The 56,884-nt window shown below is 40.0% G+C and overlaps 2 protein-coding genes across 13 annotated transcripts in view; both read right to left on the reverse strand.

Annotated features, from left to right (window-relative positions):
* HNRNPR (heterogeneous nuclear ribonucleoprotein R) lies at nucleotides 4,837-41,593 on the reverse strand. Of its 7 annotated transcripts, none has more exons than XM_021095510.1 (11): nucleotides 41,033-41,186; nucleotides 37,686-37,854; nucleotides 35,340-35,458; nucleotides 34,686-34,793; nucleotides 31,857-31,970; nucleotides 20,797-20,973; nucleotides 18,890-19,025; nucleotides 15,971-16,185; nucleotides 9,949-10,098; nucleotides 6,268-6,389; nucleotides 4,837-6,131 (listed from the first exon to the last, which is right to left on the reverse strand). In XM_021095510.1, exons 2-11 carry the CDS (start codon nucleotides 37,840-37,842, stop codon nucleotides 5,519-5,521), a joined length of 1,911 nt encoding a protein of 636 aa, XP_020951169.1. In that variant the 5' UTR covers nucleotides 37,843-37,854; nucleotides 41,033-41,186; the 3' UTR covers nucleotides 4,837-5,518. The 7 variants fall into 7 exon arrangements, with proteins under 7 accessions (XP_020951169.1, XP_020951170.1, XP_020951171.1 ...); XM_021095511.1 differs by having other exon boundaries at nucleotides 4,842-6,131; nucleotides 37,686-37,851; nucleotides 41,033-41,181; XM_021095512.1 differs by having other exon boundaries at nucleotides 4,842-6,131; nucleotides 15,971-16,176; nucleotides 37,686-37,851; nucleotides 41,033-41,177.
* ZNF436 (zinc finger protein 436) overlaps nucleotides 51,973-56,884 on the reverse strand; it is a 12,144-nt gene continuing 7,232 nt past the window's right edge. For all 6 annotated transcript variants that reach the window (XM_021095517.1, XM_021095521.1, XM_021095519.1 and 3 more), the window contains one exon: nucleotides 51,973-56,142. In XM_021095517.1, the coding sequence (XP_020951176.1) occupies nucleotides 54,890-56,142 (1,253 nt within the window). In that variant the 3' untranslated portion in view covers nucleotides 51,973-54,889. The remainder of the gene's footprint in view (nucleotides 56,143-56,884) is intronic.

Consider the following 56,884-nt stretch of genomic DNA (forward strand, 5'->3'; position numbering starts at 1 on the left):
GAACTTCTCAGCACCATTTTAGTGTTCCTACTGCTTTCTATAAATAGACTTTCCAAAGAGGACACTAGTAAGTGCAATCTTACTTAGTTCTATACTCCATTCTTTTCTATCACTGATAACATGCATAAAGTGTGTCAGAAGAGAAACAAGTACTTTAACACAACGATGAAACCACTACAATTCTTAAAATATACTTTCATTGTAGTGATGTATAGCTAGTCTACAACGAGTTTATGATAAGGGTTTATCTTCATGACACTGACTAGCACATGTTTAAAACCTAGGAGCTTCTTCTTAGACTGATACACCCAACCAACAAAGAGGACGTTAAAATACTAGGGAGGTTCTAGGCATGAAAACTCATAATTACTTCTAATTAATGCTTATGTTATATTACAATTATTTTTATGTGATACAGTCAGAAATGCCTAGTTATTAAATTTAATTTCCTCAGTTTATATGCTACCATTATGGAATTCCCTAAGTATGAGATTTTGATCTTTAAAATGATCTAAATATTGACTCTAATTCTACCAAAATCTACTGCCTCATCAGCTATCCTGGGTTTTAGAAGAAACACAAGTTTTTGACAGAACTGTGTTTCTGCTATGTTCAAGGTTCTACTGTTTCAGCTACGTAATTTCCTCTTGACTCAAAGTCATCATATCAAATGTATCTTTAAATTGAGCCCACTACTGTTTGTCAAACTGATAAAACTTTTAAGTTTCATTTTACAATGTTAGTATCTCTTTTAGAGGATTGTGGTTTTTTTTGCTTTTTAGTGCTACACTGGGGCATATGGAGGTTCCCAGGCTAGGGGTCGAATCAGAGCTGCAGCTGTCGGCCCACGCCACAGCCACAGCAACGTGGGATCCGAGCTGAGTCTGTGACCTATACCACAGCTCACGGCAATGCCAGATCCTTAACCCACTGAGCAAGGCCAGGGATCAAACCCGCATCCTCATGGATCCTAGTCGGGCTCATTAACTATTGAGCCACAAAGGAAACTCCTCAGAGGATTTTAAAAAATAATTTATCTTAGTGTATAAACCTTCCATTCTATTAACACCACCCTATTTCTTCTTAATATTAATGTGCAATAAATATCTAAGACGCATTATATGCTAATCTATCCAATAAAATGTAAATATAAAGATATTGATTAGGGGGACTAAAATAACATAAAATAAAGCAAATTTACTGTTTCTTCAAGATGTCTATCTTGGCCACGTAAAATATACCCTGAGTATTTCATTACCTCATTCTGGCAGGCCTTTTCTGATAATCTACAAAGTTGAGAATAAGGAGTATGAAGTACGTATTATATGTTCCTATTAGAACAGAATTACCTAATACTAAAGTCTTATTTTTCTACAATGCTGACATAAATGCCCACTTATGAATATGGGCATTCTCCCATACTTAATGCCCCACTACTGATTAAAAAAAAATAGGAAAAAAAAAAGTTCTTACCAACAATTCCACTGGTTATCGTCCCCAGCGAACCCCACCTAGCAAGTCGACATCATGACATGTCAGGTCAGGGCAGCCTCAACCTCGCTTCCCTGATAGTCAGGTGATAAAAGGAAGGAGTTAAAACAGGAAAAGTACACTTGCAGATTTCTGGATAACATCTGAAAATGATTAAAAACAGAAACTAAACAAAACAAAAAACCCAGAGCTTCTGGTAACCTCTAAATAAAAAAATACATATGTATATATATTTAAAAAGAAAAAAACCTTTCCTAGAAAGATTAACAGTGACTACTTCCAATTAAATATATTTATATTAAATAACTGACCAATACATTAAATATGCAATAGTTTTAAAGCGTAGTGTTTGCATTTCAAAAGTAAAAACCAATCAACAAACTTCTAATGCAAAAGTAAACATGCCTAGTCAATGGATTTGTCATTCTGGATTCTCTAGTCAGTCTCCCAATCCACTGTCTTACTTAAAATAACTAAGTTAACAGAAGCTCCCATTCTTAGAGAAACATAAACACACTTATAAATCCAGTGCACTCTTTCTATAAGGCTTTTTTTCTTAGCTACTGACTTAAGAGGCTCCACATAATAAAGGACAACACTAACATTAATAATTCTTCTACATACTTTGGTTGGTTTTGAGAGTACTGAATAGCACAATAGAATTCCTTTTGGAAAAATAAAAATGGTAAATTTTAAGATATTTAGAAGTCTTTTTAGCTGACAAGTAATAGCCTTATAGCAAGTATTTACTGGAAGGGTTTGGTTTTACAAATAATACACAATTAAAACATAGGTATGATTATCCAAATGGGCAGGAGGCAATGATGCAATGAGTTTCAAGAATATTATATGGCTTTATGCTAGGAATGGAATTTTATGTCTTTTCTCTCTTGGAATTTAATATATATATGTATATAATTTATTTTGATGCATGCTGACCTTTTTAAAAAGAGGATTCGAAATCTAAGTCAGATTTCAAAGTCGAATGAGAGAAAAATTATTTACTAACAGAAAGCATTGGGCTTTCTTATGCAGAATAACCCCAGTAACTAGAAAAACTGAAAAACAATTATGCTGAATTCTTTTTTAAAAAAACTAGCTACAGAACCATAGTAACTCAATTTCCACATCAATTGATCAAATAAACTTGGAATTATTAGAAATCTGGCAACTTATTAAACTTTTTTGCTTTTAAAAAATTAAAACACCATCATATAAATACATACATTTAAGCAACTGCTATAAATGAGTGATCAAATAAAAATTAGCATTCCATTATAGGGAAGGGGCATATTTATGTCAATCTCAGAAGGATACCTACAAACATGGGTCATCCTCAATATAAAGTAAAAATCTTTCCCAACAAGCATTATAGCAGGCTCATATATAAAAACAAATGAATTAGGTTGGGGAACAAAAAAGATTGCAAGAGAGCAGGAAATCAAATTTCCCATAATTTGTGCCTATTTGAGAAAAAAATCTAACACAAATCTGGAATAAAAACCTCAGTGGACATTTTTCAGGTTTCTATATTAGATCGTTGGATCTACGTCTATGAAAAGCTCTGAATCTCTTTTCTCTGAGTGCTTCTACAGCAATAGCTTATAAGACATTAACAAGGAAAAAGCTCTAGAGTGAGATTTAATGTTTATAAAGTTATGTTTTTCAAACAGTCACAAAAAACCTATAAAGCAATACTAGAGGGATATCTCTAGAGATGTGTTTGTAATTGGTGAGAGTAATATATAATTTGCAATTAAAGAAAAGGATTTTGACATGGAACTTAGGTTTGATTCTTGTGTTTTTGCTAGAATTTACATTTTAGGATGGGTGGGGAAGTACATAAATTACTTTTTCAGAATCATTTCTATTCCCATTCCTAATTTTGTTCCTAAGTTTGTAGCTATTAACATCTAATTTGTAGCAAATAGGAAATACGAAAATTCAAATTTTACTTTTAGATGCTCTTTTCTTTCCAAGAAAAATCAGTTTTATTTAAATCTATTTAGATTTATGGTTATAGCTTCAAATAGCATTTTCAAAGCTTAAAATTCTTTCTTTCCAAGCATTTAAAGAATGTCTGGTGTCTTTACTTGCATACATGGGCCTAAGAAAAATGACTGCATCTAAGCTTTACCAAACAGATACCCATGTTAACTTGAAACTGCTATACAAGAAGAATTACATATAATTCCTTTATCAGTTTCCAAAAACATAAAATATTAACAAGGCTTATTAACTTAACTGGACTATGTAATGAGTTTATTTTTAAAGAGAAATGAGATATACTGATTTTCATCAGTAAATATTAATTTTCCTCTTTGAAATCAAGATAAGCATGAAACCCAAAATATGATCTGAGCTTATAAGAAATTAAGTGGCTTATAATTTTGAAATCCAATACTGCTGTCATAAGACACCAAACAGGAAGAAAACACAAAATAAAGGTGTGTCCATTTTAATTATTCTCAAATGGCTTATTTTTATAATTTAAAAACATTCTGGCTTCACCTAAGAATAAAATGGAAGGGAAAATTTTATTGTTAATTTGAAAGTGATCCAGACTTTTCTGCACTGTATAGTTTGGGTTCTTTTGTTCCTCTTATTCTCAAGGAAAAAAAAAAAAAAAGTCATTATAATAAATCAGAATTCTAAAGGAAATGGAAAGAAATGCTACGACTTGGCCAACAAAACTTTAGCCATTTGGGTAGTAAAAAAATAAAAATAAGAGGTATTAACAGAAAGTCAGAAGGAGGACTACCGGATATTTTTAAGCCTCTATTTTTAAGGCATGAGTGTTTCTCAGAGCAAATTTACATAGCAATAGGAAATTATATTCCTAAACCAATATCTAAAGTGGTAGTCACAATCATGTATACTAAAAGTTTACATGGTTTAGTCCGCAGTGCAATTGACGCCACAGTACTAACATTTTTTTTCTTGTTAAGTACATTCATTTCAGCAAATAAGGTCTTCAGACAACAAATTATCCTTTATAGAAAGAATGTGGGTCAAAATAAATTGGGGTCTGCTTCACCAACCCCATTTTATTTAACGCAAATTATCCAATGCCTGCAAGAACGTTCAAAAGCCTTTGAACCTGTTTTTATAAAAATAAAGGATAAAATTTCAAAATTAGAGAAAAGACTATGAAAGAACATCAATCAATGAAGTGCTATTTGGAATGAATACTAGAATTTAGACTAATCCTCAGTCTGATATCCACAATACATACTGGAATAGACAAGAAATTTTGCATGAATTTGATCACTCACATAGGCAGTTATAGTTTGAAAACAATATTCCTTGCAAGGATTACGAATAAAATAATGTTTTAGGACACAATTGAATTTGAAATAGGTAATGTTTTGAATAGATTTTTGAGTTTTATTGAAATCTTACATGAACAAGAAATTGGAAATACAATCACATCAAAGAACAAATTGTCACGGCTTTGACGTTTAAGCCAAACAAATTTTGTAGGGCAGATTTCAAAAAGGTGTGAAGTTATAACAATTTAAAAACACAGTTAACCTACTTCTAGGAATGCAAAACATACAATCATAGGTTATTTTCAATACAAGAAAACTTAAATTTGTTTGCTTTAATTTCTTAAAACTACTAAGACAAAGCACTAGCTTGTATTTTTATTTACAGCATATTCATACTCCTATGTAATCTATCCCAAATCCAAAAAATGAAACTGTCCAAAACCAAAGGTTCTGCAAAATCATGATTTAACAGTGTGCTCAGCTTGTTTTGAAGCTAAAATGAAGCCTGAAACGATAAAAGCACTGTAACTCCCAGAATAAGGGAACTCTGCAAGCCCAATAATGTCCAAGAGCATTTATGAAAAGAGGAAAAAATAAAAAGACTTGAGTATATACACAATAGTGATTTCTTCGGCCCAATACAAATGGCAGCAAATTGCTACTTAAAGATGAAACAAATAAGCCAATTTTTTGAAGGATGTAGATCTAGAGCCAATCGTATATCTTGCCAATATCATTTTCAAGCCCTCACTTGTCTATTTCCACTGTTGCCCATAAGTATCCTGATAAAATTCCTGGTTGTCATTATTGTAACCATAGTTACCAGAATAGTCACCACCTTGCTGAAGCGGCTGTTGAGCGATGGGCTGGGAACCCCAGTTCTGTTGGTTGTTGGTCTGACGGCGCTTGGAATCAGGTTGGTTGTACCCATCTGCCTTTCTCTTGCCTCCTACATTGCCCCCACGGCTGCCCCGAGATCCACGAGAACCACGGCCTCTCTGCTGTTGTGCAGGACCCCCTCTGCCACCCCTAGAGCCTCTTGGTGGTCCCAAAGGTGCCCCCCTCTGTGAATAGCCAGCTCTACCTCTTGGAGGTGGTGCTCCCCGCCCCCTTGGTGGTGGTGGAGCACCTCGCCCTCCCCTTCCTCCTCCTCTTCCTCTTACTGCATAGCCATCATCATAGCCGTAGTAGGGATCTTCATAGCCTCCACGATAGTCGTGATAATCATAACCATAGTAATCATCATAGTAATCTTCATAGCCATAGTAATCTGGAGGGTAGCCATATCCACCTCTCCCCCCACCGCGACCCCGACCTCTAATTGGAGGTGGCATGCGAGGAGGAGGGTGATAGTAATAATCTTCATACCTAGCAATGGAGGGAAGGGAGAAAAGGAAAAATAAATTAGTTTGCTTCAAGACACCTCCTGACTTTTAAAAATTAACCTGATCTGTTATCAAGTCGTTCTCTGCTCAAAGAGGTATTCACTAAAATGTACACTCACGCAGTGCTTCTGGAGGCCTGTCTAGCAGCTTGGCGCTCTTTCCTTTTCTTGTCTGGTGGCTTGGCTAAGACTATTTCAATTTCTTCCCCTTCTATTTCTTTGCCATTCATTTCGTCCATGGCCTAAACAAAAGTAGAAAATATAGTGATTTTACAAATGACAGTAAACATAACCCTATCATTTAATATGCCTGATAAAAACTTAAAACTATTTTAATTTGCAAGAGAATATAGCCACCAAGTAGTACAAAGAAAGTACTTGTTTCCCCCAACCTTACTTTCTTATGTGTAAATTATATTGAAAACAAAACTAATGTCCTAATATTATATTTAAATTAAAAGATATCCTGAATTTCAAATAACTAATCCCTCCAAGCTCAGCCATGTCAAGCAGCAAATTCACAACTGGACAAAGTGCCAGTACTAACAAACTTTTCAGGATTCAAATTTTTCAACAAACACATGGCATTCAACACATAGATCTTAAACGGTTCTTCCATAAAAATTAAGGATTTTGGAGTTCCCGTCGTGGCGCAGTGGTTAACGAATCCGACTAGGAACCATGAGGTTGCGGGTTCGGTCCCTGCCCTTGCTCAGTGGGTTAACGATCTGGCGTTGCCGTGAACTGTGGTGTAGGTTGCAGACGCGGCTCGGATCCTGCGTTGCTGTGCCTCTGGCGTAGGCCGGTGGCTACAGCTCCGATTCAACCCCTGGCCTGGGAATCTCCATATGCCGCGGGAGCGGCCCAAGAAATAGCAGCAACAACAACAACAAAAGACAAAAAAAAAAAAAAAAAATTAAGGGTTTTAATTTAGGACTTGCATATGTACACCGTGGTATATGGACTGGTTGGCCAACAGGGACCCGCTGTATAGCACAGGGAACTCTACCCAATATTCTGTGATAATCTATGTGGGAAAAAAAATCTGAAAAAAAATGGATATGTGTATATGTACAACTGAATCACACTTTGTTGTATAGCAGAAATTATTGCAACACTGTAAATAAACTATACTTCAATAAAACTTTAAAAAATCATGGATGTGAAGCACAAATGGGATTATCGGTGAAATTCTATAAGATATTGACCCGAAAAAAGCCTAGTTCCCCCCACAACATTTAACCTGGAACATACATAGCCTGACAGTTAAAAGCAGAGCCCAGAAAAAGTCTGCACTAATGACATCTCAAGTACTCCCCTGGAAAGCAGTAATCAAAAGCAGTCTAGGCTCTAGTTTTTTTAAGTTAAGTAGGTCCAACTAACAGCCTCTGCTAAACTTCAAAGTTCTGGTAACTTGGTAACAAAGTATCACCTCCTCCCCACAGCTTTTCTCCTTCCCTATACATTTTCCTCTTAGATATACATAATAAAACGCTCAATCCATAAAGAACATTTAGTATTATTTACAAGTATCTACCTAGACAAAGATTAAATTAGTATCCTCCTCTAACTAGTTTTTTTCCCTTTACCACCTTAGCTTTTGGCTGCTTCAATTAAAACAACTAAATGAGTCCACAAAAGCTTCCTGGTATAAACAGAAGAATGGAGTATCTGTCTACTTTATCCTCTGATTTCCAGCTGCTGAGCTAGAAATTTTATAATTTCATAGACTTCTCTAGCAAGCTATCCTTGAAAATTATATTCAATTACAACCAGTTAATTAATATCAAGTGAATCCTGGACTTCTGTGAAAACTAAACTTAAAATACCCAATATGATTAATAAGGGAATTTTTGTTTATGCTTATTTAAGAGAACACAATTCTGCTAAAGTATATCAAATAATACAATGTTATGATAGTTTCTGCTGTACAACAAAGTGATTCAGTTATACATATACACATATCCATTCTTTTTCAGATTCTTTCCCCACATAGATTGTCACAGAATACTGGGCAGAGTTTCCTGTGCTATACAGCGGGTCCCTGTTAGCCAACCAGTGCATGTACCACAGTGTACATATGCCAGTCCCAAATTAAAATCTGCCCACAAACTGAATCAAATGTATAAATTTATTAGTATCTTATCTTTCATATCACTGGCAATTCAGAAGCCAAACTCTAAATTATGTACTGAGCTGTGAATTTTATAAAAAATACTGCCTCACTACTAATTAACTTCCATCAAAAAGTAAACCAGGGAGTTCCCGTCGTGGCGCAGTGGTTAACGAATCCGACTAGGAACCATGAGGTTGCGGGTTCGGTCCCTGCCCTTGCTCAGTGGGTTAACGATCTGGCGTTGCCGTGAACTGTGGTGTAGGTTGCAGACGCGGCTCGGATCCTGAGTTGCTGTGGCTCTGGCGTAGGCCGGTGGCTACAGCTCCGATTCAACCCCTAGCCTGGGAACCTCCATATGCCGCGGGAGCGGCCCAAGAAATAGCAACAACAACAACAACAAAAAAGACAAAAGACAAAAAAAAAAAAAAAGACAGAGAAACTGAAAATCTCACCCCTCAAAGGTGATACTGATCCATTATTAAAAGAAAGCAGCAGATGATTCACATTATAAGTTCTAGACACCATATGAAAATATCTTTTTCACACTTGTCAATACTATCAAGGAGTAAATTATTACAGGCAAGAAATATTTCTAAAAACTATAGAAACTGGCAAAACACAGTCAATATAGGACTCTAAAATGATCAAAGAAAAGCAAAACTAAGAAGAACTAATCATTCTCTCAGAACACATCTACTGAATTAAATATGCTGTGCTAGATATGAAGTCACAAACACTGCTCAGTTCCTTTCATAGGTCCACAAACTAAGGTAAAAAAAGGAGTTACAGGAGTTCCCGTCGTGGCGCAGTGGTTAACGAATCCGACTAGGAACCATGAGGTTGCGGGTTCAGTCCCTGTCCTTGCTCAGTGGGTTAACGATCCGGCGTTGCCGTGAGCTGTGGTGTAGGTTGCAGATGTGGCTCGGATGCTGCATTGCTGTGGTTCTGGCGTAGGCCAGTGGCTACAGCTCCGATTCGACCCCTAGCCTGGGAACCTCCATATGCCGAGGGAGCAGCCCAAAGAAATAGCAAAAAGACAAAAAAAAAAAAAAAAAAAAAAAAAAAAAAAGGAGTTACAATACACTTATTACCATTTTAGTAGTTACAGCAGCTAATTACTACTCCTTGTAACATTTTCAGGGTATCACGCTATCAAACCTTAGGCTTAAAAAACAATACAGAGGTTAAAAATAACTTGCCAGGGAGTTCCCATCATGGCTCAGTGGTTAACAGATCCGATTAGGAACCATGAGGTTGCAGGTTCGATCCCTGGCCTCACTCAGGGGGTTAAGGATCCAGCGTTGCCATGAGCTGTGGTGTAGGTCACAGACACGGCTCAGATCCCGGGTTGCTGTGGCTCTGGCGTGGGCTGGCAGCTACAGCTCCAATCAGACCCCTAGCCTGGGAACCTCCATATACCACAGGTGTGGCCCTAGAAAAAAGACCAAAAAAACCAAAAAACAAACAAACAAAAAACACAAAAAACTTGCCTGATATCACAAACGCAGTTAATAATAATCAGGATTTGAAATGTATATTGTCACCACTTCAGAGATTATAAAAAGAAAGTTACAGAGTTTGGTAGAAGCTGAAAACCAATTTTATTTGTTTATAATGTCACTTTATATGTTTAGCAAGTTTCAACAAAATTCAAACATCAAGAAATAAAATTTCAAATTTTCTACCTTGACAGCTGCTCCTCTGTCTTCAAAATGAACAAATGCATAATCTTTCAATTTCTTCACTCTTTCAAGTTTTCCAAATTCAGAAAATGACTTTTCCAATATTTCTTCTGTTACTGTAGTAGCCAAGTTTCTCACAAATAAAACTTTCACCTAATACAACAAATATACAAAACTGGAATTGGCTATTTAATTTTATATTTCTTTCAACCTTCATGACATAGGCTTTTTTTTTTCTAAAACATTAAGTGCAACTGCTATCATAGAAAGTATGAAACTATCAAGAAAATGATTCTGTTAGTTACCAATCATATAAATTATCAGTTCCTTCTCCTGCTACATCATTAAAGTACCTAATACTGTGAACAGGACCTTCAAGGAGCCAACATATAATTATTACTGAATTAATTTACCTATTTATCATGGTCCCTAACTCCCCCTTAAAACAAGTTTTTCTGTATTTCCTCCCCTAAAACTGGATGAGCTGATTCTAAAGTTCACATGAAAAAACAAACAAGAATAGCCAGTGAAAAAACAAAATTTAGCAGGCAGCTCTACTAGATATAAAAAGCTATCAATTCAATGCTTTTACCATTTAATCAGTGTAATGTTAATCTGCATAAAGGTGAAAGTTCCATCCTTACCTGACACTATATACCAAGATAAACTCCAAGCTGATTAAAACTTTAAGGGGGAGGGGAGATGTTGAAAGTATTAGAAGAGGGAGTTCCCGTCGTGGCTCAGTGGTTAATGAATCCAACTAGGAATCATGAGGTTGCAGGTTCGATCCCTGGCCTTGCTCAGTGGGTTAAAGATCTGGCATTGCCATGAGCTGTGGTGTGGGTCGCAGATGTGGCTCGGATCCTGCGTTGCTATAGCTCTGGCGTAGGTCAACAGCTACAGCTCCGATTAGACCCCTAGGCTGGGAACCTCCATATGCCAAGAGAGCAGCCCTAGAAAAGGAAAAAAGACAAAAAAAAGAGAAAGAATTAGAAGAAAATAAGGGCAATTCCTTTATATAACACTGCGCTGGAGAAGGCTTTATGACTTAAAATCTATCCCTCATGAAGGACTGAAAAATTTAACTACTAAAAAGAAATAACTCCACACAGCAAAAAAACACCCTAAGTCAAAAAAACAACTTGTATCACAAAGAGTTAACTTCCTTCATATCAGAGTTCCAGAAAATAAGAAAAATATCAACAGAAAAACAAATGAATAGAAAGATAGATAAAATTCATGAATAACATGGTTCATATAAAGAACCATAAATGGTCTGTATAAAAAAAACTTCAGCTCTTAACATAGTAAAGAGAAGCAAAACATCAAAGCTTTGAGGTACCATTTGTTATGAAATTTGGCAAAATCCGGAAGTTTGATCCTACACTGTTTTGACAAGGATAAGGAACATCAGCTTCTTGTATTTTACTGTGGGGAGGGTAAAACAGTACACCTCCTACAGAGGGGAATACGGCCATATCTTAATTACATGCATTTACCCTTTGGCCCACAGTTCTATCCCTGATGATCTATCCTACAGATATATCTACACTTCTATTAATTGAAATGATATACGCTTACTCGCTGCAGTATTATAAATAAAATAATAGAAATACCAAGTTCCCATCGTGGCTCAGCAGTTAACGAACCCAACTAGTACCTATGTGAACGATGGTTCGATCCCTGGCCTTGTTCAGTGGGTTAAGGACCCCGAAATGCAGACTCAGCTCAGATCCCACCTTGTGGCTTTGATGTAGACCAGCAGCTACAGCTCTGACTCAACCCCTAGCCTGGGAACTTCCATATGCCATGGGTGAAATCCTCAACAAAAGACAAAAAGACAAAAAAAAAAAAAGACAAAAAAAAAAAAAGAATAGAAACATCCATGGTCCAGCTGAATATACTACAGTACATCTAGAGAATGGAAAATTACATAGTCGTAAAAAATGGGAAAAGACCTCAAGAGCTGATGTGGAAAAAAAAGGCAAGGATGCATTGTTGCTAAGACATTTCTCCCTGTTTTTGTATCTCTATAACAGGGGTCCAATTTAGTCAATGAGATAGACAGGCACTTTTCATAGTTTACTTAGCAGCATTTTATAATTTCTTAGTAGTACATAAAATAATATATCCTTCCTTAGAGATGATGAAATATGATGGTGAATAAAGCAAACAGAGATCACTGAATACAGCTAATAACCATTTGTCTAAGAAGTAGGAAAAGAAAAAAATACATCCTCCTATTTGCCTCTATCTGCCAAAGGAAGCACTAAAAGAATAAACCAGAGATCACTAACACTGGATGTCTATAGGGGACAAGGAGGATACGGTAGATGGAGCTAGAGGGACATCTCTGTCTATACCTCTCCATGCAACTGTGATTTGTGAACTAAGGAAATACATTACCTATCCAAACAAAAAAATTAACACACCCACTGAATGAATTGATGCCTCAGATAAAGAGCTGAGTAAAAAAGATTTTGGGAAGATATTAACTCAAGGGGGTTAAAAAATGTAAGGTTTTCCACCTCTACCATTACTCCCTGCATTTTTCTTTTTTGGCCGCCCTGCAGCAAAAAGGCCGGGATCAGATCTGAGCCATAACACCAGATCCTTAACCCACTGTGCTGGGCAGGGATTGAACCCAAGTCCCAAAGCTCCCAAGACATCGCCAATCCCATTGTACCACAGATGGTACTCGTTTCCTTCCTATTTCTTAATAGTGCCATAATGAGGTCTAATTCTAAATCAGATAGGCCTCCACTGGCTTATTTATATTTTTAAAAACTCAACAGAAATCTTTTATTTTTCCTGAGATTAAACCAAAGCATCAAAGCATACTATATAAAAATTACTAGTTGAAAACTGTGTTTAAAACATTCAACAGAAAAAAAAGACCTTTTAAGAAAGATACATTTAGGGAGTTCCCATTGTGGCTCACCAGGAACAAATCAGACTAGTACCTATAAGGATGCAGGTTTGATCCCTGGCCTTGCTCAGTGGGTTAAGGATTCGGCAATGCCATGAGCTGTGGTGTAGGTTGCAGATGCAGCTTGGATCCCGCACTGCTGTGGCTATGGCTAAGGCCAGCAGCTATAGTTCTGATTCAACCCCTAGCCTGGGAACTTCCATATGCTGGTGGGTGCAGCCCGAAAAAACAAAAACAAAAACAAAAACAAAAAAGAGAGAGAGATACACTTAGGCTCTTCTTTCTGGTTGACTATAAAAATGACCCAGGAGTTTCCACTCTGATGCAACTGGTTCATTCCTCAGCCAGGCACAGTGGCTTAAAGATATGGCCTTGCCACAGTTATGGCATAGGTAGCAGCTGCAGCTTGGATTAGATCCCTGGCCTGGGAACTTCTATATGCTGCTAGTGCAGCAAAAAAAAAACAACAACAAAATAAAATAAAATAAAATAAACAACTTGGCAAAAAAAATCTTCAATGAATAGCAACACTGATAGAATGAAGCACCAGCAGAAGCTTTATTCTATTGGATATACTAACCCCTTTCTCCACCACCGAAGAGAAAATAATAAAGGAGTATTATTCAATTAAGTTTATTCACTCAGTATTGGTCAAATTTTATAGAGGCTTCCTTTTCATTCTGAAACTTGTTTTTGATCCAGGAAGAATAGTTACTAGAGAAAATCTTGAGGTTTTCTAAGATTCAGGATGAATCTCAACCTGAAAGGTTACCAGAGGTATGAGGAAAGTAGTTGATAAGTAAATTATTATGTTTTAGATTTTCTGGGACATTATTCCCTCCCCCTCCTTTTGAACACACCATGGCATGCAGAAGATCCCCAGGCAAGGAATTGAACTTGTGCCACAGCAGTGAAAATGCCAGATCTGTAACCTGCGGAGCCATCAGGGAACTCCCCCCCCCCCCACCTTTAACCTACAATGCTATTTAAAGGATTTTTTTATAGAATATGCAATACAGATTATAGTCAGTTTTTACAAGGTAGATTCAAAGTTGTAAGAGACCTTATGAAGACATTTATCCAACCCAAATAAAATAGGTAACATCCAAATTTAGTAAGTTTGCTCAAAGTCACAATTGTATCAGGAGAGAAAAAACAAGTGGAATTAAAATCAAGCTAATAAAGGAGTTCCTGCTGTGGTACAGTGGCTTAAGGATCCAGTGGTGATGTAGGTCACAGCTGGCTTGGATTTAATCCCTGGCCAGTAACTTCCTTATGCCATGGGTCCGGCCAAAAAAATAAAATAAAAATAAATCTATTTAGTTTAAAAAAAAATTTTTTTTAAATCAGGGATGCTTAGACATAGAGAACAGACTTGCTGCCAAAGGGAAGGGTGAAGGGAGTGGAATAGACTTAAAGTTTGGGATTAGTAGATACAAACTATTACATTTAGAATGGATAAGCAATTAGGTCCTACTGTATAGCACAGGGAACTATATCCACTCTCTTGGGACAGACCATTGTGGAAGATAATGTAAGAAAAGGAATGTGTATGTGTATATATATATTTGTGTGTGTGTATATGTAGGTGTATATATATATATGAATGAATGTGTATATGTATGCGTGTATATATATACACACACACACATGAACTGGGTCACTTTCCTGTAAAGCAGAAATTGGCACAACATTGTAAATCAACTATACTTAATTTTTAAAGAAATTCAGGGCTGTTTAGATTCCTTGTCCTTTTCCTTCACACCCATCTACTCAAGAACTATGAGAAAAAGGTAGTAAGCAGTACATCTGAGTCTCTCTGGTTCATTCTCAATGGCTCTCCTTTGCTCAATGCAAAGATGCTCTTGCTTACAAAAACTTTATTATGCTAGTATAAACCAGGGCTCTCCTCCAAACTAATCAAGAGTGAGGACTGCCTCCTCAGAACCTGGAATAAAAAGCTCGAGGAAAAAACTTTTCAGTTCAGAATAATCCAACCAGTAATTTATGGCCATCCAGAGCTGCTGCCTTCCTGAGAAAGAAAGAGACATACACTAAAACACTCAAAAACTTACAAAAAGTAGCAGAGATAACTATGATGTGTTGATTCCATCCTAGGAGTCACCCAGAAGAAAGCCTAAGAACCAGGATTCATGGAACCATTCTTTACCAGGCCAAGATCCTGGCAATGCAAGTATAAGACTTAGGAGAAAGGTGAGGGCCCTCTACACGACTTGTGTGCATATTTTGCTACTACTGTGTATAAAAGCAAACATGATAACCTTTTGCCTTTCTTCATGAAGAAAATACTCTAAGGGATCTTGATCATTAGAAAAGAAAAGCTTTTTAAAAAAAGAAAAAGGTGGAGTTCCCGTGGTAGCACAACACAAATGAACCAGACTAGGATGGAGGTTCAATCCCTGGCCTTGCTCAGTGGGTTTAAGGAGCCCACATTGCCATTAGCTATGGTGTAGGTCGCAGATGAGGCTTGGATCCCACGTTGCTGTGGCTGTGGCATATGCTGGCAGCTGTAGCTCTGATTCAACTCCTAGCCTGGGAACTTCCATATGCCCTGGGTGCGGTCCTAAAAAGGAAAAAAAAAAAAAGAAAAGAAAAAGGAAAGTTAACTGTAAATCTAAAATAAAATATAATTCTCAACCATGTAATAAGTTACAGTATGGTCAATGAAAAATTATAATTCATAATCTTCAAAGCTTTACTTCTCTTTACTCAGTAAGACCTTGTCTTTTTTCTTGTCTTTTTTATCTTTTAACTTTTTAAACTTTTTTATCTTTGTATCCCTTATAGCGCCTAACGCTAAACAAATTCTCAGTATGTACAGAAATACTTAATCAAAAGGATTTCATTTCAGTTCCTTTTTACACATTTCATCTTCAGGAAAAGGAATGGTTAACAGAAATTCCTGGATAACCAAGACAGGCTGTTAAATTTGGTGCCAAAGTGGGGCCCTGTCTAAATAGTTAAGATCAAGAGCTACAATTTGTATTTACTGTAAAACTTGAGAAATTCAAGCTTTCTTCTGAGTACAAAATTTAAATGAGAACTGCACCCTTCAACCCAAGAAATTGCATTTACCTTAGCCATGACTTCTGGATCTGGTTCTTCTACAGGGTCAGCCCATTCAACTGTAACTACATTTCCCCATACTTTAACTTTTCCACTCATCAGCCGGCGTCTGGCTTGTGCTGCTGACTTGTGATCTTCATATTCAAGGAAGCAGAACCCCCGATTCTTCTTTTTGTCATCGGGTTGATGATAGAGAATAACGTCCACCAAACCCTCTGTTAAACCAACAGCCAGATATATAAGCCAAAAGCATCCACCACACATCTAGCGATTAGGCAGACCTAAATCCACTTGCCAAAGAGCAAAAGATAACTGAAGATGCCTCAAAATTATTCACTAATTACCTAGTAGACAATTAAATCAGCACTATTAGAAAAAGAGTTTATGAGAGTATTTTATACTCCCTTTTAATTTTAGAGGTCCTGAAGGTACATCTATAAACACTAAGTCCAACTACTGTATTCTGACATACAACATTCTACAATGTTTTAGAATGTTTAACATGACCTTAAAATTTATGAAAATACTACCAAGGGACTTAAAAAACAAATTATTAATACAAATCTGAGAACTAACACTCAACAAGTAATCATGACCAAAAATCATCCTTGAATCTAATTTTTCAAAAGTTACTATTTTTACCAAGAATAACTGCTTAAAATTGATGTACCTCTGGTCTTATTCCTGTACCCTCATCTTCCATGTATATTCTGTCTAGGCACTCCCTACTTTTAAGTACTATCCATATCATTAACAGTGCTTAGATTTTACTTCTAGCAGCAAGATCCAGAATATGATCTGGATGTGGGAGAGCTGAATAAAGGACTAGATAGAGATGAGGTGGTCACGAAACAAGGAGGCTAGGGTATTGGATGGTCCATCCATATAAATGTTAAAAGTACTAACAATAAGTCAATTTAGGACATAAGAGAAAGACTGTGAGCCAGAAGCAATCTTCAATTAATGAAATGCTGAAACCAGAAGAGAAAGAGATTACAGCCTGAAGGAAGAAGAAAGGACTGTATACCTGTACAACATCTAGATGACAAAAATATAAAATAGTGTGTATGGGCTAAAAAATTTTTCATGTTTTCTTTTTTTCTTCTTTCCAGGGCCTCACCTACAACACATGGAAGTTCCCTGGTCTAGGGGTTTAATCAGAGCTGCAGCTACCAGCCTACGCCACAGCCATGTCATACCTGAGTCATGTCTGCAACCTACATCACAGCTCACAGCAATGACAGATTTTTTTTTTTTTGTCTTTTTCTATGGCCGCACCCGCAGCATATGGAGATTCCCAGGCTAGGGGTCTGATCGGAGCTGTAGCTGCCAGTCTACACCAGAGCCACAGCAACATAGGATCTGAGCCGCGTCTGCGACCTACACCACAGCTCACAGCAACACTAGATCCTTAACCCACTGAGCAAGGCCAGAGCTCGAACCTGCAACCTCATGGTTCCTAGTCGGATTCGTTAACCACTGAGCCACAACAGGAACTCCAGTGCCAGATCCTTTAACCCACTAAGTGAGGCCAGGGATCGAACCAGCAAACTCATGGACACTATGTCAGGTTCCTTTTTTTTTGGTCTTTTTGCCTTTTCTAGGGCCGCTCCTGCGGCATATGGAGGTTCCCAGGCTAGAGGTCCAATCAGAGCTGTAGCCACCAGCCTACGCCAGAGCTACAGCAATGCGGGATCTGAACCGCGTCTGCAACCTACACCACAGTTCATGGCAATGCCGGATCCTTAACCCACTAAGTGAGGGCAGGGATAGAACCTGCAACCTCATGCAGGTGGATTCGTTAACCACTGCGCCACGACGGGAACGCTATGTCAGGTTCTTAACCCCCTAAGCCACAAGGGGAACTCCTAAAACATGTTTTTTAAATGAAGTTAGTGGAATTCCCATTGTGACTCAGAGGATTAAGGACCCAACACTGTCTCCATGCGGATGTGGGTTCAATCCCGGCCCTGGCTCACTGGGTTAAGGCTCCAGCGTTGCCACAAGCTGCAGCGTAGGTTGCAGAAGCAGCCTGGATCCAAGGTTGCTGTTGCTGTGGCATAAGCCTCAGCTGTGGCTCTGATGGACCACCCCTGGCCCAGAAACTTCCATATGCTGCAGGTGCAGCTATAAAAAGGAGATAAAAATGCAGCTAGCATTAGTGGATCTCCATCAGCATTTTAACAAAATGAAGTGGAACAGGAAATATCAAACTAAATCATATAAAGTGAAATACGATTTTGTCAAATTTTGTTGTACATACCTCTGCGATATAAAATATTCTTCTCAATCAACCCCATGAATTTAGAATTGGAAACTCAGAGAAATCTGATCTAGACAAGGTAAGAGGACGGATGAGGATAAGAACTCTCATCATCTTGGCCCTAAAGCACACTGAATGTCAGGGGGGAAAGCTGAAGGCTATGACAGAGGCCCTGGCAAAAGCCAAGATTCGGTTAAGGCAAAGGAGTGAAGGGGACACTCCAAGAAATTCAGAATATAAAGAAAGCTGCTTCACCCAAACCACTAAAAAGCACAAAGGAAGCAATTTAGACACTGAATAGATATGTGAATACTTAGCTTAAGATAACGTTTTTGGAGTTCCCGTCGTAGCACAGCAGAAATGGGTCCGACCATGAGGTTGCAGGTTTGATCCCTGGCCTCGCTCAGTGGGTTAAGGATCTGGCATTGCCGTGAGCTGTGGTATAGGTCACAGGCATGGCTTGGACCTGGCGTTGCTGTGGCTGTGGCCTAGGCCGGTGGCTAGAGCTCCAACTGGACCTCTAGCCTGGGAACCTCCATATGCCGCAAGTACGGCCCTAAAAAGACCAAAAGACAAAACAAACAAAAAGATACCCATTTTTTTCGCACTTATAAATAGTACCACAGATTTTCCAAAACTAATTTCTAAATACATTTTTGTTTTACCTGTGACTTTACTGAATTCTTCCAGAATGTTTTCTTTAGTCTTATTCTTCGGAATTGATCCAACAAAAAGCCTGTTGTTTGCCACAGAAATGCACACTCCAAGGTGTTTACCAGGGCGAATTTCATAGCTGTCACACTGAAAGGAAGAAAAGAACCAGACACCCCACAACCACCCCAAACTCAGAACAACTGATCTCAATCTAAAAAACTGAACAATTTAAGGTCAAACATGCCTTGTTTCATGAACTCACAGAGTTCCCTCACGTCTGCCGTAACATAAAATGTTTATTTTTAAACTTGTCGCAGCCTCTCATTTTAGTTTGGTTTTATTAACATTCACTCTTCCACTACAGAAAAATGACTCAAACTTACTTTATCTTAAAAAAAAAAAAAAAAAAATCTGACTTCATATTTCAGTATTATCTATCTGAAGATTTTTTTCCCAGAGGAAAAAAACACCTGAGACTGATCATTCAGGTTCCTTGGAGATGAAATCAGACATTGATAAGCCACAGGCAACATAACAATATATAAAGAGTAACCACTATGTTTAATCAATGCAAAAGAAATTTAGAATTTCACACTATACACTTAAAATAGAATTCTAAAATTTTCAAGTACGTATCAAACAAAATACTTCCAAAAAAAACCAGATGAAATGATAGGAATAAAAAATGTTTTATTTAAATGGCTATGGCGATGATTTCCTTGATATACTTTAGCTGCTTATATGCTTTAACATTACTTACCTACTTGTTTACTAAAATATATAATTTTAAAAAATCATCCATATGTTGCCAGATAAAAGGAAATAAAACTTTGAAAATTTCTCAGTATTAAATAAACAAACTGAAAGAAAAGGAAAACTGGAAGGAAACGTCCATAATAAAAACTGAAATCTGGAGTTCCTGTTGTGGCACAGAAGAAACAAATCCGACTAGGAACCATGAGGTTGCAGGTTCGATCCCTAAGCCTTGTTCAGTGGGTTAAGGACCTGGCATTGTGCCGTGAGCTGTAGTGTTAGGTAACAGGCTCAGATCCTGTGTTGCTGTGGCTGCGGTGTAGGCTGGCAGCTGCAGCTCCGATTGAACCCCTAGCCTGGGAATCTCCATATGCCTTGGGTATGGCCCTAAAAAGCAAAAACAAACAAAAATAAAAACCCAAAAAACTAAAATCTGGGTCAAGCTAGACGTAGAACTAATTTAGAGGCACTAATGAAACCAAAAGCCTTGGTGAAAGAGGTTACCATTCCAGAAGAACTAGACTAAGTAAGCCTTTAGCTCTCTGGCAAAAAAGTTTGCCAAAAAATGATGACTGCTATTTTGAGTTTCTGAGATGGTTGCATCTTAATACAGTGGAAGTGAAGATACAATTTGCGTAACTGTTAATACTACTACTCTCCACTGAATTAAGTACAAAGGGTAAAATAAAGGAAATTACCCAAAGATTAGTTATAAAACAGTATGAAAGATAAACAGAAAACTAGAGGGTCAGGGAACAAAAAGACAGAAAAGAACAATATACTTAGAAAACTGTACAATGATAAAATCAAAATGGATTTACAACCATTTCCTGAATTGTGTCCTGTGGCCCAGTTACATTCCCCAGAACACACCCCAGACTTCATCACACATAGGAAACTTCAGATACTATTCATTCCAATAAATAACTTCTTGGAATTACGGGAGACTTTCTCTAACACCTTATTTCTTGGGTATTTTCATTTCTTTTTTTACTTTTACTTTTATAATCAGAAAAAAGAGCAAAGGTCACATATCAACCCAGTCAATACAAAAACATCAAAGCAAAGACTAAAAAAAATGAAATAATGTTAACTGCAAACATTTTTAATTGAGGTTATTTCTCTCAAATAATGATTTGCTGGAAAGTGGACATTTATCACATACCAGTTTAACAGCTTCCTGGGCAGCTTCCTTTCCACAGAAGGTGATAAATGCATACCCTCTGTTCTGACCAGACAGTGGATCCATCATAAGACGAAGGTCCCAAATGGGACCAGCCTTTTCAAAAAGGGGCACCAATTCATCCTCATATAAATCTCTTGGTATTTTACCTACAAAGACCTGAAATTAAAGCCTCTGTGTTAGAATCCCAATGTAAGCATTTGATTTCAGAGCCATAAAGCTCAGCTCCCTTTTTTAGGGAGTGGGGATACAAAGATCTCATTAAGGAGAAATGGGGACAATTTGAATCCTCCAAAGTAAATCCTAGCCTTTATCATGACCCTTGTGGCATCAACACAAACCAATATTCTATGCTGAAAAATGGAAACTGATTAATAAAAGTGTGCAAAATTTGTACCAACTCTAAATTCTGAATTACGCCTCTTTTTCCTAAAAAAAAAAAAAAAAAAAAAGGAATGAAAGACATGTATAAATCTTCATGGAAATATGCCCTTTTTTTTGGGCTTTTTGGGGCTGCACCTCTTGTCACATGAAGTTTCCAGACTAGGGGTCAAATTTGAGTTGTAGGTGCCAGCCTACACCACAGCAATGCAGGATCCAAGCCACATCTGTGACCTACACCACAACTTACAGCAACGCCAGATATTTAACCCACTGAACAAGGCCAGGGATTGAACCCTCATCTTCACGGACACTAGTTGGGCTCATTACTGCTGAGTCACAACGGCAACTCCAAAAGGGTTCAATTTCTATGTGAGCAGAGAGCTTACCTCTTTTTCCCCATTTTATTTCAAGCAGTGAAATACCAGGAACACAACAGCTGCTCATCTTTGAATTAATACATGGATGAACATCTACCTCTTAACTGTAACTGATGCACTAGATCCCATCCCTTCTTTCATGCTCAAGGACACTTAGTCCAGCAACAATTTTATCAAATTTCCCCCTTTATACATGGATCATTCCCATCAGCACATTAAGTGTAATTACTCCCTTAAAATTTTAATTAAAACAAAAACAGGAGTTCCCGTCGTGGCGCAGTGGTTAACGAATCCGACTAGGAACCATGAGGTTGCGGGTTCGGTCCCTGCCCTTGCTCAGTGGGTTAACGATCCGGCGTTGCCGTGAGCTGTGGTGTAGGTCGCAGACGCGGCTCGGATCCCGCGTTGCTGTGGCTCTGGCGTAGGCCAGTGGCTACAGCTCCGATTCGACCCCTAGCCTGGGAACCTCCATATGCCGCGGGAGCGGCCCAAGAACCAAGAAATAGCAACAACAACAACAACAAAAAGACAAACAAAAAAAAAATAAAAAAAAAAAAAAAAAAAAAAAAAAAACATATCTTGACTACAACACAACCCTTCCCAGCTATTGTCCCATTTTTCTGCTACCATTTGTAGCAAAATTACTCAAATGAGCTACATATACTTGCTGCCTCAAATTCCTCATCTCCAGTCTTTTGAATCTTCTCCAAATCTGGCTTTTAGAACCATTCCAATCAGTCACTAATGACATCCATGTTGCCATAATCAAATGTCTATTCTTAGTCCTCATCATACTTGGGAAGTCTGATATAACTGATCATCCTTCCTTCTCTAAAAACTTTCTTGACTTCTGAGACCAAACTCCTGATTTTTCCTACCTCACTGGCTCTTCTCAATCCCCTGTACTAGTTTCTCTGTCTCCCCAAATTCTAAATGTTGAAGGGCTGCAGGAATCAGATGGTGACTACACCTAAACTCATAGTTTTTAAATACCATCTAGATGCTTATGCCTCCCACATTTATAATCTCCAGTGAGAACTCTCCTATCAACTCCAGACTCATATAACCACTTGCTCACTCAACAGTTCCATATGGATGTCTAAGAGACATCTATCTTTCAATCCTACTAATCTGCTCTTTTCTACCACCTCCTTCACTTCCACAAATAGCAACTCCATCCTGCCAGCTGTTCAGGTCACAGGTCTTGAAGTCATCCTTGGCTTCTTTCTTTCAAATCTCTGTATCCAACTCATCAATAAATCCTATTAGATATGCCTTCAAACAATCCAGAATTTGACCACTCCTCACTCACTTAAGCTGTATCACCCTGTAACATTATCAAACCTATAAACCAGCATTCATTAACAGGGCACGGAACTTAAAAAAAAAAAAAAAAAAAGTTACTGGAGTTCCCATTGTGGTAATGGAAATGAATTTGACTAGTACCCATGACGATGCGGGTATGATCCATGGCCTGTTCAGTGGGTCAGGGATCCAGCATTGCTGTGAGCTGTGGGGTAGGTCACAGATGCGGCTTGGATCCTGAGTTGGTATGGTTGTGGTGTAGGCCGGCAACTGCAGCAATGATTCGACCCCTAGCCTGGGAACTTCCATATGCCACAAGTGCAGCCCTAAAAAGCAACAACAAAAAAAGTTATTGAGGAAGTTCCCATTATGGCAGCAGTAACAAACCCAACTAGCATCCAGGAGGACACAGGTTCAATCCCTGGCCTTGCTCAGTGGGTTAGGTATCGAGCGTTGCTGTGAACCGCATTGTGGGTTGTAGACGTGGCTTGGATCTGGTGTTGCTGTGGCTGTGTCTCAGGCTGGCAGCTACAGCTCTGATTTTGACCCCTAGCCTGGGAACTTCCATATGCCTCAGGTGCAGCCCTAAAAAGACCAAAAAAAAAAAAAAAAAAAAGTTACTGATCAAATGTATCCTGAGAGTTACTACTGTGGCTCAGTGGGTGAGAACCTGACGAGTATTCATGAGGATGCTGGTTCCATTCCTGGCCTCAGTGGGTTAACAATCCAGTGTTACCGCAGATGCACCTGGGATCTGGTGTTGCTGTGTCTGTGGTGTAGGCCTCAGCAACAGCTCTGATTAGTCCACTGGCCTAGGAACTTCCACATGCCACAGGTGCGGCCCTAAAAAGAAAAAGTGGTATTCTGAGATAAAAAATACACAAGAGCAACTGCAATTAATTTTGAAATACAGTTTTTAGTGTGGCCAGGCTCTCTGGCCACACCCAGGCCTAGCCTGGTTAGAATATTTTTTTGCACTTGACAGTATTTGTATCTGAATATTTTAAAACTGTTCTGGGAAGTAAATTCTGCTTTATATTATTTCTATCAACATAATACAGTGGTGCTTCAAAATTACATCGTTTACATCCACATTTTCTCCTACCTATTATGAATATATGTAAAAGCAAAGAAAGCACGTGTAGTGGCACTATAAAAATACAGTTGAACACAGCCAAGTGAGGAAGCTAAGTGTCAGATCTTTTTTTTTTTTTGGTCTTTTTAGGGCCGCACTCGTGGCATATGGAGGTTCCCAGGCTAGGGGTCAAATCAGAACTGTAGCTGCTGGCCTACGCCACAGCAACATGAGAGCCAAGCCATGTCTGAGACCTACACCACAGCTCACGGCAACGCCGGATCCTTAACCCACTGATCGAAGCCAGGGATTGAACCCGCAACCTAATGGATACTAATCAGATTCATTTCTGCTGAGCCACAACGGGAACTCTTAAGTGTCAGATCTTTACACTACTTATAGAACATGTGTCTGTATTTTTAGAACCACCAGTTTTGCCTCATTAAGCATACCCAAAGTGAAAAAAATCTGTATGTCCAGGAAAAGCAATTTAATGATTACGTCACAGAAAAAAATCATAAGAGTATGCTCCCTGTACTCAAGATTATCATTTGAATGTTAGAAGTCCAAGTCACAGCTTTTCCATAAGAATACTGTTTTACTTTAGAAGAAACATCAAAAAACCTACAGTCAACAAAGTACTCAATATTATAGTCACTGGAGTCCATGAAGAAATGGGCCAAAAATACTGATTTGTTTAAGAAATAGAAGATGGCCTCATTTTAAGATCAGTTCAACTTAGAAATTAAAAAAACTTGAAAAGACTGTAAATTGTATTCCAAAACTAATCAGCATCACTCCTTTTAAAGTTTTTTAAGCTCCATTTTAATTAACTAAAATGTAACACAAATTTTTCCTTTTATTAATTTGTTGGTCGCTGAGCTATTCTGGCTCCATATGAGCTATTCAGAGTAAACCCTCAGTCATGTGCAGGTTAATTCTCCCCCTCCACAACCAATAGAATCTAGTGAATACCATTACGGCTCTCCCTTTACTCACTAGGCATTGAGGCTTTGAAAAAATTTTACCTGTCCACTATCTATCCATTGATTACTTCAACAGGAATAAAGGAAGCCCTCTGAGACTCCAGAAGGAATCAAGAGAAGCAACCAGGCAGCTAAACAGTCTTTTGATTATCTTCCATTATCCAACTTCACTATTTTGCAAACACAATAGCTTTTCTTTACATATAATTCAATCCAGGTGCTACAAAGTCATATACTTAAGGCCTATCAAATACACTGCTTCTTTAACACTTTCATTTGCTAAAACACCAGAGTTAGATCCCAATCTACCATTTCCTTTGAATTCATCCACAGAATATCAACACTATATTCTTTAAACAAAAGCTTATTATATAGGAGTTCTCTTGACAGCTGTGGCTTGGGTCACAGCTGCAGCTGGGATCTGATCCCTAGCCCTGGAACTCCATAATGCCGCAGGGCAGCCAAAAAAGAAGAAAAACAAATATATATAATTTTTCTTCTTCCATATGCCACACTTGCAGCATATGGAAGTTACAAGGCTAGGGGTCGAATCAAACTACAGCCACAGCCACAGCCAAAGCCATGTGGGATCTGAACCACATCTGCAACCTATACCACAGCTCACAACACCAGACTCTTAACCCACTGAGGGAGGCCAGGGATTGAGCCCACATCCTCATGGATCCTAGTCGGGTTCATTAACCACTAAGCCATGACAGGAACTCCCTAAATATATACAATTAAACTACTGTATGTTATGTAAGAAAGTTGCTAAGAGAGTAAATCCTAAGAATACTCATCAAAAGGAAAAAATATTATTTTTTCTATTTATTTAATTTTGGATCTATATGAGATGGTGGATGCCCACTAAACTTAGTGTGGTCATCATTATGTGATGTATGTAAGTCAAACCATTATGCTATACACCTTCAACTTATATAATGCTATATGCCATCTATTTCTCAATAAAAACAGAAGGAAAAGGAACAGAAAAAATAAAGAATACAAAGATACTATAAGCAGACTAGGCCTGATAGTCAAGGCACACTAAAGAAAAATACCTCTCAAAAATGATACTTATCATTCTTATGTATTTCTCAATTTAAGACCAATGCTTAGCAACAATGCCTGTTAATGAGTTAATTTACAGTAGATACAAAGATAAAACCTCCTAGTCTTGTCATAACTTTATTTTAGCTGCACCTACAGCATGCAAAAGTTCCCAGGTCAGAGATCAAACGTGCACCACAGCAGTGACCAGAACCACTGAGTGACAATGCCAGATCTTTAACCTGCTGCACCACAGGAGAGCTCCAACTTAATTTAGGCAGTGACACTAATTTCAACTTCCTCAATCAAGAGCTAATAATAATTTTTAATAACAGTAATGAATCACAGAAGAAAACCCCAGGAGTTCCCTTCATAGTTCAGCGGTTAACAAACCCAACTAGGATCCATGAGGATGTGGGTCCGATCCCTGGCCTTGCTCAGTGGGTTAAGGATCCAGCATTGCCATGAGCTGTGACACAGGTAGCAGACATGGCTTGGATCTGGCTTTGCTGTGGCTGTGGCATAGGTTGGCAGCTGTAACTCAGATTTGGACCCCTAGCCTGGGAACCTCCCCATGCCACAGGTTCGGCCTTAAAAAGCAACACCCTCCCCACCAAAAAAACCCCAAAATAAAACCCAAATTTCAGAGCATCAAAAATGACACCAAGTAAAATCAATTATTTAATAAATCTACCAACCCAATATACTAAAAACCTATTTTTCAAAACTTTCTAGGAGTTCCCATCATGGCTCAGTGGTTAACAAATCCAACTAGGAACCATGAGGTTGTGGGTTCGATCCCTGACCCTGCTCAGTGGGTTAAGGATCCGGCATTGCCGTGAGCTGTGGTGTAGGTAGAAGACGAGGCTCGGATCCCGAGTTGCTGTGGCTCTGGTGTAGGCTGGCGGCTACAGTTCAGATTAGACCCCTAGCCTGGGAACATCCATATGCCTCGGGTGTGGCCCTAGGAAAAAAAAAAAACAAAAAACTTTTTCAACACATATAGGCCAAATCTAATGAAATGTAAACTTACAAGGAGGAATCCAAAATTCTACACTACAATTATGTTGTAACAAATTGCTTGACAGGAATGGCTCAGGCTAGTGATCTTTTTTTTTTTTTTCCCTTTTCTTTTCTGGCCACCCCCGCAGCATGTGGAAGTTCCCAGGCCAGGGATCAAATCCAAGCCAGAGCTATGACCAAGGTACACCACAGCTTCAACCTACACCATAGCTGCAGCAATGCTGGATCCTTAACCTGCTGCACAGGGCCAGGGACAGAATCAGCACCTTCACAGAGACAAGCCAGATCATTAACCCACTATGCCACAGTGGGAACTCCTAGGCTGGTGATCTTACACAGGAATTTTGCTGCCACCATATCTGTTGTACGTAATGATATCTAACATAGAGAAAAATGTATCTTTCTCCTAAAAAGGCAATGCAATTTAAGAGAATGTATACATAATTCACAATTAGCATACAACTCACTTCTAATTAAATACTCAAAATAGTTTATTAAAATGTTCAAATACTTCCAGTGAAATCTTAAAGTACTAGGCAAACTCTTTACTTATATAAACCAAAGGTATAACAAGTTTCCATTAAAGAGCTCATTTATGAAACCAATCCAATGGGCTAAAAAAGTTTATTTCTGTAATTATGGAATAGATACTACCAACTAATTTTACTCCAGGCTATATAGGGAATTGTGAAGAACATAACCATATTATACAGACAACTTCTATTCCTAAAAATTTTATAACTAGTTAAAGAAACAAGACTAAGAATATATCACATTAATTGATAAATACAAACAAGAATATCACATGCTGAATGGTGTATTATAGACAAGTTTTTCTTCTTTCTTTTTTCTTTTTTTTCTCTTTTTAGGGCCGTGCCCGTGGCATATGGAGGTTCCCAGGCTAGGGGCCAATCTGAGCTGTAGCTGCCAGCCTAAGCCATAGCCACAGCAACACCAGATCCAAGCCACATCTGTGACCTACACCACAGCTCACAGCCACACCAGATCCTTAACCCACTAAGTGAGGCCTGGAATCAAACTCACAACCTCACAGATTCATTTCTGCTGCACCACGACAGGAACTCCAGACAACTTTTTCAAAACATATTCTCCTAGGAGTTCGCACTGTGGTGCATTGGGTTAAGAATCCAACCGCAGTGGCTTGGGGTTGCTGCAGAAGTGCATGTTCCACCCCCAGCCTGGTGCAGTGGGTTAAAGGATCCAGCTAGTGTTGCCACAGCTGTGACCTGGGTTCAATCTCTGGCCCAGGAACTTCCATAGGCCATGGGTGCAGTCATTAATAAAATAAAATAAAATAAAATAAAATAAAATCTTGGAGGTGTTTCAAGCCGCCTCAAAGAACAAGAAAAACACAAAGGAACAATTACATTTTTTTCCCCATTTTTGGCCATACCCACGCCATATAGAAGTTCCTGTGCTGGGGATCAAACCTATGCCACAGCAGTGACAATGCCAGATCCTTAACCCACTGAGACACAAGAGAACTTCCAGGAGCAATTCCATTTTTATCCATTTTATATGAGGGCATTAAGGTAAGGGGGGGGAAATCCTGATACCAAGAATAAAATCTGGTATCATTAGAAAAAAACACATACGGTATATGAGTTTAAATAGGAAAGCTGAACTATATTTTCGTATTGTTAAAGATGAAATATGTAGAGTTCCCACCGTGGTTCAGTGGGTTAAGGACCCAACACTGTCTCTGTGAGGATGAAGGTACAATCCCTGGCTTGCTCAGTGGGTTAAGGATCCAGTGCTGCCGCAAGCTGCACAGGCCTCAACTGCAGCTCTGATATGACCCCTAGCCCAGGAACTTCCATATGATACAGGTGCAGCCATTAAAAAGAATAATAAAATATAAATGTAGATTTGAAAGAGTTCACAACATAAGTAGAACATTTATGATAAAGGATGGTGGAAGGGGATAATAAGAGGACAAAAGTGAATAAAAGACTGAAATATTATTCACCTGTATATTATGTTTCAATGACATTTGCTCCTATAAGAGCAATTCTAAATATTGTGAGTTATAACAATAACCAACTTAGAGTAGTTTTTTGAGACTCAAAACAAACATATGTAGCTGATTAAGGTATCATAAAAAATAAAAATGTATGGAGTTCTCATCGTGGAAGAGCAGAAACGAATCCTACCAAGAACCATGAGGTTTCATTCCTGGCTTCACTCAGTGGGTTAAGGATCCAGTGTTGCCATGAACTGTGGTGTAGGTGGCAGATGTGGCTAGGATCTGGCATTGCTGTGGCTCTGGCGTAGGCCAGCGGCTACAGCTCCCATTAGACCCCTAGCCTGGGAACCTCCATATGCCGCAGATGCAGCCCTTAAAAAAAAGACAAAAGACCAAAATGAAAAAAATGTAGAGATCCCACTGTGGCACAATGGGATTGGTGGCATCTTGAGAGTGCTGGGATGCAAGTTCAATTCCCAACCCAGCACAGTGGGTTAAGGATCTGCCATTGCCGCAGCTTCGGCTTAGTTCATAACTGAAGCCCAGATCTGATCCCTGGCCTGGGAACTCCATATGCTGCGGGGTGGCCAAAAAAGAAAAAAATAATAAAAAATAAAAATGATTTGAAGCTCTCACTGTGGTGCAGTGGCTTAAGAATCCGACTCAGTGGCTCAGATCGCAGTGGAGGTGCAGGTTTGATCCCTAAGATGGCATAGTGGGTTAAAGGATCCAGCCTTGCTACAGCTGTGGCTCGGATTCAATCCCTGGCCCAGGAACTTCCATATGGTACATGTGGGGCCAATTAAAAAAAAAAAAAAAAAAAAAAAAAAGCTGATATCCCTTTAATAATGTTAAATATTAAGAAATAGAACATTGGGAGTTCCCGTCGTGGCGCAGTGGTTAACGAATCCGACTAGAAACCATGAGGTTGCGGGTTCGGTCCCTGCGCTTGCTCAGTGGGTTAACGATCCGGCGTTGCCGTGAGCTGTGGTGTAGGTTGCAGACGCGGCTCGGATCCCGCGTTGCTGTGGCTCTGGCGTAGGCCGGTGGCTACAGCTCCGATTCAACCCCTAGCCTGGGAACCTCCATATGCCGCGGGAGCGGCCCAAGAAATAGAAACAACAACAACAACAACAACAACAAAAAAAAAAAAAAAAAAAAAAAAAGAAATAGAACATTAACTATGATAATATCTAAAAGAAGTTCAGGGAACCAAAAAAAGTAAGTGTAAACATACATACAGAAAACATAACCAGAATCAACTCTGATATAAAGCTAAAAAAATTACGTTAAATGGTGATGTCTTTGTTTACCTATTCACAAACTAGAAATAATAATCTTTGCTTCTGGCTACATGAAGAGTAAGTTTCAGCTTTTAGGAGGGTGTCACTGCTAATGTTTGAGTAAAGTTTTAAGATTTCTTAGATTTCTAATAAAAGTAAGAGATACATAATAAACCATCTAAATACTTAACTGGCATCATAACCTAAGTTTGTTTCAAAGAAAATCCATCACTTTGTTTTAAAGAAAATCCTTTCATATTATCACTTAATATAATTTAAAGTTACAAAGCCCTCATATAGAAAAGAAAGAAAACCCTTTTATATTATCATTTAATATAAAAATTATCATTTAATATTATTTATTTATTTATTTATTTATTTTGGTCTTTTTGCCATTTCTTGGGCCGTTCCCGCGGCCGTTCCCAGGATAGGGGTCTAATCGGAGCTATAGCTGCCAGCCCACGCCACGGCCTCAGCAACGAGGGATTCAAGCCGAGTCTGCGACCTACACCACAGCTCACGGCAATACCGGATCGTTAACCCACTGAGCAAGGGCAGGGATTGAACCCGCAACCTCATGGTTCCTAGTTGGATTCATTAACCACTGCGCCACGATGGGAACTCCAGGTTCTTTTTTTTTTTTTTGGTCTTTTCAGGGCTGCACCCATGGCATATGGAGGTTCCCAGACTGTAGCTGCCAGCCTACGCCACAGCAACGCCAGATCTGAGCCTCGTCTGCGACCTACACCACACAGCTCATGGCAACGGCGGATCCTCGACCCAACTGAGCGAGGCCAGGGATCGAACCCGCAACCTCACGGTTCCTAGTCGGATTTGTTTCCATTACCCAGCAATGGGAACTCTCATTTAATATAATTTAAAGTTACAAAGCCCTCATATAGGAAAAAAACCATAGACAATCATTTGTCAAATACTGTGTTCCTACTATAGTTCTAGCATTATGCTAGGCACTAAATAGACACAGTGGAGAAACCAAATCAGAAAAGGTCCCTGCAAAAATAGCGCTTACCATTTGACACATAGTTTTTTCCCATTAAAGGATTAGAACAGGCTAGTGTAAGGGCATATGAAGAAATCTTCATGAAGGCACAGATGGAGGAGAAATTCCTTTTTTGTTCAAATATAGACAAATATATTCAATCTTTTATCTGATTCAACACCCTTCCCTTGTGCAAACTACTTCCTTCAAAACCTCTCTGTAAATATTGCATATGGTCTATGTGAGAGAGAGGAGGGTCAAGGAGGGAACACAAGCATCATTCAAAATTATGAAACATAAAACAGAAACAAAAACAGAATAAAGCAACTGATTCTTCTTAATAACCTCATAGTTTTAGCAACCAGTTCCAAGAACTCTACATTCCTTCACAAAGTGTTTGGCTATCTATCAGTCACATGATTATCCCTACTTATGATGGCAGGAAAATACAAATGGATATCCAAAAAAAAAACAATAATCGTTACCCTGAAAAAAAAATAAGCATTTTTTTCCCATCATGCAATAATACATAGACTAATTTACAAACTGAAACGATTTCAGCAAACACTTACTTCTGTTCCAATTCCAGGTTGCACACCAGAGTACACACTGTCTGGTGGAGGACCACCATATTTTCTCTGTCCTGTGGTAACATCCAGAGTATAACCAGTCCTCTCAAGCAAGGCCTAAAGATAAATATATATAATTGTTTATACTTCAATATTAAATGACACATAAATCAAAATATTAATCTTTTCCAAAACATATCTCAACATCCTAAGTAATGTACTTTAGTCAGGCAAAAAACAAAACTAAACAAACAAAAAACCCACAAAATTCACACTGTTTCCTCTCATAGGTGTTGACTTTTCTCCTTTCCATACATTTAATGGAAAGAGTGGTAGGCAAATTAAATCTCTAAGCACACATCTATTTTTTGTTACAAAAACAGAAAAGGGGGGAATTATAATTTCAACACAAGCTGTTCCCAGGCTACCTATTCATACTTATACCACAGTATTCCTCACTTTGTACCCCCTCTACATAAATTAGATTTTTTTCCTTATTTGTTCCCTTTACATACCATACTTATATCCACTAGTGATTCTTCTCAAATAAAATGCTCTCTGTCCTTAAAAAAAAGTCAGAAGTCCTACCTCTTGGAATTCCCTTCCGGGCTCAGCAGTCAACAAACCAAGTAGAATCTATGAGAACATGGGTTCAATCCCTGGCCTCGCTCAGTGGGTTAAGGATCTGGCGTTGTTGTGAGCTGTGGTGTAGGTCGCAGATGTGGCTTGGATCCCAGGTTGCTGTGGCTGTGGCGTAGGCCAGCAGCTCTAGCTATGATTCAACCCCCAGTGAGGGAATTTCCATAAGGTGCAGGTGCAGCCATAAAAAGAAAAAAAAAAAAAAAGTTCTACCTCTTTTGTGAAACTTCTCTCATTTACTATTTCTCGTATCTTCTTACTCTGACTTGCAATTTTACTCAAGTAATTTACCTTTATTTTGTTTGATTCTTTTGCTTTGTATCCCTACTATACCATAAGCTCCATAAGAAACAGGCCACTTCCCACAGAGCAGACTCAAAATATTTGGCAATTACCAAATGAACATACTCTCAGGGTTCAAAAATAAATAAAACCATGTTTCCTCATTTCCAACCTCCCTCACATTATATTAGGTATTAAGAGGAATCAGAAAAGAAGAGAAGATAATGTTCTTGGCCTTAGCACTTCTGTTTACATGAAAGCCCTACAGAACAAAGACACAGTGGTAAAAAAGAAATGCAATTTACCTAAAAAAGGGAGAATTTTATACTTCAGGTTTTTAAAATCGCAGAATGTTAGAGCAATACAAGATTTTAGACATCAAGTTCAGTAGTTTTCAAAAATATCTTAAAAAAAAAAAACAAAAAAACCCCCAGGAGTTCCTGTCGTGGTGCAGTGCAATCGAATCTGACTAGGAACCAAGAGGTTGCAGGTTCCATCCCTGGCCTCACTCAGCAAGTTAAGGATCCGTCACTGCCTTGAGCTGTGGTATAGGTCGAGGACTCAACTCGGATCTGGCACTGTCATGGCTCTGGCGTAGGCCAGCAGCTATAGCTCCGATTAGACCCCTAGCCTGGGAACCTCCATATGCTAGGGTGCAGTCCTAGAAAAGACAAAAAAAGACAAAAAGACAAAAAAAAAAACCCTGAAACTCTGAAATTTCAGTTACATTAGACCCTCCATTCCTCTACCTTTGACTGTTTTAACCATAGAAATATGTGTACAATAAAATGTATATGCACTATGTATGTTACATATTTATACGTTACTTGTATAAATATGTAATACACATACAACACATACCTTGTCAATAGCAAATAGCTAGCACCAGGGAAATAATACAGACCTACTCAATAAACAGTAATAAGTTTTTTTAAAAAAAAAACCATTATAGGAATTCCCTGGTGGCTTAGTGGGTTAAAGATCTGGCATTGTCACTGCTATGGCTCTGGTTACTGGTGGTACACTTTGATCCCTGGCCTGGGAATTTCTGTATGCCTCAGGCACAACCAAAAAAAAAGCCAACAAAACAAAAAACAACCATTACAGGAAGTTCCTCTTGTGGTGCAGTGGCTTAAGGATCTGGCATTGCTGCAGCTGTGGTGCAAGTTCTCAATCCCTGGTCTGAGAACTTTCACATGCTGCAGGCTCAGCCGAAAAAAAACTCCCCCAAACCCAAAACAAAACAAAAACCATCAACCATTACAGCAAGTAGAGTTTTCACCTATTATTTAAAAGATATATGGTATTAGGTTCACTGGTCTTTTACTAAAAGCACTATATTCATCTTTTAGAGCAGCTTATCTAAATAACAACAATAATAGTAATAATAATAATGGCTTCATAGTTATACTGCTCTCATTGCATTCCAGGTATTACTCTAAGTACTTTATGTATCTTAATTCCTTTAATTCTCACAACAAATCAAAGAGATAGGTACTATTACTATTCCCAGTTTACAAAGAAACTGAGGTAAATATAAATTCAAAAGGCGGAAAGCAGTTAGAAAAACACCTCTTCGGTCAAAGAAAACACAAAATGCCTGGAAAGAAGCTGAACCAAGAGACATGACTGAGTCAGTCCAAAAAACTATTACTGGAAGTGTCAATAAAGAGCTATCATTCATAACCAGAAGAACAAGGAATAAGGGAGAGTGTTTAAGAATTTTCACCAAACATACACTTAAATGTCTGCCCCCAAAATTCTTCTCTTGCAATTTTCCTTAAATTATCTCATTTCTAAACACTAGGTTTTTTTTAAAAAAAAAAAAAATGTTTCTAAGAAACATGAAAAGAAGCATTTGATTTCATCTTTAAATTTAATTTCATTACAACTATCCAAGTCAAGTTTTACCTTAATCTTTGCTTCATCGGGTCCCTTTGTGGATTCTTGCACCTTGCTCCCCTGTTTCTCCCTTTGCCTGTAGGTCTTCATAACTCCACATAAAAATGCACTTTTGTTCTAGAACAGTCAAGTAATTCAATGAAAAAGAATCACCAGGAATTGTTGAAGGGTCAAACACATAATTTAAATTTCAGAAGACCAGAATTTTAACAAATTTACTCATTTATTTACTCAACGAATATTTGCTGAGTGGTTATTATATGCCAGAGACTGGGCAGAAAGCAGTTAACACAGACAAGACCTCAAGAAGCTTACCTTCTACACTGGCAAAAAAGCCTTCAATTTGTTGATATTTAAATGCATCTGGGCTATTTTTGCCAGATATCCTGAAATGATTCCTCCCATCTACATTACTTCCCTCCAAGATAATAAAACAGGATCAGATAATCCAAAATGTTAAAAAGGAGTAGGAGACTTTTACTTTGTACTTGTGTTTCTGAAAACTCTGTCATGTAGATCTTTTTTTCTTTAAGCTACTTTTAAAAAGAAGCAGAGGTAGTCACAAACAAAAATACCACTTCTCCATAGGAAAAAAAAAAAAAAAATAGTAAAATAATTTCCTATCATTAGGTGTTCAAAGACATTTCTGAGTAGTGACCTTACCTGAACATGTGATAAGTCACTTTCCTTGAACTGTTGTAGTACAGACAAAGCTCCTTCTTCATTAAATTCCCTGAGAGCATCAATTGCTCTTTCATCAAGATCGATATAAGCTACCAATCCTAAAAATTAAATTGAAAAGGGGTAACATTACTGCAACAAAGGGGAAAATCTAAACTATGCTATCAATGTTTAATCAAGAACTGTTATATTCAATACTATCACTAACTACATTTTCATTTAACTATATGCATATAGGCAGCCATACAAATTCTCTACGGAGAGGTCAAGAGTACAAATATGAAAACAAAAGATAAAATGTTAACACCTATAAACTCGAATTTCAATCCCCACATCCCATAAAAAACCTTAAAAATTCTAACCCCATTTCCCACTACCCAAAAGGCTTAAGTCTTGGAAATTAAATCGGATGTACAAACTTCAGATTAAGCATTAATATAACAAGTTCTGGTTATGTCAGAGTGGTAAGAATATACTGTATTCCCCAAGGATCATCCTTCAAATTATATGGACCACTGGAGTTGCTGCTAACCACACAAGACGTAGGGGGAAAAAAATGAGAAGCGTTATACTAAACAATTCTTTCCACTCCTCCAAAAGTGTCAAAGGCTTTCCCTCCTTGCCACCAAAGATAAAATGAAATTCATTTTTTTATCTGAGCACTTTGCTGCAGTCAGAATGTGGAAAGGCATAATTTTAAACTTTTCTATAAATATAAGTGCAGCTTGATTAATCAATTCTGAAAGTCGTATTTTAAGGCATTTTTTTTGTTCTCCGGAAGTGTCATGCTGAGATTTTAAAAGATGCTGTGGCATTCACAACACTGTCAACAATGACAATTTTTTTCAAATGGCATTAAAAGGACTTTACTATGGACTTATAAGCAAAACTATACAAAAAATATATGGACTGCATTCTATGTATATAGTATATTTAACTGCACACAGAACATCTACTAAGTTTAAATATAATTTCTTGTCTGTTAAATTTTATACTTCTCAATATATTTCAGAATTGATCCAAAGTAAAATGGAAATATCTGGCGGATTAAAACCCCCATATGAACTAACATCAAAAGTGACTCCATTTTAGTAAAAACAAAAAGAACTTTATTCCACACAGTAAATACATTTTAAATAAATGTAATGTCACTTGCAAAGTTACTTTTTTCAAATGTTGCCAAGATTTGTTTTAAAAGCTCAAAGCGAGCATGCCTAAGTAACTGGAGTTTCCTTACTGAGTAATCCATATCACCACCCAAAGCCACAACCAACCCATCAATCCATTCTGTCAATCCAAACCTACACCCAAACCATCAGCCTCTTATCAATAACAAAACACTCTATAAGAGAGCATCTCTAAGCAGATCACTGCCAATTCTCTAAGGCAGAATGTCACAGAAAGTTCCTGAGGATTGATTTCCAAAGGGGACCATCACCCAGGAGTCATTTTAATTATCCTGAGCTTCTCAGATTAAAAAAAAAAAAAAAAAAAAAAAAAATTTTAAGGACAAAACCCGGATATTTATCACTACAGTACTTAAGACACATTTTTGAGACAATTCAATTCTCTCTCCCAGAAACTGGATAGGCACACAAAACACAGAGGAAGAAAGTTTCCATCTATGGCCCCAAAGGGGGAGGACAAATTTATTTATGAACAACGCTCCCTAGGGGTAAATATCCTCTCCCTCTTTAGAACTTCAAACCACTTACAACAACCTTATTAAAATGTTCAAATTTGCTTTAAACACTTAACTATGGGACTCCTAGATTAAAAAAAAAAAAAAAAAAAAAAAAAGCAGCTGTTAACAGACCAAACACTTCCAAATTACTGAGAGTTGTGAATTTCTCTCTCTTGGAAACTAGACAGGCCATAAACTCTCAGAGTCTGACATTTATTATGGTTTCAGAAAATACAGTCTAACTAGTCCTCTTATTATGCCACCTAATCAGACCTGAGCTGTTTTAACAATCACTTTAAGAAGCTAAAAGTAGAAAAGTAAAAGCAAAATGATGACTGATTTAGATTAAGAAAAAAATGTAAAATTTGATACACTGAAACATTTTAATTGGTAGTAAATCTAACAAATTGATGTACTGTTCTGAAACAACTAAGACTGCATATTCAACACTAAGAAGGCTTCGAAATAATGAAATAAGAATATCAAAGTCAAACCCAGTATGCCCTCAATGAAGGGAAAGTAACATTCAGCTCTACATAGATCAGAAACAATAAGTAATATTTAACCTTAAAAAAATCTATAAAATTCAAAGTGGTTTGCCCTCACTTTCATAACCAGTCAGAAACAAGAAATGCATATTATACCTGTCTGAAATATTTCATCAAGTCTTTCTGCCACCTTCTGTGGGAGGCCTGCCTCTATCAGTGTCTTGTAGTGTTCTGTGTGAGTTACACTGGAAGTATCCATTGGTTCTTCCTCTTCTTTTAACTGTACCGCATTACCATTCACCTGATTAGCCATTTTATTATGCTGCTGGAAAAAATTCAGGAGCTATATTACATTAAGCCAGAAATAACTAGTTTGTAGGACAATGCATGATTTATCTAAACTAATTTGTATACATGCTGCTAATAACCACTCTCAAAATATTATTTTATGATGCCTTTTCTGATGTATCTGATCTAAATTTGCAATAACGCTGTAAAACCATAGAAAATGTACATGGAAGCGTTATATCTTTAAGGAACTTCATGTACACTAGGTTAAATAAAGGCTTGAAAATTACTTAAGGTAGAATCACCAATTAACAAGGGCAGCTACTGTGTCCTGACGATCGTATCAACAAATCACCACAAAATACTAAAAAGCCCCTCAGCTCGCAATTCTTATACAGTTTTTACAAGTTTGGTTTAAAAACAGAATGAACACCCACAGACCACTTAATCAATGTTCAAGGACTTTCAAGTTTTCCTAGCTCTGCTTCAAATCCAAGATAGGTGTGAAATAAATGCCCTGTTGTCTCTAGTTCAACCTGCTGGTGGTTTGGGTTTTCTCCACCTCACTTAAAACAAAAAACACAACTTGACATTAATTTTTGTTCTAAAATTAGTTTGCTACTCCCATTCACAGATTTAAAAGAAAAAATGACCAGGTTTAAAAGCTAAATGATTGTTTTAAGTCCACATAAAATAAAAAGTGAGCTAGAGTTAAGGCTGCTTCTTTAAAAAAAAAAAGTCATGAGTATATACTGAATTTTTTGTATCAGTAAAATAAAACTGAAAAACGTATTTGAGAACAGACAACTAATGTCTTCCACATAGTTTCAACAAACATTACCTAATGAGAATAAACTTAGGTCAGATGTCTCAGATTAACCTACCCAAATCATTCTGGGTGTTCAACCTGTATGTAATGCTGAAATGGACCAACACCCTGACAGAGAGATTAAATAATAAAACCAAAACAAGGCCAGTCTCTATACTGCCTCCTCAAAAGGGAATTAAAGTGCATTTGTCCGTGGTGAAATTATAATGTGATGAATAAGCAGAATAAAGACACTGCAACAAATACTGAAATTAAGGACATGAAGGTGGATCTCAAAGGAAAAGCCTACTTGATGAAACTCAAAATACCAGCTATAAAGAAAATACAAGTTTCCTGAAAAGCAGTAAAACTCATACATAAGGTAACCACACTTCCAGACTGCTTATCAAAACACTATGCAAATGCACACCAAGTGCATTCTTCTTAATTAAAACAACTTCATTTCAAAGTCCACTGATATTTAGTTGAAGTTAATGAAAAAGGGAAGAAGAGACTGAGTAGGAAGAGAGGAAAATGCAGAAAGGGTCCCTCTGAAAATGAGATAAATATCATGACTTATTATGATTACAAAACATCATTAAGACTTAGTAACCCAATAATGTCTATACAGATGCAGACTCCACGGTTAAATTCTGGGTAGATAAATGTCTCTCAAGACAAGCCCCAAATTCTGATGGACTGGCAAAAACATTCAAAACTGGCACACTTTTGATCAAGAAGCTACTTACAGTGTAAGATAAATCGTTTACTGATTAATACAACCTACTTCTACAAAGATGCATCCTAAAGTCCAAAATCTCTTTATGAACATACAGTTGTTCCCCCCCCATACGAGCATAAGATCATCAGAACTCAAAAGTTCTCGGTAACACAAACCCTTGCAGTATTGCATCTGAGAATTCTATTAGTCACGGAAAGAAAGCAAATTTTTAACAGAAAAGTTCAATAAACATCTGTTAAGGTGGTATTTTTTCTTTTAAGTATGTGTAAAGCAAAAAGACAAGTTGTGTATTAATCGCAAGACAAATATTTATGTCTACCATTCACTGCAAAGGCTCTCTACAAGGTGATTCTGAAACTGGTTGAAAATTTCAAAAAGTCTGTAACCTTAAAAAAAAAAAAAAAAAAAAAAAAAAAAAGTACAGCTATTAGAGTCCAGAAAATAAAACCTTTCATGTCAAGGAAAACCTCTCTCCAAGCCAAATACAATGTGCTCATTTTTAAAAAGATTTTTATGTCATTATGAGACCATTTAAAACTCTTGTTTTGTGTCAATACAATGCCACACAGCCAAACCATATTTCTGGATGCAGCAAATATACTAATGTGACTAAAGTCATTTGATCTACACTGTTTTGCAAAAAGTAGAAATTTAAATAAGGGCTGCTGGGACATTGGGGAAGTCTGACACTAGCCTCTCCCTGACTTTTTCTGAACATCTCGTGAAAACTCTTCACATTTAAGAGACTGGCTTTTAAAGAACCAACGAAATGAAAACTAACGGTTAACTCGGCTTAGGAGTGTCAAGCCCTTATCCTACGACTGACTCATGAGACATAAATTCAGCCTCCAGAGGACAGCAAAAATCTCAAACAGGTAGCGTAAAAGGACTGAACCCTTCAAGAACCCCAGGGCTTCAAGTTTTAAATTCTGGCAATACGGCTTCTACCATAGAAAAAAAAGAATCGCCTTTCCAATTTAGTGCGCCTGTGACATTCCTGGAATTATGTATCTCAGACGCCGCTCGAAGCCTAAGTTTCATGGCCTCTAATAGTCATTTTTTCCTTCAAATCTCGACTCGCAGCATGCAGAATGGGGGAGGGGAAGGAGGCTTTCTACACATACCCGCCTTTCGGCCTCTGCTTCGCACAAAAGTTTTCTCCCGGCTCAGGTCACTCGGGGTTTGCATCCCGCCCTCTGCCCACCCACCCCCACTCATGCCTGTCCCAAGCATCAACACATCCCACTCATAGCTAGGCCGACTGAGACAGGAGCTTGGAGGCTCCGACGGGGAAAGGCGATGGTGCCGTGGACGCCTCAGGCCGCTGGTCCGGCCCGGCCCAACCCGGCCGCGAGGAGCGACAGGCGGAGGCGGGAAAAGCGCGACCGACCCGGCAGGCCGCGCGAAGGGCGCCCGGTGGGCCGGACCGAGGGCTAGGGGTTGGAGGGGCGGGGGGAGGATGAGCGAGGGTGAGGAGGCGCCTCAGCGGGGCTAGGCCCTCAGCGGTGCGGCGGGAGAGGCCAAAGCCGCCCCCAGCCCATCCCCACCCCCACCCCGGGGCCTCGGAGAAAACCAAACGGGACGCGGTGCGGAGCCCCGGCCAGGCCCACTAGGGTCGGATCGGGGCTCCCGGCCCCTCCCCCCGCGGGCCGGCGCGAGACTCACCAGGACAGATCTGGGGCCGGCGGCCGGGCCCGTGAGAATCAGCGCGAGGCGCTTTGAAAACGACTAGAAATGGCGCGCGCGCCACCCCCTCCCCCCCTCATGGACCGAGACGCGATCCCGGCAGCACGCGGGGTTTCCCGGAACTGCTTCCAGGGACTCGGAGCGGCCGGGCAATCACCTCGCGCGGCAGCCTAAGGGACAGCTCAGAGGACCAATAGTAGTGAGAAGAGGCTCACTACTCCGGACGCTCGGGAGCCAATCGATGAAGCCGTAGGCTGAGCCAATGAGGGAACTCAGCGCCGCCGGCTGGGGCGCCTCCGGGGCGGGGGTAGGAACACAAAGGGGTCTATCGTGAAGCCCCGGGTGGAGGCGAGGCTGCGGGGCACCGGGCCCAGGGTGGCCGAGGCCCCGCCCTCCTCGTCTGCTGCAGACGCGAAGCCGAAAAAGTAGGCCTCGCGCCGCGTGGCCGCCTCCGGAATCCCGCCCCCTGCCGTCCGCGCCGGCCCTGGCGGGCCGCGGCCTTCCCGCCGCTTCGCCGCTGCCGCAGCGCTGGTGATTCCCCCGCGTGCCGCCGCCGCGGCCGCCGCGGGCGTTCGCCCCAGACACGCCCACCGCCACGCGGTCCGGCCTTCCTCTAGGTCGTCTTTGGGACTTTAATTAGAGCACGATCTAAGGATTTGGCTCGCCCGTTTTTTTCCGAGAATCTTTTCGTGTAGAAAATCATCCCTTGGAACGCTCAGAAAACGGCTTCCTCGGCTGCCTTCCACACATCCTTGGGAGCAGATCAGAATGTGGGAGAAATCGCTAAAGTGGGCATTACTCAGAAGCAGTTAAGTACAAATGACAGAGCAGGGACCTTTCTTCGCGGGGTTTGACGCTAATTAATATTCAGAAAGCAGGACAGACGTATACATCACGAACCCCAAAGAGCCGTGCCAGGAAAAGAGCTAATTCCCAAAGGAGACTAATTTCCGTTATTCTGAAACATTTCTCACCCTCCACACCTACTGGTTTGTTCCTCGTCCTCGCCTTAATCCAAACCTCTAATCCCACATCCCTTCCTTCCCTACCTCAACTTCCAACACCCCACCCTTCCCCTCCGCGCCGGAGTGGAGGAAGTCAAGCAGTGTTCCGCAAGACTTCCATATACACTTCGAGGACCATTAGATTTTCCAGAAGCTATCAACCAAAAATTATTTACTCAAAACCTATGTGCCCAGTACTGAGCTAAACATCACGGTGGATCCAACTTTTGTGTTGAGGGGTGTGAGACTTATACAAATGATGGGATCCTTAAAAATATCTTAAATGATGAGTACAAATTTAGAAGTGTCTTGGAAGAGCATGGTAAAGGGACTTTGAAGCTTAAACTTTATTAGCTTCAGATAAATCTCCCTCTAACTCAAGGGTTCTTAATCTGTTTTGTGCCATTCAACAGTCTGGTATAAGCTATGGACCTCTTAGGGTTTGTTTATTTTTTGTCTTTTTTGCCTTTTCTAGGGCCACTTCCCGCGGCATATGGAGCTTCCCATGCTAGGGGTCCAATCAGAGTTGTAGCCGTCGGCCTACACCACAGCCACAGCAACGCCATATCTGAGCCACGTCTGCAGCCTACACCACAGCTCATGGTAACGCCAGATCCTTAACCCACTGAGTGAGGCCAGAGATTGAACCCGCAATCTCATGGTTCCTAGTCAGGTTTGTTAACCACTGCGCCACGACGGGAATTCCTCTTTTAGGTGTTTTAATGCCTAAAATATGTAGCATTATCAAAGACACTATGTTGAAATACAATTAGGAGATATGTGATATAGTAATCTTTATCAAGATCTTGCAGCAGGTCAAACAGCTACTGAAATTTTAAAGCAATGAGAAGATATTTCAAGAAATGCCATAACTATAATGTGATATGAAAATGTCTGTGATTCCTATTAGTGACAGTGAAAGACACAGCTAATTCTGTGGTTTGTTGTCCACATCCACAATGGGGAAGAATGCTTAATTTCAGTAGAAAGTGAAAATAAAGATGTTATTTTTTTTCCTTCCAAATTGAGGGACCAACAAATTCCATTCAGAGACTCCCTTAGGTCAGTTTAACATAGGATAAGAACCCCTCAGCTGGATACTGTAATTAAAGTGATTCTTTTTTTTTTTTTTTTTTCCTTTTCTTTTTTAGGGCCAAACCTGCAGCATATGGAAGTTCCTGGGCTAGGGGTCTAATTGCAGCTGCAGCTGCCATACTACGCCACAGCCAGAGCAACACCAGATCTGAGCCACATCTGCAACCTATGGCAAGTGGGGGAAACTTACGGCAACACTGGATCCTTAACCCACTGAGCAAGGCCAGGGATCAAACCCACATCCTCACAGACACTTTGTCAGTTTCCTAACCTGCTGAGCAGAGTTCCTGTTGTGGCTCAGTGGTAACGAACCCGACTACTATCCATGAGGACTCGGGTTTGATCCCTGGCCTCACTTGGTTGGTGAAGGATCCGGTGTTGCCATGAGCTGTGGTATAGGTCAAAGACACAGCTCAGATCCACCATTGCTGTGGCTATGCCATAGGCTGGCAGCTGCAGCTTGGAATTCAACCCCTAGCCTGGGAACTTCCATATACCGCACGTGTGGTCCTAAAAATCAAAATATAAATAAATAAATATAAAATGGAAAGAAAGGGGTTTTTTCCACCTTAGTGACACAATGTTTTAAACAATAATCACTGTCATTTATTAAGCTCCTATGTGCTGTTGCTGATCCTTGCATAAAACCTTAAAGGCTAGTAATTTTTTTATCCCATTTTATTGAGAAAACAAGGCTCAGAGAGGTTAAAACATTTGCTTAAAGCCACACAGGTGAAGTAAGACTGAAACACAAGTTTGAGCTACTACACCAAGCTCATTTTCTTTTTTTCTTTTTAGAGTCACACCTGCAGCATATGGAAGTTCCCAGACTAGGTAGGGGTCAAATCGGAGTTGCAACTGCCAGCTGCAATTTGGCATCCTAGCCCCATCTTCAAACTACATACACCACAGCTCATGACAACGCCAGATCGCCAACCCACTGAGCAAGTCCAGGGGTCAAGCCTGCATCCTCATGGATACTAGTTGGGTTCGTTACTGCTGAGCCACAACGGGAACTCCTCATTTTCAATTAGAGTCTTAGTGTTGGCATAGTCTCAATTTTGTAGAGGTAGATTTTTTCTTTTCTTTTTTCTTTTTCTTTTTTTTTTTTTTTGGCTGCCCCAAAGAATATAGCTTTCTGGGGCAAGGGATCATATCTGAGCTGCAGTTGCAACCTGTACCGAAGCTGTGGCAACACTGGATCCTTTAATCCACTGTGTGGGGCTGGGGATCAAACCTGCATTCTGGCACAGAAGAGAGGCCACCAATCCCATTGTGTCATAGCGGGATCATCATTGTCAATCTGATGAATAAGTTAGAAAATACTATTTAGAGCCCAAAGCAAACTATGATATAAGATAACAACACTTCCCTTATGTGGTGTGCAGACTGGCTTTGCAATGCAACTTGAACATGTTCTGAGAAATGACAATATCCAGGGAAAAATCTGTGGCCTCATAAGTTCTTGTCATTGAGGAGCAACAGTCTGTTGGGTGGCTTTGTTAGAAAAGAAAATGTCCCATAGACATTTTACCTATATGGACTTCATAATACTAGTTAACATTTGTTAAGCACTTGCCATAGTATCTCATTTAATGTTCACAAAAATATGTGGGGCAAGCGGGAAAAAAAAAAAAAGTATCATCTCCCTTTTTCAGGTGAAGAAACTAACTTCCAGGTCAGAGATGAGACTCAAACTTGGGTGTAATTCCAACTTCCATTTTGTCATCATTATGACACACATCAGAAGAGATGAATGAAAACCAATGAAGTTAGACCTTCATCTTTTTTTTTTTTTTTTTGTCTTTTTTTTTGTTGTTGTTGTTGTTGTTGTTGTTGCCATTTCTTGGGCCGCTCCCGCGGCATATGGAGGTTCCCAGGCTAGGGGTTGAATCGGAGCTGTAGCCCCCGGCCTGCGCCAGAGGCACAGCAACGCAGGATCCGAGCCGCGTCTGCAACCTACACCACAGCTCACGGCAACGCCGGATCGTTAACCCACTGAGCAAGGCCAGGGTTCGAACCCGCAACCTCATGGTTCCTAGTCGGATTCGTTAACCACTTCGCCACGACGGGAACTCCAGACCTTCATCTTTTTAAGCCTTCCATTGGTCCTCTGATTTTGAGATTCTTTTTTTTTTTTTTTTTTTTTTTTTGGTCTTTTGTTGTTGTTGTTGCTATTTCTTGGGCCGCTCCCGCGGCATATGGAGGTTCCCAGGCTAGGGGTCGAATCGGAGCTGTAGCCACCGGCCTACGCCAGAGCCACAGCAACGCGGGATCCGAGCCGCGTCTGCAACCTACACCACAGCTCACGGCAACGCCAGATCGTTAACCCACTGAGCAAGGGCAGGGACCGAACCCGCAACCTCATGGTTCCTAGTCGGATTCGTTAACCACTGCGCCACGACGGGAGCTCTTGAGATTCTTTTTGTCCCTTTTTTGATTTTTTATGAGTTCTCTGCTCTCCTTGAGGTCTGTTGAGGGAATATGGAAAAAGGAGGAAAAAGTGAAAAAGAAAGATAGCAAAGTAAGCTCTCCTTCCATTCCCTTAATCAAACTAAAAAAAGCAAGAATCAATATTCAAGTTCCCATTAGGATTGTAGAATCCAATTTAAGAGTGATGAACACTTGGTCTTTGAAAGAATTTAAGACTTTTTCCCACTTAACAACAGCCGGATTCCCTGGAGACTCACCACCAGGACCTTGGTGTATGTACCCACTGGCACTGAACTCTTCGGCCATTAAAGAGACTGGCACAGGCGGCTGCAACGGCTGCCGCCTAAATTCCAAAAATCAAATTCTAGGAGACTGTTCAACATTAACCTTTGGACTACTGAGTTCTAATTATTTTAAGGCTCCCCTATAGGCAGACAGAAGAGTTATATGTGGCAAATCTTTTAGGATGTGTTACCGTAAACTTTTAACCAAAATACAGTAGAATTCTACATATTATCCATATTCAAATATACAAGGTAAATATACTGTTAATAAATCAGATTCAACAGGGCTCGCTCCCTCAGTATAACTTATGTTTTGTTTTGAGAGTGCAATAAAACAGTAAGAATTGATTATAGACTATGTGCATGTAACTAAATTCTCATTACCCTTAAGTTAAAATATCCATTAGAAGAAGGGGGCAAGTGCTCTCTAATTATCGTTAGTAGTAACAATAATATAATACCTTTTGCTTGCATTGAGTTTTTTTTTTTTTTTTGGTTTTTTGTGTGTGTTTGCTTTTTTTTTTTTTTTCCTTTTTAGGGCTGCACCTGTGGCATATGGAGGTTCCCAGGCTAGAGGTCAAACCTGAAACTTCATGGTTCCTAGTCAGATTCTTTTGTGCTGTGCCAGGACATTGACCTCCACATTGAGCTTTGTTACAAAGAGTTTCAAATATAGTATCTCACATCTGCTGCATTTGGACATTTTGAAATGTATCATATCTTTTGTGACTCCTCTCCTGATTCTTCTCTAGATTCTGTAACACTCCTCTTCTCTGCCCATCATTATCTATTGGTGTTCCCAGGTTTCCATCTTTGATGCTGCTCTCATACTCTATCCGGGCCATCCCATTCCCTGGCATGATTTTCCCTACTCATTTTCTTACTCGCTATTCCTTTTTCTTTATCTAAGAGAGCCATTTTGGATCCTTTGCTCTGGACTCATATTTTCAACTGGGCATGTGAACATGAGTTGGGATGTAACAGGTTTTTCAAACTCCACAACTAGTTTCTGAAGATTTTTTTTGGAGTTTCCTTGTGGCATAGCGGGTTGAGGATCCAGCATTGTCACTGCAGCAGCTCAAGTCACTGCTGTGCTGCTGTGGCATGGGTTCGATCCCTGGCTTGGGAATTTCCATATACTTTGGGCACGGAAAGGGGGGGTGGAGGATGAAGAAGGAAGAAGAAAGAGGAGCCATTAGCAGGTAGCTCAGATTTAAAAAAAAAAAAAAAAAGTTTTTTATCTCCTACCGTTTGTGCCCTTCATCACTGAGCTTCCACTCAACCTGGTGGTTATTCCTCCAGTACGCCAACAGCTGCCTCAGCACCTTACTTTTGCTCTTTGGTAAATTAAATACTCAGAACACTTTTCTCCAGCTATCCTGAAAATTCATCCACAACTCTGCTCTAATGTCATCCTTTTAGAGAGTCTTTCCTTGACCATCTTCTCTAAAATAGCAGTCTCCCTTCACTTTACATCCCTTATTTTTCTTTCCTTTTTTTTTTCTTCTAGGGCTGACACATGGAGGTTCCCAGGCTAGGGGTCCATTCGGAGCTACAGCTGCCAGCCTGCGCCACAGCCACAGCAATGCAGGATCTGAGCTTCATCTGCAACCTGCACCACAGCACCACAGCTCATGGCAACGCCAGATGCTTAACCCACTGAGCAAGGCCAGGGATTGAACCAGCAACCTCATAGTTATTAGTCGGATTCATTTCCACGGGGCCACAACAGGAACTCCCCTTATTTTTCTTTATTGCACTAACACTATGTGTGCCTTTGTTTATTGCCTACCTCCCCCACAGAAAATAAGTTCAACAAGAGCAGGGAGTCCCCCTGGTGGCTCAGTGGGTTAAGGATCCAGAGTTGTCACTGCTCTGGCTCAGGTCAATGTCGTGGGGAGGTTTTGATCCCTGGTCCAGGAACTTCTGCATGTTGCAGGCATGGCCAAAAAGGAAAAAAAAAAAAATCATTAAACAAATAAGGGCAGAGTCTTCATCTTATTCAGTCCTATGCCAGTTACATTGTTGGTGCTCCACAGATTTTTGTTAAATGATTTAATTAACTTCTATCCTTTATACCCACCCCAGGTTCCTCCTCTTTGTGTGTTCTTGTTCCATTCATGACAACTCATCCATCCAATGAATTACTCACTTCAGAGATTTGGATATCATAGGTTCTGAATCCCTAAAAGCCACTGATGGAAAAGATGATGATATGTCTGGAGGCTAGGACTAGGACTTGGGCAAGAGTACAAAAGAAAGGCTGCCCCCTTTTTCCTGCTCTGGCTTTATCCTGCTCCAGGAGGGCCCTCATGGCCACATGTGTGCCTGCAGGTCCAAGCTCTGTCCATTCTCCCAAGCCAAGGGCTCCGGGTGCAAATGTGGAGCTTGGTTTGCCGTTAAGAGAACACATCTGGCTGGGGAAGAGGCTTAGAGTGGGCTGTTCAGACAAAAGATTCCAAGGTTCTAGATGAGTTTTGTGATCTAGGAGGGAAGCGAAGAGTATGAGATTTTGACGGGCATGTCCCCTCGGCCCCATGGGCAAAGGTGCAAAGGGAGGAAGGCCAGATCAGGGCCCTTTATTTTATTTCATTTTGCTTTTTAGGGCCACACCCACAGCATATGGAGGTTCCCAGGCTAGAGGTATAATCGGAGCTACAGCTGCCGGCCTACACCACAGCCACAGCAATGCCAGATCCAAGCCGAATCTGTAGCCCACACCACAGCTCACAGCAACACCAGATCCTTAACCAAAAGAGCGAGGCCAGGGATCGAACCCACAACCTCATGGTTCCTACTTGGATTCCTTTCCACTGTGCCACAACAGGAACTCCAGATCAGGGCCCTTTAAAGTGTAGGGCTCAGGGAGATGGCCCTGTTGCGCTGGTATAATGGCAGAATTATCTGGGCTAAAATCCAAATTCCAAAAAAGTGGATATAACCAAATAAGAATGAAGTCTAGAAAACATGCTTCTTCCCTCTCTTGCCTAAAAACTAAGGATTTAAGTTTTATAACTCAAGAACTATCTGGAGATCCCCCTTGTGACTCAGCGGTAATGAACCTGACTAGTATTCATGAGCACGCAGATTCGATTCCTGGCCTCACTCAGTGGGCTAAGGATCTGGTGTTGCTGTGGGCTGTGGTGTGGGTTGCAGACACGGCTCAGATCCTGCATGGACATTTCCATGTGCTGCGGGTATGGCCCTAAAAAAAAAGACCAAAAAAACCCCTATCAGTATGGAGATTTAGAAAAGGAAATTTTGGGTAAAAAAAAAAAAATCCTAGTAGAAAACTGGACTTCATCAAAATTTAAAATTTTGGTTCTTTGAAAGACACTGTTAAGGGAATGGAAAGCCAAAACCTGGGAGAAATATATGCAAATCATCTATTTGATAAAGGACTTGTATCCAAAATATATAAAGAATTCTCAAAGGATCCAAAACTTTCATTAGATTTTCAAAGGAATCTGGATCCTCCTCAGAACATTAACAACCATTGGTTAACATGGTCAGCATGGAGAATTCAGAGGTTATAGCCAAACCTACACCTGTGAGATTGGAATCCTGACCAAGCTCCCTGTATTGGGCGCCTGCCTTGCAACATGTCTCCAAAGTTGCCATAATAGCTATTCCTAGATAACCCTCTGAAGATGACAATGATTCATCAAGTACTGGAGCATCAGGGGCAGGTGACTTTACCTTGGGAAGGGGTGTCTTAGATGGGTCACGTGGTCTCTGGATGCCTGTTTCCTCCTGCCTTAGGCTCCACCAGATATGCAATAACGGAGTATCTACTGTTTCCATAGAATTTCTGATACATTGTGCAGTAACAAATCAGGAATGAAGTCACCAGCCCTGCAGAAGGGAATGAAGTTTATACATATTCTCCTTTCATTTATCTAAGAAATGTCTATTGCCTGCCTACTCTAAGTCAAACATTTGCTAGGGACTGAAGATACAGTGGTGAGCAAGACACAGTGATTTCTTCGAGGGCATCAAAGTCTAATGGAGGACACAAAAAAGTAAATGGGCAATTGCTAAACAGGAATAAAGTGCTTTGACTGGGATAAACCCAGGGAACACTGCACAGGAACACCTGATCCAGTCTTGTGGGATTGGGAAAGCTTCCCTAGAATAAGTTAGGTATGAGACCTGAAGGATGAGGAGAAGTTGACCAGAAGAGTGGAGAGAAGGAGATGTAGCTTGGAGACTGTTGCAGGTGCGGGGCACATGCACAAAACTGAAGCTGAGGAGGGTGGCAGAGGCCAGATCACGACCTCCTCACCCATTACACTTGTATGCTGCTGGCAATGGAAAGCATGAGGTTTTACACAAAAGACTGGCATGAAGGGACTCCCGCCTTTCAGAAAGACCACTCTAGCTGCCACAAGGGAGAAGAGATGGAAGGGGGTTGAAAATAGAAGAGACATTAAGAGGTTGTTTCTGTAAGTAAGATGTGGCTTGGTGATGGTCTAAATAATTGCAGCTAACATTTCGAGCCCCAATATTTCATTTAGTCTTTGCAACTCTGAGAGGAAGCTATAATTACCCCCATTTTCTAGATGGGAAATCCAAGGAACAAAGAAGCTAAGTGACTTGCCTATGGTCACATGATAAGTGGTGGCAGGAGAGAGAGCAGGTAGGGACTTGAGAAATATTTAGGAGACGGTATGGTCATGACTGAAAGACTATTCAGCAAATTTTCATTATTGATTTTGGGAGGGTGGTTAAAGAAGCAGGAGTTTTCTAGTATGATACGCAAGTTTCTAGCCTGGATTACTAGGCCATGACGAGTTAGGATTTATAGGAGAGCAGGTGTGATAGAACAAAGTGGGAAATTCAGTTTGGGGTCTGCCTGGCTAATTCCCAAGTGGAGATGTCTACAAGGCAGCTGCAGGGGGCAGGGGGTGGTGTGAAATTCAAAGTGAGATTTTGATGTCATCAGCATCAGTCACTCCTAGAGGGAAAAACAAAAAGCACCTTTGAAGAAGCTGAACATGTTACAAATTTTGAACACGAAGCATTTAGGAAATCAGGCAATACAATGGGACTAACCACGAAACCACTTTAGGTCATTACAGGGTGATTTTCTTAATTTTACTCAATTGTTTTTCAGGAACAGCTTTTATCTTGAAGTCTCCTATAGATAAGCAGGGCCCAGTCTGCTGCTCTACTACAGAGATTGGTATCTAACCAATGCTTCAAAGAGTCTATTTCTCCCAGGGCAAAGGGAGTTTCCTTTTCCATCAGGAACACTAACTTTTGAAACGCTAGGGAACCATTGAACAAATTATCATTTCAGTGGACTCAGTGGTGTCCTAAAGGCCTGGAAGCACAGCCCTAAGCAATGGCTAGCCTCCTAGAGAAAACTCACAGAAGGGAAACTGCCTTTATTGTAATAATAGCAAAACATTAACATAAAGGCGGAACATTAACATATTAAGTACCCTCAGGGGGAGGTTCCAGGTGAATTTTTTTTCCCCGGTGAACCGGTGTCTCCCTTGAACTTTCCTTCCCAGAAATAAATGCTGAACATGTAGAAGAGAAAAAGTTTTTAAGAATGTTTGATAAAACCTTTTTCTTTTCCAAATCTTGGCTGTAAGATTAAAATTTTCTTTCGTATTTGTATTTTTCCCCAACTTAATGCACTTCTACTCCCTACCTCTGCCTAGACTGAACTTCTTTTTAAATTAAATTTTTTTTTTTTTTTTTTTTTGCTTTTTTAGGGCTGCCCCTGTGGCATGTGTTAAGTTCCCAGGCTAGGGGTCGAATCAGAGCTGCGGCTGCCAGCCACAGCCACAGCCACTGCAGATCCAAGCTACGTCTGCGACCTACACCACAGATCACAGCAACGCCAGATCCTCAACCCACTGAGTGAGGCCAGGGACCCAACCCAAGTCCTCATGGATACTAGTCAGGTTCATTACTGCTGAGCCACGAAGGGCTGGCCTTCCATTAAAAAAAAAAAAAAAAAAAAACTCATAAGATAAAATTACTTGTAAGTAATTTGAAAATTGTGGCCACACCCTGGTAGAACATAATCACTGCCTTAGGCAGACTACAATTATGTCATGAATAGAGAGCCTTTGAATAGAGAGCCAAGCTGTATCTCTGTTCTGGGATCCTAATACTAATTTAGTAGAAATTGTTCTGGTGTATTCTAAACAGACACCCAAACATATCTCCTTAAAGCAATAAGTCCTCTCCTCATTGTTCCTTTTGGATTGTTTGTTATGGGTTTCCCTTCTTCAAAATGAATGAGTCACCCATAACCAAACTTGTTTCCATGTTGCTTTGCCACTAGCCCAGTCCTCATAGGAAACTGTTCAGGTCTTTGAATTTTCCCAAAAGATGGCAATATCCAGAGGGCTCACCAATGTGAAGACACTGTATTTCCAAATTTCCACAAGAACCCCTGTACAAATGCAGCAATATAAAATCAATTGGGCCCAATTTTAATGCATCTGATAAAAAGCCATTTTATGAATCGGTGCTGGGTTACTAAAATAATTCTCAACTTTTTGATTTTAAAAATTATACTTTTAATTATAGAATATTGTTAGAATTATACAGATGTAGACAGACACTAGGATACCAATATCATATGTGACCAATACCATAAGGAAAACTGCTCTACATACTCACTTGTTCACTCACTCTCCACAACCATAGAAAACAGGCACAATGTGTTGAGGGTGTGTGCAGAAGCAGCCAGAGATGTGGGAGAAGGCATGCAAAAAGCTTTAGCAGAGCGAGTCGGATGCATAACTTTACACAAAGTTCAGCACAGCAAATGGGCAGCAATTGTCAGGAAGAGACGAGACAGAGCTGGTCTGTCCCTTGCCCTTTTCATTTCCCAACTGGAGTGTACATGTCTGGAGAGGTGGCTGGGGCACTTGGAAGCCAAAAAGCAGCAGCAGGAACAAGTTGGGGGTGGGGCAGGAGAGCAGGGAAGGAGAGGGGGGTGAAATACAGTTAGGTCATGGAGATGCTGTCCTCTATGGCCACTCCAAAGCTGCTCCCATAGTGGCGCACAGAAACAACAGGAGAACGTTGATAGTCTTTAAAACCGTCAGCAACACTGATATAGGAAAAAGACATATTTGAGTTCAGTCCTCAGGAACATGTACGTCATCTCACAATTAAAATGTGAAATACCCACAGTTGGCTAGTTTTTGTATAGAACAAAAAACATGCTCCCTGCCCAAGTTTGTATTTGAATCGGAGTGGCAACAAAAAGACATCTACTTGGTGGAGTGTTTTTTTCATTGTTACTTTTGAGGTTGTGTCATTTGCAAGGGGTGCAGACCTGCATGGCTGTGGGTCATGGCAACGCACTACAGAACACTACCCAAGAGGGATCACCGGTTCCTTTAACACCCAGTCCCAAAGAGCTCTGGCAAAAGTTTTTCAAGTGTTACAACACTCACAACAAAGAGAGTAGAAATAACTTGGGGGGTGGGCCCCAAAACATACATATTCCTTACTCCAGTTTCATCTCCTGGGCATCACTTCCCTCCCACGCCCACCCCCAAATGCTTGGATAAACATCAACATTTGGGATATTTCTTAATTCCTGTTTGGGCTGAGATAAGGAGAACTGACACTTCTGGGCTTAAATTGGGTCAGCTCCTACAGTAACCACTTACATCTGCAGGCTGGGAGGATGGAAACACATTCCTATCTAGGTTTATGAATTCCTTGTGACTAGGCCAAAGAGAAGACAATGCAGTCTGAGTACAGGACAATCAACCTATGTGTTCAGTTAATTATCTCCCACAACTGACTGATACATATAAACAAGTGCTTGGTTCTGTACAGAGACAGATCTTACAGGAGAGTGCATACTGGAGCGTTAGTGTTTAAACTTTTTTTTCATAAAGAAAAAAAAAAGACATTTCTCACATTGGACTTAGGTCTGTAGTTCTGTCACATGATCTAAATATCACCCAAGAACATGCTAATTCAGTGTGTTTCAGTTTCTGCTATTGGAAAAACGACAGAAATACATGTTTTAGTGTACATACACATGCCCTTATGCAAGCTAAGATAAACACTGGGATGTGGCCCTTATCAAATTCTAGTTAGTAGTATAGGGAGAATTGATCTTAAAGGGTTGAGCAGAAATGACCTGCATTCCTTGGGAAGGGACCCTGTGCTTCCTTCCCAGAAGTGGTAAATTCCACTTGCTCCTTACACTCCACCGTCACCTATGGTCCTAACTCCCCTTGAAGATCTATTCTCTCAATATTCCCTATGATGATCCCCAAAGAAGGTTAATAGATCCCGATTAACAGCAATAACAACAGTGGGTATCTCTTCCTAAAGTCACTACTATTGATGAGTCCTTGGTCCCCAAACTTGTGTCTCACTTTTCTTTTCAATCTGTAGCTTTGATTCGCTTTCATAAAGATGAAAGCTTTAAAAAAGTTAATTAGAAGCAGTGAGGAGGAAAGTTATGATCATTGCCTTCGTCGTGCAGAATCCTGCTCTTGGGAAGACAGAAAGATATGAATGCATGAGCAACTCAAGGAGAAAGCCCTTTGAAGGGAAAGATGTGTGTGCCCAGCTACTATGGTGGGTGAACAGGTGTGGCAATTCAGGCAAGGTCTCTGGCTGTCTTTCTCCAAAGCAGCTGTGACCACCCGTCCAATATTCCCCCTAGCATAGTTCTTTGGGCCAAGGATGGGAGAAATTACTTTTAAAGATTTACTCCATTTCCAGGCCTGAGTATTTACCAGCATTTATCACCTGGTCTTCAGATTTCCAGTTACTTGTGGGGCTGATTTTGATGAAATAATTCATTGAGTGGATAAAAATCACTATTTTGGAGGAAGGAATAACATTCCCAAAGCCATGGGTCAGAATTTCAAGCAGGCCTAGCTTCTCTGATGTTTTAAACTGTGGCCCATGACAAGGAAATTCAGTATGGTAAAAGCAGCTCAGTCTTGAGAGAGCTCTTTGTTCTCAAAGAAAATTGTACCTTCAAATGAATCATTTCTCAGTCATAATTACAGGACTTAGTCGGTGTGAACTCTCTTGTGTTTAATAAGAGCTGAGCTCCGGCTGAAGCTCTTCTCACATTCGGTACATTCATAAGGCTTCTCTCCCGTGTGAACTCTTTGATGTGTGATGAGGTTGGAGCTCTGGGTGAAACCTTTTCCACACTGCACACACTCATAGGGTTTCTCTCCTGTGTGGGTTCTCTGGTGTTTAATGAGATCCGACCTTTCACCAAAGCTCCGCCAACACTCGTTGCACTCATAGGGCTTTTCTCCAGTGTGAATCTTCTGGTGTGTGATGAGATGTGAGCTCCGGCTGAAGCTTTTCCCACAGGCATTACATTCATATGGCTTTTCCCCAGTGTGGGTTCGCTGGTGCTGAACCAAGTGTGAGATGCGGCTGAAGTTCTCCCCACATTCGTTGCAGTGATACGGCTTTTCCCCTGTGTGGGCTCGGCGATGGCGCACAAGGTCAGAGTTCTGACTGAAATTCTTCCCACACTCGTCGCACTTGTAGGGCCTCTCCCCTGTGTGGACACGATAGTGTTTGATGAGATCAGATCTCTCACTGAAGCCTCGCCCACATTCGTTACATTCATAAGGCTTCTCACCCGTGTGGGTCCTCTGGTGCTGGGCTAAGTGAGAGCTCCGGCTGAAGCTTTTCCCACACTCTTCACACTCATAGGGTTTTTCCCCACTGTGGGTCCTCTGGTGCTGGATTAAGTGAGAAAGCCGGCAGAAACTTTTCCCACACTCGTTACACTTGTGGGGCTTTTCTCCAGTGTGGATTGTCTGATGCTGAATGAGGTGAGAGCTTCTTCCAAAACTTTTCCCACACTCGTTACAGTCATAGGGCCTCTCGCCAGTGTGTGTTCTTTGATGCTGAATAAGGTGGGAACTCCGGCTGAAGCCCTTTCCACATTCGTAACACTTATAGGGTCTGTCACCGGTGTGGGTTTTCTGATGTCGATTCAGGTCAGAGATCTGACTAAAGGCCTTTCCACAATGAGAACATATATGATATCGGATGCTTGTGTGGACTTCCTTGTGGACGAGCAGATCAGTGACTTGTTGGAGGGGATAGTTCACCCACTCTTCTGCTGTTAAATCTCCCCACTGTCTTTCTGATCTGTCCCTGTTTTCAAAGGCCTCTTCACTTTCAGGATTCTCCTCGGTATTACCGACAGGTCTCTCAGACACAGTCCCAAACTCTACATCTTCACTAATCTCTTGCTTTGGATTCACCTCATTTTCGCTCCTGATCTCAAAATCTGAAATAAAGGGCAAAGAATAATACTGGTAAACACACCCCAAAGTTATCTACTGTGTGCCAGGCACTGGGCTACGTTCTTTACGTGAATTACCTCAAACGCCCTGAGAGTCAGGTATCAGGATGATTTACATGCTATGAATGAGAAATCCAAGACCCTCAGAAGTGACTCCAAAAAAGGTCATACTGGAGTAAATGGTGATGCTAAGATTCAAATCCAGGTCTATTTGATAGAAGTACATGCTCTGTATCACAGCAATTAATGGTCCTTTATAAAAATTGTACATGTTCTTGGTATTTTGAATCAGGAATCAGAAAATAAGAGATTCTAATTAGAATTTCTTTCTTTCCTTTTTTTTCTTTTTTTTTTTTTGGCTGTCGCATGCAACAGCTTGATGTGGGACCTTGATTCCCAGACCAGGGGTTGAATCTGGATTGCAACAGTGAAAGCACCAAGTCCTAACCACTGGACCACCAGGGAACTCCCTACATTAGAATTTCTAAAAGCCAAGTGCCTACATGTTTCATATGTGAATGCATGTGTGTGTGTGTTCTTGTCAAGCTTTCATCATATATGATATTCATTATATAACATTTACTAATAACCTACTGTGTTAGCATGGAGAAAAAATAAATTTTTATCACTCTATATCAAGTCTCTATTGACAGCAAAAATGACTTCCAAATGTTACTTGCTACTTTCCAGTGGCATTTTAATGAAAATAGAGGTGTGAAGGTTGGAG

This window comes from Sus scrofa, chromosome 6 (assembly GCF_000003025.6).
Source record: "Sus scrofa isolate TJ Tabasco breed Duroc chromosome 6, Sscrofa11.1, whole genome shotgun sequence".
Taxonomy (NCBI): Eukaryota; Metazoa; Chordata; class Mammalia; order Artiodactyla; family Suidae; genus Sus; species Sus scrofa.

Bases quoted from the DNA above. Each gene is read 5' to 3' on its own strand.
- HNRNPR (XM_021095510.1), bottom strand. From the start codon at position 37,842: ATGGCTAATCAGGTGAATGGTAATGCGGTACAGTTAAAAGAAGAGGAA. The intron at 35,459-37,685 runs GTATAATATGCA...TTTAATTTTTAG, and splicing joins TGATGAAATATTTCAGACAG to GATTGGTAGCTTATATCGAT. The intron at 31,971-34,685 runs GTAAAACTTGAC...ATTTATCTTTAG, and splicing joins CCGATGAAGCAAAGATTAAG to GCCTTGCTTGAGAGGACTGG.